This window comes from Lolium rigidum, chromosome 5 (genome assembly GCF_022539505.1).
Source record: "Lolium rigidum isolate FL_2022 chromosome 5, APGP_CSIRO_Lrig_0.1, whole genome shotgun sequence".
NCBI classification, from domain to species: Eukaryota; Viridiplantae; Streptophyta; class Magnoliopsida; order Poales; family Poaceae; genus Lolium; species Lolium rigidum.
Genome location: NC_061512.1, coordinates 34521603 through 34593691, shown reverse-complemented (window position 1 = coordinate 34593691; position 72089 = coordinate 34521603). Strand labels below are relative to the sequence as shown.

General features: G+C 47.1%; 1 protein-coding gene across 1 annotated transcript; it reads left to right on the top strand.

Moving 5' to 3' along the window:
* Positions 1 to 22247: 22247 nt before the first annotated feature.
* LOC124655838 (putative disease resistance RPP13-like protein 3) lies at positions 22248 to 42156 on the top strand. The gene is made up of 4 exons (XM_047194673.1): positions 22248 to 22513; positions 34935 to 35150; positions 39921 to 41137; positions 41234 to 42156. The coding sequence occupies exons 1-4, from the start codon at positions 22248 to 22250 to the stop codon at positions 42154 to 42156; spliced, it is 2622 nt and encodes an 873-aa protein (XP_047050629.1).
* Positions 42157 to 72089: the final 29933 nt, after the last annotated feature.

Here is a 72089-nt window from a genome sequence, read left to right as displayed (position 1 = left end):
CATAGCATCACACCCTTAATCACAAGGGGTTGGCTTTGTGTTTAAGAAAACTTGTAAGAGAAATAATTTCCTCTCATTGAATCTTATTAAGATTTAATTTACTTAAATAATAAGTGTGAGCTTATGTTGACCAAGGTCAACACTTCACCCTTATTATTTGAGAAAAAGGATTTAAATGAGGTACTAAACCTCATGCAATTTAAACACTACTATTGCAACAATTTAATATCTCTAAGTAATCCACTATGAGGTGCTATAGACCAAAGTCAACACTTCATATGGAATTGCTTAGGACCATGATTTAAATGAGAGGGAACCTCTCATACTATTTAAGAAATAATTTTGGATAATTTTAAATGGGCTAGAAATAGCCACATAGCCATTATTTTGCTCTAGCCCATCATCATGCAAACAACTATGTTATCTTTTTACATATTCATGTAGAGTATGTGAAATGTGATTTATGAGAGTTGGAATCAACTCAAAATCTCTTATGGTTGATTTTTAATAATTGTTTGAATTTGCAAAAGGCTCTGCCTTGTTATTTTTGCTACATTAATTCTACAAAAGTTCTAGGGTTGATGCCAGTGGGGTTGGTTAGAGCTTTTCACAAGATTTCCAACAATACCAAATTCATAAAATTTGGCCCAGTGGATCTTTCTAATTTTAAATTTGAAATTGGAACCAGGGTTCAATTCAAACTGAAAAGATTAAACCACATTTGAATTGTTGGGCTTGCGCGGGAAAACGACACGGGCCACAGAGAAAAAGAAAACTGGGCCGGCCCAGCTGCGCGTCTCGCGCGAGTGGGCTGCCTGATAGAGGGGTCCACCGGTCAGTGGCGCATAACCAGCGAAACGGTAAGTTCTTTTCTGGGACGTAGGATTAGAACACGATCTAACGGCTCACGTGCATCGTCGTCTCCGGCGAGAGGCGGGCTTACTGGCGGCGTGAGCAGGGGGTCGGGGAGCTCACCGGCGCTCCGGCGGTCATCGACGAGGTGCGCGGCGATGTTGTGGTCGACGGCGAGGCTCCAGGTACAAGCGGCGTCGCTGGAGGTGGCGCCAATCGTCTCCTCCTTCTGCGGCGGCTCCACGGGCTCCGACGGTGCAATTGGATGGCTCTGGTGGGCAATGTTGAGGGGGAGAGGGTGGAGGAGGTCGAGTGAGAGGAGGGGAGGCTGATGGTGTGATGGATTGAGAGAGGGGAGTGCCCCTTTTATAGCGGCGAGGCGAGGCCGTGGTGCTGCGGCGAGGTCACCCATGGCGACGCGTCTACAGGGACGCGGCGAGCTGGGCGATGACGCAGGGAGGTGTGCGACGTCATGGCGACCACGACAGGCTTGACGGTGGTGAAAACCATGCAGTGACGCGCACGGGAGCTTGACGGAAGCTTGCAGTACGGCGGCGAAAGTCGTCGACGATGGCGTCGTCTACTTTCCTCTCCGGCGCAGGTGAGTGTGTCTGGCATGTAGCTGGTGTCGTGGCGGAGCTGCTGGCGCAAGGAGAAGTCAAATGGAGGACGAGCGTGACGAGGGCGAGTCGTGCTCTGGCGCACTCCGGGGCGTGTCGTGACGCGCTCTGGCGCTCACTGGACGTCACTGGGCGCGTGCTTTCCGGCCAGTGGCGTGCTCTCCTTCATCGATGGCGAGTACCAGGGTGCTCAGGAGAGTGGGAGGGAAGTCCAGGACATGATGATGCATGGTTGAAGTGAGTGGAGAGGAGAGTTGGCAAGGTGATGACATAGGGGCTCGGCATGATCATCATTTGGTCAATTTTGTACTTGGCACAGTGGTGTAAAGGGCTGGGTTTGGTCCAGGGGATGGAGGAGAGTGTCTTTGCTGACTTGAGCAAGATGGTTTAGTCTAAAACCCAAAGGATTATAGCATGTGTTGAGTTGGCAGAATTGTGCACATATGGTGCTCGACCAAATGGCCGCAAGAGATGAACTTTGGAATTTTGCAAAGATTTTTGGTGGAGTTTATTCAAATAATATTTGGAACACAATGGTGGTAGTGGTGTGCAAAATTGAGTTGATTTGTGAAATTTCAAAATGGGCATAATCTTAATTCTGTTTTGGTGTTGCTACTTTGCTTGATGATATTAAGAAATTGAGAAAGAATTTGCAGGGATGGTCTTGACCAAAGTTGTTCACCTTGATGAGGTCTTGGATGAGGTGCAAGGAGTTGGGGTGGTTTGGTTTAAGAATCTCTTAATACAGGGGCTCAAAGTGGGTGTCATGATATAAATGGCAGTTTTGACCATTATCATATGTGAGTAGGTTTTGCATTTTATTTTGATTTGATTTGAGTTTCTTTGATTCAAACGTGGTTCTTAAGTGTTTAGTAACATTACCCAATCATTGTCACAAGTCAAATTGGCCTAGGTTAAAGATTTTCAAAAATGGCCATAGGCCCATATGTGAGGTTTTTGCATTTTTTTTTTCTAATTTTCTAATTTTCTTCCTTTCTTCTTCTTTGCTTCTCTTTGTGATCTCAATTGATCAAGGTAGGGTTTTAGTATCATTGGTGAGCACACAAGCAATCATCATGGCAATAACACAAGAATTGGGAAAGAGCACTATGCATGGCACATAAGTTAATAAAAGTTTTTGTTGGTTCTAAATTTTGAATTTGGGAAACTCCTTCTTTTATTTATTGAAATCTTGGGATGTTACAGCAGTCTTGATGAACCGTTTCCAAGCCCTGCCTGGCAAAGGAAAAAATGAGTAAATGATCGAGTTATTAATTAGTTGATATCATGAAATGAGAACAGAAGATGCCGAACAAAAGATACCTCTGGAGCATGGCACCCAGGTTCGCCCATTGCCCATGCTCTTTATGTTTCGAGTCCATGACAAGTACTACTCCTTTGTCAAGCTGAATGATTAGGAGAATATAGTGGAATCTGCACATGCATAACTTGCCGGATTAGTTAGACTTCACATCGAGTAAGCGAAATCGAATGTATGTAAGACATTTATAACACTCACTCGAAGTTGTAAGGAAAGAATATTTCCGATTTGTTTTCTTGCTTCTGTAAAAACCTTAGCAAGTTTTACTCTATGTCCTTGGGGTAATCTCGAACCGTAAGTTCATGAACGGTGTTTGGGTCAATGAACCCAATTTCATATAGTCCGCCTCTTCTGCATTCGAGCATCTTCATTCTGCACAATATATAGCGTATAAAAGAATATAGTGGGGATAATTGTTAGTGCATTGAACGAGCTGAGCTAGAGACTTAATTACATACATAAATCACTTACAGACAGTAGCAACTCATGAGACTTTTGTCGAGGGCGTCTTGATTGAATAACTGAAATAGTTCTTCAAACTCAATGTTTATCTCCTCGTTTCCCCGGAAGTAATGCTCATCTTTAATTCCCACTACGAGGTAGGCCTCCGAGTTATGAGAGGCTTGCATGTACCAGTCATGCAATTTTCGCATTTGAGTTTGTAGAAGCGGGAGCTTGTCGTTACTGACGAGAGGCATACCGTATTTGTATTTGTATACGGGTTCAGCCATAGGGAAGTAGTCATCGTACTCAACGGTTGCTCCAAGTTGTCTAGCTGACCGTTCGATCAATTCTCTAGTCTCCGGATCATCATAGGAGTGCACGACCAAGGGGGCTAGACATTGGTTTTCCTGTTGTCCGAGCTGGGGAATTGTTCTCCCTGTTAAGGGTGTACTTCCATACTCAGCTTTCTTTGCCCTAGAGGACTGTCCAAGAGAGCGGTCATAATCACTTACCAACTCAGCTTTCTTTGCTCTCGTCTCGGCAAAGTGCCTCACTGTATGAGGTGCTATAAACAGCTTTGGCGGGGGCGGCTTCGGTGCAAAATGCTCCTTTAGCTCGGCATCTGCGATTGCATCGTTCTGCTCATCAGTCATCTCGTACGGTAACAACTCAGGAGTCTTAGACCTCTTCGGAGCTGATGGTCTCTTCTTCAGAGATGTAGTACTTGTCGAGGCAGTCTTCCTCTTTTGTCGATTCTGCTTCGGCGGAGTCTCCTGACGAGGAGGAGGCAGCGGAGTATGCTCACGCGGAGGAGACTGCGGAGGTGGTGGAGATGGCGGAGGTGGTGGAGACGGCGGAGGCGGCGGAGAATGAGCTAGAGGTGGCCTGCTTTTCTTTGAACCTGGAAGCACAATGTATTCCTTTCGCCATAGAACAGTGGTTCTAATGGCTTCTCCAAGTTCATTGATTTCCCGATCTTCACCTGCAGGGTGGTCAAGCTTCACCGGCTCATATCCTCCCATCACTTCATCCACCAACGCAACAGCATAGCCATCTGGAATCGGACCGCAATGATAAGTTGTTGCAGGTACGACATAGCCGACCGACGCCTTCATGGATATGTTCACAACTTTTACGTGCAGCTCACTGATACGTCTCCAACGTATCTATAATTTCTGATGTTCCATGCTAGTTTTATGACAATACCTACATGTTTTATTCGTACTTTATATCATTTTGATGCATTTTCCGGGACTAACCTATTAACAAGATGCCGAAGTGCCAGTTCCTGTTTTCTGCTGTTTTTGGTTTCAGAAATCCTACACAGAAAATATTCTCGGAATTGGACGAAACAAAAGCCCACGGTCTTATTTTCCACGGAGGCTTCCAGAACACCGAAGAGGAGACGAAGAGGAGCCACGAGGCGGCCACACCCTAGGGGGGCGCGGCCCCACCCCTGGCCGCGCCACCCTATGGGGTGGGCCCCTCGGGACTCCACCGACATCGCCCCTTCGCCTATATATTCCTCCGTCTCCGAAAACCCTAACACAGTCGACGATATTCCACGAAGAGTTCCGTAGCCGCCGCCATCGCGAAGCCAAGTTCGGGGGACAGAAGTCTCTGTTCCGGCATGCCGCCGGGACGAGGAATTGCCCCCGGAGTCATCTCCATCGACACCACCGCCATCTTCATCGCCATTACTGTCTCCCATGATGAGGAGGGAGTAGTTCTCCCCCGAGGCTGAGGGCTCTACCGGTAGCTATGTGGTTCATCTCTCTCTCCCATGTACTTCAATACAATGATCTCATGAGCTGCCTTACATGATTGAGATCCATATGATGAGCTTTGTAATCTAGATGTCATTATGCTATTCAAGTGGATTTTACTTATGTGATCTCCGGAGACTCCTTGTCCCACGTGTGTAAAGGTGACAGTGTGTGCACCGTGTGGGTCTCTTAGGCTATATTTCACGTAATACTTGTTCACTCGAATTATGATTTGAGTTGGATGTCTCTATGAAATTGTGGTGTGTTAGTACCTCCTATGAATGCTCAAAGTAACAGCGTGGGGTGTTCATTAGTACTTGAGAATACATCTTTAAGGTTTGCTTTTGCAGCCCTACACGGTGAATTAGTGTTCGTTATCCAGCCAGAGAGTAGTTCAGAATAGCATAGTGAAGTGCTTATATTTATATTCCTTTATGATATCATTGTTGAGAATGTCCACTAGTGAAAGTATGATCCCTATGCCTTATTTCTAAGCATTGAAACACCGTTTTCAACAAGTTCTGCTACATGTTTGCTTGCTGCCATTTTTATTTCAGATTGCAATTACTACTTACAATCATCCATATTACTTGTATTTCACTATCTCTTCGCCGAACTAGTGCACATATACATCTGACAAGTGTATTAGGTGTGTTGGGGACACAAGAGACTTCTTGTATCTTAATTGCAGGGTTGCTTGAGAGGGATATCTTTGACCTCTACCGCCCTGAGTTCGATCAACCTTGGGTGATTCACTTAAGGGAAACTTGCTGTTGTTCTACAAACCTCTGCTCTTGGAGGCCCAACACTGTCTACATGAATAGAAGCGTGCGTAGACATCAAGCTATTTTCTAGCGCCGTTGCTGGGGAGGTAAGGTAAAAGGTATTCACATCCTCCGACTACTAAGCTATTTCCTAGCACTGTTGCCGGTGTGTGAGTGCTCGAAGCTATTTCCTTTAGATCCTGCAATTGCATCTTTTTGTTTCTTGTTTTTATTTCACTAGTTAGGCTTAATGGAAAACAACAAAAAAATTAGAGATCTTTATGAAATTTATATTGAATTAGGACATGAGGTGTTTGAAGAGAAAATTAAAAAACCTATGGAACTTTATATGCATGCTAATGGCAATGTTATTAGTATGAATGCTTTGAACACCATTGTTGCTAATGCTATGGAAAATTCTAAGCTTGGGGAAGCTGGTTTTGATGAGCATGATATTTTTAGTCCCCCAAGCATGGAGGAGAAAATTTACTTTGATGATACTTTACCTCCTATATATGATGATTACAATGATGACTATCATATTTTCAGTCCACCTACTATTGAGGAGAAAATTAATTATGATTACAATATGCCTCCTATATATGATGATTATGGTGATGAGAATAATAATGATAGCTATTTTATTGAATTTGCTCCCACTACAATTAATAGTAATGACTATGCTTATGTGGAGAGTAATAATTTTATGCATGTAGCTCATGATAAGAATGTTTCATGTGATAGTTATATTGTTAAGTTTATTCATGATGCTACTGAAAATCTTTATGAGAGAGGACAATATGGTTGTAGGGATTTTCATGTTACTAAAACACCTCTCTTTTTGCTGAAAATCTTGAAGTTGCGCTTGTCTTGTTTTCCTATGCTTATTGCATTATACTTACATGACTTGTTTATTTACAAGATTCCTTTTCATAGGAAGTGGGTTAGACTTAAAAGTGTTTTTTATTTGCTTTTGATGCTCTCTTTTGCTTCAACTCTTATTTCTTGCGAGAGCATCATTAAAATCACCGAGCCCATCTTAATGGCTATAAAGAAAGCACTTCTTGGGAGATAACCCATATTTTTATTTTGCTACTGTTTTGTTGTGTCTTGGAAGTTGTTACTACTGTAGCAACCTCTTCTTATCATGTTTATTTCATTTTTGTGCCAAGTAAAGTCTTTGATAGAGAGTTGATACTAGATTTGGATTTCTGCGCAGAAACAGATTTTTAGCTGTCACGAATTTGAGCTGTTCTCTCTGTAGGAGAATCTAAAAATTCTGTAAAAATTCATGAGTAATCCTCAGATATGTACGCAACTTTCATTCAATTTGAGCTTCTTCATCTGAGCATGTTAAGTGCCTCGAAAAAATTCGTCTTTACGGACTGTTCTGTTTTGACAGATTCTGCCTTTTATTTCACATTGCCTCCTTTACTGTGTTTGAGTGGATTTCTTTGCTCCATTAAATTTCAGTAACCTTGGGTAATGTCCAGAAGTATTGGGAATGATTGTGTCCTCGCTGAACATGTGAATTTTTGATTATGCACTAACCCTCTAATGAGATTGCTTTGAGTTTGGTGTGAAGGAAGTTTTCAAGGATCAAGAGAGGAGGATGATATAATATGATCAAGAAGAGTGAAAAGTCTAAGCTTGGGGATGCCCCGTGGTTCATCCCTGCATATTTCAAGAAGACTCAAGCATCTAAGCTTGGGGATGCCCAAGGCATCCCCTTCTTCATCAACAACCTATCAGGTCACCTCTAGTGAAACTATATTTTTATTCGGTCACATCTTATGTGCTTTACTTGGAGCATCTGTGTGTTTTTATTTTCGTTTTGTTATCTTAGTTCTCTGAATAAATTGGATCCTATCATGCTTGTGTGGGAGAGAGACACGCTCCGCTTTTTCATTTGAACACTTGTGTTCTTCGTTTTACTTTTAATGTTCATGGCGAAAGTTGAAAGCTGCTTCATTTATTGCTATTTGGTTGGAAACAGAAAATGCTTCATGTGGTAATTGGTATGTTGTCTTGAATAATTTGATACTTGGCAATTGTTTTGAGCTCTCAAGTAGATCATGTTTAAGCTCTTGCATCATGTAGTTTAAACCTATTAGTGGAGAACTACCGTAGAGCTTGTTGAAATTTGGTTTGCATGATTGGTCTCTCTAAAGTCTAGATATTTTCCGGTAAAAGTGTTTGAGCAACAAGGAAGACAGTGTAGAGTCTTATAATGCTTGCAATATGTTCTTATGTAAGTTTTGCTGTATCGGTTCATACTTGTGTTTGCTTCAAACAACCTTGCTAGCCAAAGCCTTGTCTCGAGAGGGAATGCTTCTCGTGCATCCAAAACCTTGAGCCAAAACCTATGCCATTTGTGTCCACCATAACTACCTACTATGTGGTATTTTTCTGCCATTCCAAGTAAATTGCTTGCGTGCTACCTTTAAAAATTCATTCCTTGTCTTTGCAATACATAGCTCATGGGAAAGTAGCCTAAAAACTATTGTGGTAATGAATATGTCGCTTATGTATCTTATTTCTTATAAGTTGCTTGTTGAGCGGTAACCATGTTTCGGGGACGCCATCAACTGTTACACCTTTGTTGAATATCATGTGAGTTGCTATGCATGTTCGTCCTGTCTGAAGTAAGGGAGATTTGCCATGAGTTGAATGGTTTGAGTATGCATATTGTTAGAGAAGAACTTTGGGCGGCCAACCAAAGCCATGTATCATGGTGGAAGTTTCAGCTTGGACATTAATCCTCAAATCTCTTATGAGAATATTATCTGTTGTTGAATGCTTAAAGCATAAAAGAGGAGTCCATTATCTGTTTTCTATGTTGTCCCGGTATGGATGTCCTCAAGTTGAGATCTATCAAAATTGAGAGATCAAATGCGATCTATCTCCTTGGACCTTTGTACAGGTGGCATAGAGGTACCCCTTTGTGACACTTGGTTGAAACATATGTAATGCAATGATAATCCATGGAAATCCGAGCTAATTAGGACAAGGAGCGAGGCACTATTAGTATTCGATGCATGAGGCTTGCAACTTATAGGAGGTTTTATGCATAACACATATGAATTATTACTACCGTTGACAAAATTGTTTCCATGTTTTCAAAATAAAAAGCTCTAGCACATGAGTAATCCCTGCTTCCCTCTGCGAAGGGCATTTCTTTTACTTTATGTTGAGTCAGTTTACCTACTTCTTTCCATCTTAGAAGCAAACACTTGTGTCAACTGTGTGTATTGATTCCTACATACTTGCTTATTTGCACTCATCATATTACTTTGTGTTGACAATTATCCATGAGATATACATGTTGAAGTTGAAAGCAACTGCTGAAACTTATATCTTCCTTTGTGTTGCTTCAAAACCTTCTATTAAGAATTTATTGCTTTATGAGTTAACTCTTATGCAAGACTTATTGATGATTGTCTTGAAAGTACTATTCATGAAAAGTCTTTGCTATATGATTCAGTTGTTTAGTCATTATCTTTACCTTTGCTTTGAATCACTTCATTCATCTCATATGCTTTACAATAGTATTGATAAAATCATGTTGGTAGCATGTCACTTCAGAAATTATTCTTTTTATCGTTTACCTACTCGAGGGCGAGTAGGAACTAAGCTTGGGGATGCTTGATACGTCTCCAACGTATCTATAATTTCTAATGTTCCATGCTAGTTTTATGACAATACCTACATGTTTTATTCATACTTTATATCATTTTGATGCATTTTCCGGGACTAACCTATTAACAAGATGCCGAAGTGCCAGTTCTCGTTTTACTGCTGTTTTTGGTTTCAGAAATCCTACACGGGAAATATTCTCGGAATTGGACGAAACAAAAGCCCACGGTCTTATTTTCCACGGAGGCTTCCAGAACACCGAAGAGGAGACGAAGAGGAGCCACGAGGCGGCCACACCCTAGGGGGGCGCAGCCCCACCCCTGGCCACGCCACCCTATGGGGTGGGCCCCTCGGGACTCCACCGACATCGCCCCTTTGCCTATATATTCCTCCGTCTCCGAAAACCCTAACACAGTCGACGATATTCCACGAAGAGTTCCGTAGCCGCCGCCATCGCGAAGCCAAGTTCGGGGGATAGAAGTCTCTGTTCCAGCACGCCGCCGGGACGGGGAATTGCCCCCGGAGTCATCTCCATCGACACCACCGCCATCTTCATCGCCATTGCTGTCTCCCATGATGAGGAGGGAGTAGTTCTCCCCCGAGGCTGAGGGCTCTACCGGTAGCTATGTGGTTCATCGCTCTCTCCCATGTACTTCAATACAATGATCTCATGACCTGCCTTACATGATTGAGATCCATATGATGAGCTTTGTAATCTAGATGTCGTTATGCTATTCAAGTGGATTTTACTTATGTGATCTCCGGAGACTCCTTGTCCCACGTGTGTAAAGGTGACAGTGTGTGCACCGTGTGGGTCTCTTAGGCTATATTTCACAGAATACTTGTTCACTGAATTATGATTTGAGTTGGATGTCTCTATGAAATTGTGGTGTGTTAGTACCTCCTATGAATGCTCAAAGTAACAGCGTGGGGTGTTCATTAGTACTTGGGAATACATCTTTAAGGTTTGCTTTTGCAGCCCTACACGGTGAATTAGTGTTCGTTATCCAGCCAGAGAGTAGTTCAGAATAGCATAGTGAAGTGCTTATATTTATATTCCTTTATGATATCATTGTTGAGAATGTCCACTAGTGAAAGTATGATCCCTAGGCCTTATTTCTAAGCATTGAAACACCGTTTCCAACAAGTTCTGCTACATGTTTGCTTGCTGCCATTTTTATTTCAGATTGCAATTACTACTTACAATCATCCATATTACTTGTATTTCACTATCTCTTCGCCGAACTAGTGCACCTATACATCAGACAAGTGTATTAGGTGTGTTGGGGATACAAGAGACTTCTTGTATCTTAATTGCGAGGGTTGCTTGAGAGGGATATCTTTGACCTCTACCTCCCTGAGTTCGATAAACCTTGGGTGATTCACTTAAGGGAAACTTGCTGCTGTTCTACAAACCTCTGCTCTTGGAGGCCCAACACTGTCTACAGGAATAGAAGCGTGCGTAGACATCACACACAAGGACAGCTCTCTGTGATATCATCCACGGGGTAGCGAGGAGCCAACATCTCCTGATCATCACCTGCTTTGAGCTGGAGCTGCGTGGAAGCCACGCTGCTTTTTCGGAGCTGAGATTGCTGTGGGTCGATAGCAGGATCTTCATGCTGCCCCTGAGATCGCTCGCCGGTAAGTACTTCGTGCATTTGGGCTCTATGGACGCTGATAGATTCCTCTAAAGACGATATGTGGTCTGCTTCCCTTGCCTTTCTCCTCTCATGGCTTTTATTAGGAAATCTCTTCCTTTCCTTGGGAAAGCCATACTTCCACAGAACGGAGCCAATCGTGCCTCGTGTTCGTCCGCCGTGTTCTTTGTTCCCAAGGGCGCGTGTCAGCTCGTCGTTCTCTCTTTCGGGATGGAACCTCCCCTCCCGCACGTCCCTATGTGCTTCTATAAGGGCTTCACAAGGGTTTTTGAGATGTTCTTTATTATAAATACGCTTCCCTGTTTCTGGGTCCAACCTTTCCCCAATCCCGTAGAACCACTCCTTCGACCATTCGGTCCAATCGAATGTCCCTATTTGGATCCCTTCCCTGACCAGTTCCGCCTCAGCTGCCTGCCACTTAGGCCTGTTAGCCCTGTAGCCACCTGGACCCGTAACATGGTGATATTTCTTCGACGAAGCATTTTTCTTATTTGTTTCCGACCTTTTCTTAAATTCTTCTGACAGCGTGTACTTCACGAATTCGGGCCAGTGATCTTTTATCTTCTCATATGCTCCAGTGAAGTCCGGAGTCTTCTTTTGCTTGACAAAGTCATGGTACAATATTTTCTTGTGGTTCTTGAATAGTTCGGCCATCTTCTTTAGAGCAAACTCCTTGACTTTCTCCTCCATCTATCTGGCTTTATCGGCATTCTCCTCTGAAGGTAGGTTGAAATGTGCCATGAGCCGACGCCAAATGTTGTTTTTGGCTACATCATCGATATAATGACCTGCTTCAGCCGCTGCAGCCTTCGGCTTGTGCCATTCTCGAACGGTGATCGGGATGCAGTCCCTAACAACCACTCCGCATTGATCTATAAATAATTTTGCAGCCTTGGCGGGAGCAGTCGGTCGGCCACTCTGATCGATTTCGACAATGTCATGCCTAACACCTTCGGGCAACTTTTTGGCCGGGCCTCGCTTCGACTTTACAGAAGATTTGCTCTATCCAGAGGGCTAAAAGGGAAAGAATTCATCGTCAATATATATATATATATATATATAAATTAGTTAATGCATCTAGTCAGCAACGGCTTAAATTATATACCTCGGTGGACTTTGTAATAACTACGGTTTCATCAGCAGAGCCATTATGTTCTTCCTCACCGGCGCCATCTTCTCTTCGCTCAAGATCCTCCGCTCCCTCACCGGAGTCATTCAAATACGTTGTGGTGACATCGTCATCTCCACCGCCATCATCACGAACACCGTCGGCTATGAGGTTCGTCATGAATTCTTCTTGTGCTTCTCTGTTAGCGTCCATAGTTTCTGCAACGACTTGCAAGTTATAGGAACCATCGTATAATCATATATATAGATATTAATTAAGGATAATGCGCAAAACAGAGATTAGAGTCATATATATAGCTATTAATTAAGGATAATGTAGTGCTCAAAACATAGATTGCAGTTACATATATAGCTCGGGTCCATTTTTTATTTAACCCTAATACATCACTACAACCGACTCCCATGCATGAACCTAGCTCTCAACATCGACCGGGTGCTCAGCCGCGAGGTGCCGAGCCGCGCCGGGTGAACACCCAAAGATACGGAACAATCACATGATCATAGCTCACGTGAGATCCCTGCATAACTGACCATCCGTTCCTATACATGGTGTCTAAGACTTGCAGGTAACGGCGAACGTGCTCGTCCTCCTCTCTAATGCGGCGAGCTACCACCTCCTCGGGGGCCGACTCCCTCCGCACCGATCGTGGCCCACGCGACCACCACCAAAGAAGATCCGGGTCGACGACGGGACCCGGATTCTGCACCAAGGTGCGCGCCCCGGAAGATAACACCTCCCAGTGCCACCCCGGCAGAGCCCAGTCCCGGACCTCCCCCATCATCAGCATCTGGTCCAGAACGTGCCCAGACCCTCCACGACGCGGCGGGCGCGGCATCGTAGCTATGAAAACTAAATCATATATATAGTAACATAATTAAACAAACATAATATTGTGCTAAATAAACTAACTATGTACGAAATAATATTGTGCTAAATAAACTAACTATATATACATACTACTAATATAAATCTATCACTAACAATTTTCACTAACAATTTTCACTAAGAATTCTAAAATTATTTCTAACTAACAATTTTCACTAACAATTCTAACTATTTTCACGTACTAACAATTTTCACTAACAATTCTAAAATTATTTCTAACTAACAATTTTCACTAACAATTCTAACTAACAATTTTCACTAACAATTTTTACTAACTAATATTACAGAGTTCTAACTAACAATTTTCACTAACCCTAACTAAAATTATTTCTAACTAATTAAACCCTAAACAAATTAAAATAGTAAAAAAATAAAAAAATGCATAATGTGGCCGGTCGGTCGGTCGGCCGGAGGAGGAGGGAGAGGAGGCTTACCGCCGGAGGAGGCGGCGGCCGGGGGCGTCGGCGGCGTCGATGGCGTGGAGGCGGCCAGAGGCGGAACGGTGGCCGGCGTCACGCGCGGTAAAGGGGAGGAGAGGCGGCCGGGGCGCGCGCGCGGAGGGCGACAAGGGCGGGCGGCGGCGCGGTGGGCGGCAAGGGCGGGCGGCGGCGCGGTGGGCGGCAACGGTGGGCGGCGGCGGGCGAGTTCGGCAGCCTGGCGGCGCAACTCATCCTTCTCCGCGCGAATGACCTGCGCGGAGAAGGAGGAGTTGCAGTTATAGGTGGAGGACCCTTTGGTCCCGGTTCGTGCCACGAACCGGGACCAAAGGCCCCCCTTTGGTCCCGGTGCGTGCCAAAAACCGGGACCAAAGGCCTTTTTTTGGGTGCCCAGTTCCCTACGCACGTAAAACACCCTTTGGTCCCGGTTCGTGGCACGAACCGGGACCAAAGGCATATTTGTATGTGCCTTTTCAAATAATTTCGTTCCCGCCTTATTTCAAATCAAAAAATAACATATGATATATCAAAATGTTCAAAAAAGAAATCTCTATGTAATAAAAGTATAATTTATTCATTATGAACATTTAACTATTTAAATTCCTTATGAATATGAATTTGAATAACTTATGATCAATATGAATTTGAATATGAAGTTAAATAACTTTTGAATATGAATTTGAATAACTTATGAATATGAATTTGAATATGAATTTGAATAACTTATGAATATGAATTTGAATAACTTATGTATAATTTTGAATGTGACAAAACTTTCAACATGAAAAGTGTTTTAATTTAGATAATTAATCTAAAACATTTTATGTTTTCTTAAATAATTATTCTAACTATTCAAACTACTAACCATTTTGCCATTTTTAATTTAAAATGCATTAATTTATATCTTTTGTATAATTTCTATTACGATGATGATGAGGAGGAAGAAGAGGAACCCAGAGCTGGTGGTGAGCATATGGAGGAAGAAGAGGAAGCCTAAGCTGGTGGCTTCATCGTGGCTGACGCCGATGATGATGAGGAGGAGGAAGAAGAGGAAGCTAGAGCTGGTGGTGAGCATATGGAGGAAGAAGAGGAAGCCTAAGCTGGTGGCTTCATCGTGGCTGACGCCGATGATGATGAGGAGGAGGAAGAAGAGGAAGATAGAGCTGGTGGTGAGCATATGGAGGAAGAAGAGGAAGCCTAAGCTGGTGGCTTCATCGTGGCTGACGCCGATGATGATGAGGAGGAGGAAGAAGAGGAAACCAGAGCTGGTGGTGAGCATATGGAGGAAGAAGAGGAAGCCAGAGCTGGCCATCTAATCTTTAGTCTCGGCTGGTGGGTGCAACCGGGACTAAGGTGGTTTTAGAAGCCATGTACCAAACTGTCGGCGGGATAAGGACGTGTGGGCAACCATTAGTCCTGGCTGGTGGGTACAACCGGGACTAAAGGTGGTTTTTGTGTCATCTAACAAAACTGTCGGTGGGATAAGGACGTGTGGGTAACCTTTAGTCCCGGCTGGTGGGTGCAACCGGGACTAAAGCTGTCGGCAGAATAAGGACGCGTGGGTGGACGCACTGCTCGATGAGATAAAGCATGTAGCGCACGACGCCCTGTCGGAGGAACAAGACGAAGTAGAAGCGGCGCCGTGCCTATAAAAGGAGCATCGATACGCCATGGCAAGCAGCTCAACAAGCCAACCTAGAAGGTAGGGAGAGATTCATCCACATGGATGAGGGTTGGAAAATCTCCCGTAGCGGAGCTTCTCGAAGATGTCGTTGGTGCACACGCCCTACGACATCTTCGGAAGCTCCGCGTCGGAAATTTTTTCCTGCAAGCCCGTGAAAGACTCCATCTCCTCTAACAGTGTTGGGGAAAGGGTTGGGAAATCTCCCGTGGTGGAGCTTCTCAAAGATGTCGTTGGTGCACACGCCCTACGACATCTTCGGAAGCTCCGCCTCGGAAATGTTTTCCTGCAAGCCCGTGAAAGCCTCCATCTCCCGTAACATTGTTGGGAAAGGGTTGGGAAATCTCCCGTGGCGGAGTTTCTCGAAGATGTCGTTGGTGCACACGCCCTACGGCATCTTCGGAAACTCCGCCTCGGAAAAATTTCCCAGCAAGCTCGTGAAAGCCTCTATTGAACTAGTAAAAACAAGCCAACCATCTCCACCGTTAATATCTTACATACAGTTACATTATTACACAAAAACAAATGGGAAATTGATTGCCATATTGAGATACACATGTGTGCCATGGACCTTCTTCGTGTATGCCCTTGTTATGATCGCTTCGGCCGTAACCATGGAGCATCTTCGTCATTTAACTTGATGCTTGGGTCAATGTTCACTGAGAAGGGCGGAATTCATTTAACTTGATGCTTGGGTCAATGTTCACTGAAAAGGGCGAAATTTCATCAAACTTATTATAATCTTCTGACATGTCTTTCTTGTCCTCCACTCCCACGATGTTTCTTTTTCCAGAAAGAACTATGTGGCGCTTTGGCTCATTGTATGATGTATTCGTTTCCTTATTTTTCCTTTTTCTTGGTTTGGTAGACATGTCCTTCACATAGAAAACCTGGGCCACATCCTTGGGTAGGACGAATGGTTCGTCTCTATACCCAAGATTGTTGAGATCCACTGTTGTCATTCCATACAACTTGTCTACCTGAACCCCGCCTCCTGTTATCTTGACCCATTTGCACATAAACAAAGGGACCTTAAAAGAAGGTCCATAGTCAGGTTCCCATATCTCCTCTATGTAACCATAATAGGTGTCCTTTTGGCATTTGTTGTTTGTTGAATCAAAGCGGACACCACTGTTTTGGTTGGTGCTCTTTTTATCTTGGGCGATCGTGTAAAATGTATTCCCATTTATCTCGTACCCTTGGAAAGTCAATACAGTCGAAGATGGTGTCTGGGCCAACAAGTACGGACTGATCTCCAACAGTAGTGTCATTCATGAGATGTTTTTACAACCAACCGCCGAAAGTCGACATGTGTTCACGTATAATCCAGTCGTCCGACTGCCCTGGGTTCTGGGAGCGTACAAAATTCTTGTGTACATTGATATACGGAGCCACCAAGGTGGAACTTTGTAGAACTGTGTAGTGTGCTTGAGTGAACGAATGCCCGTCCATACATATCATTGCTTTCTTTCCTAGCGTGCCTTTTCCACCCAGTCTCCCCTCGTGCCGAGATTCAGGAACACCAATCGGCTTAAGGTCGGGAATAAAGTCAACACAGAACTCAATGACCTCCTCTGTTCCATAGCCCTTGGAGATGCTTCCTTCTGGCCTAGCACGGTTATGAACATATTTCTTTAAGACTCCCATGAACCTCTCAAAGGGGAACATATTGTGTAGAAACACAGGACCGAGAATGAAAATCTCATTGACCAGGTGAACGAGGAGATGCGTCATAATATTGAAGAAGGATGGTGGGAACACCATCTCAAAACTAACAAGACATTGGACCACATCATTCTGCAACCTCTGTAGACTTTCTGGATTGATTACCTTCTGAGAAATTGCATTGAGGAATGCCCATAGCTTCACAATGGGCACTCGAATATTTTCCGGTAGAAGCTCCCTCAAGGCAATCGGAAGCAACTGCGTCATTATCACGTGGTAGTCATGAGACTTCAGGTTCTGGAATTTTTTCTCTGCCATATTTATTATTCCCTTTATATTGGAGGAGAAGCCAGACGGGACCTTGATACTGTTCAGGCATTCAAAAAAGATTTCCTTCTCTGCTTTTGTAAGAGCGTAGCTGGAGTAATGACGTCCTTTATCTGTCTCATGCAGTTTTTTTTTGGGCCTTTCATACGTTGCTGGTCCTCCCGTGCTTCTGGTGTATCTTTTGTCTTCCCGTACACGCCCAGAAAGCCTAGCAGGTTCACGCAAAGATTCTTCGTCACGTGCATCACATCGATTGAAGAGCGAACCTCTAGGACTTTCCAATAGGGTAGCTCCCAAAATATAGATTTTTTCTTTCACATGGCCGCGTGTTCGGCAGCGTCATTCGGAACAGACTGTCCGCCAGGATCCTTTCCAAATATTACTTCTAGATCCTTGACCATACCAAATATATCAGCACCATGACGGTGGGCATGCTTCTTCCGGTGATCTGCCTCACCGTTGTAATGCTTGCCTTTCTTTCTTACGGGATGGGTACGCGTAAGAAATCGATGATGCCCCAGGTACACGACCTTCTTAGATTTATCCAAATATGCACTTGGCGTCTCATCTAAACAGTGCGTGCATGCATTGTATCCCTTGTTTGACTGTCCTGAAATGTTACCAAGAGCAGGCCAATCATTGATGGTTACGAAAAGCAGCGCTCGTAGGTCAAATTCCTCCTGCTTGTGCTCGTCCCACATACGTACACCTGTTATGGCCCACAGCTGTAGAAGTTCTTCAACTAATGGCTTCAGGTACACATCAATGTCGTTGCCGGGTTGCTTCGGGCCTTGGATGAGCACTGGCATCATAATGAACTTTCGCTTCATGCACAACCAAGGAGGAAGGTTATAGATACAAAAAGTGACAGGCCAGGTGCTATGACTGCAGCTCTGCTCTCCAAAATGATTCATGCCATCTGTACTTAGACCAAACCTTAAGTTCCTTACATCCTCTGTAAAGTACGGAAACTTTCTATCGATTTTTCTCCACTGGGACCCATCAGCGGGGTGTCTAATCATCTTGTCTTTCTTACGGTCTGCTTTGTGCCATCGCAACAACCTGGCGTGCTCTTTATTTCTGAACAAACGTTTCAGCCATGGTATTATAGGAGCATACCACATAACCTTAGCAGGAACCCTCTTCCTGGGGCGCTCACCCTCAACATCACCCGGGTCATCTTGTCTGATCTTATACCGCAATGCAGTGCACACCGAGCATGCATCCAAATTCTCGCACTCGCCGCGGTAGAGGATGCAGTTATTAATGCATGCATGTATCTTCTGCACATCTAATCCTAGAGGGCAGACAACCTTCTTCGCTTTGTACGTACTGGCGGGCAATTCGTTACCCCTTGGAAGCTTGCTTCTTAATTATTTTCAGCAACTTTTCAAACCCCGAGTCGGTCACACCATTCTCCGCCTTCCATTGCAACAATTCCGGTGTGCTACCTAGCTTTTTCGGCCATCTTCGCAAGTTGGGTACAACAATTTGTTGTGATCCTCTAACATCTTGTCGAAGTTCAACCTTTCCTTTTCAGTTTCACATTCTCTCTTTGCATCAGCAATGGCCCGACCAAGATCATCAGCAGGCTTATCTGATGCCTCTTGATCTTCTGCTTCATTGTCTTCATTGTTGTCTTCTGATGGAAAACAATCCCCCTTTGCAGTATCACCGTATTCAGCGAACATGGGATAGTTGTCATCGTCCTCTTCTTCTTCGTTGTCTTCCATGATAACCCTTTTTTCTCCGTGCTTGGTCCAACAATTGTAGTGGGACATGAAACCGGACCGCAGCAGGTGGGTGTGAATGGTCCTCGAGGAAGAGTAATTTATGACATTCTGACAGTTAACACATGGACAATACCTAAAACCACCCCGTTTGTTTTTCTCGGCCACATTGATAAACTTTTGCAGGCCCGAAGTGAACTCGTGAAAGCGTCGGTCACCGTACATCCATTGCCGATTCATCTGCATGATATAATTAAGCTTATTAAAAAACTATTACAGAACATCATGATTAGTGAAGCGATGTATATATATACACATGCATTTTATCAATGACAGATGAAAGGATAAATTAAGTTGTTAACCTCGATGGAGAAGAAAAAAGACAGTTAAATGTGGCTTGTTTTGTGTGAACTCAAGTGGCAAAAGCTTTTAGGCATTTCATCAAACACCTCTTATGCATATGAAGAGGGCAAAACAACATACACCTCTCTTGTGCTAAGAAGTGGAAAATGCTAAGTGTGGCTCAAACTTGGGCAGGACAAGGGTATATATAGACAGATGGACACTTGGTCCCGGTTGGTAAGTAAAATCGGGACCAAAGGGTAGACCTTTGGTCTCGGTTGGTGATACCAACCGGGACTAAAAGGGGCCAGGGCCTGACACGCCCTGACGCGCTCTGCTGCACCTTCGTTTGGCGCGGCGCGACGCCACCCTCTGGTCCCGGGTCGTTTGGGGCCTTTAGACCGGGACTAAAGGCCCCAAACGAACCGGGACCAGAGGGTGGCGTCGCGCCGCGCCAAACAAACCGGGACCAATGCCTCCCACTAGTCCCGGTTTGCTTTAAAACCGAGACTAAAGCTCCCAGGGGCTTTGGACGAAAGACCTGTTTTCTACTAGTGAACATTATGTTATTTTATGCAGCCACCCACCACCATTTCAGCTTGGAATGGAAAGAAGACCCCTTTTTGAGATGTCCTGTGGCTTGATGGGGATAAACCAAAGGATAACGCCCCACACATTTATGTGGTGTCGAAAGGAAAAAAAATGGAGTACCAACATGGCCTTGCTTGGCAATGCGTGGATTGAAAAAAATACCATTTCCGAGCACTTCTCTTTCGCTAACATGGAGCAATTCGCCGAACTTTGGATCGAACTTCAGAACTTCAACGCAAACAATGATGCTGATGATGAGATTACTTGGAACCTCACAACAAGTGGGCAATATTCAGCGGCTTCCACCTATAAAGCTCAATTCCATGGGGCCATCTCCACATACTTGAAGACCCTTGTTTGGAAAGTTTGGGTCTCCCAAGATCAAATTCTTCGCTTAGCTTGCTATTCAAAATAGATTTTAGAGGGCGGACCAATTGCAAAAGAGAGGTTGGCGGAATTATGGGCTTTGCCCGCTTTGCAAGAGAACCGCAGAGTCAGTTGAGCACCTTTCCCATTGTCGTTGCACTATTAGACTTTGGTGTCTTATTAAATATTTGTTGGGCCTTTTCAACCTAGACCTTCTCGAATGGCCGACAAAATCCCTTGATGATTGGTGTCGTGGCATGACCGGTTCCTCCTCCCAAACCGCAAGGCCGTTGACTCCATCACACTCCTCGCCTCATGGGAAATATGGAATGAAATGACTGCTCGGATCTTCCGCAACAAGCACACTGCACACGCCACCACCATTGGTGATCTCCGAGAAGATAAAAAAAGAGAGTTAAAACTTTGGGTTATTGCAGGTGTGAAATGTTTGAGTGATTTGATGCCGGGAGAGTAATCGGATGTAATAGGCTATTTAAATTTCTTGTCAAAAAAATTAAGATTGATTTTAGCACGAGGCAACGATTTGAAGTTGTTGTTTTCAAGACTTGGACAGACTTGGGTGGAAGGAACAGGTCATCGATGTAGATTGTTTATTAGGCCAAAGTATATACTCTTGACGAGCGTGGAGTGTACGTAGCTTAGCTACCCGTGTGACATGACGCTGATGCATTCTTTCCAAGCTAGGCATATTTTAGCCGGCAATGCGTCCTAATCAAATTACCCCTGAATTATGCCTGACGCAGCAATATGGTGGTGCGCCGGCCAGCCATTTTTGCATGGCCTGGACCTGGTCGACCATTACCCCCGGCGCACCAAATTTGTGGTAGGCCGGTGCTATTTCGGCATCACCGGCGCCCATATATAGTAGTGCGCCGGCGGTTAATAGCACCGGTGTGCACTTTTTTTGGCGCGCCGACGGTAATCCTAGACCTATAAGTGTTTACCTAGTAGTATTTCACCCATTGTCGTTACACTATTTGATTTTGGGGTCTTATTAAAGATTGGTTGGGCCTTTTCAACCTAGACCTTCTCCAATGTCCGACAAAATCCCTTGATGATTGGTGGCTTGGCATGACCGGTTCCTCCTCCCCAAACCGCAAGGCTGTTGCGTCCATCACAATCCTAGCCTCATGGAAAATATGGAATGAAAGGAATGTTTGGGTCTTCCGCAACAAGCACGTGACACCATCGGTGATCTTCGAGAAGATAAAAAAAAGGGAGTTAAAACTTTGGGTTACTGCGGGTGCGAAACGTTTGAGGGCTCCTTTGATTTAAAGGATAGGAAAAGTATAAGAATAGGAATGACATAGGATTGGAATGACATGTCTATTTAAATCCTATAGGAAGATGAAGTGTGTTTGATTATAGCAAAAGAATTTTTTCATGAGGTATGAGCCAATGTTTTTTTCCTATAGGAATTACACTACAAGATTTCTATAGGAATTTTTCCTATGGGATATGTTTCTATGAATCAAACAACATGTATAGGAAATTTTCCCATAGGAACCAAATCCTACACAATTCCTATGCAAATCCTATGAATCAAAGGAGCCCTCGGTGATTTGATGCCGGAGGAGTAAACCCGATGTAGCTTAGCTACACGTCTGACATGACGCTGATGCTGCTATTCTTTTCAAGCTAGGCATATTTTAGCCGGTAATGCATGCATCACGTTTGTTGGGAGGAAAGGCATATAAAACCAGCAAGAAAATGCTCAGATGCTGCAAGTTATCTTGAAGAAGAATAGACAAGGAATCACGTTTTGTGGCAGGAGAAGGAGAAATCATAGAAATAGCAGCAAGAAACAGATAGATTCCGTTTCGTCTTCCGTCCGTATAATGATTCTATGCCTCCCTCGATTGCGACTCAAAGTAAGGAAGAGCTATAAATCCATGGCAGGCAGGCAGGCAGGCAGGCAGGGAACCACTATATATGTGATGTGAGCTCCTGCCATCTACATTGCGTTGCAAGAGCGAGCAGACAGATTGTCTCAAGCAAAACAGGCCAAGATGGCGGAGGCCGTCATCGGGTCGCTGGTCGGGAAGCTGCAGGACCTAATGGTGAGCGAGGCTCGGAGGATGGCGGCGGTGAGCGACGACGTAGGGACGCTGCTGGACAAGCTCGTGTGGATCGAGGCCTTCCTCCACGACGCGGAGCCGCGGCGGCGCGTACAGAGGGACCAGCACATCAAGGTGTGGCTGCAACAGACCCGCAGGGCGTTCGAGGACGCCGAGGACGCCGTCGACCGGTACTACGTCCAGGTCGACCTCTCCAGGTGTGTTCAATTAACTAGCGATCTCCGGCCCTTTCCATGCAAAATAAATACATTACTAAAATAAACGGCGTCTTCTCAACAAACATTTCACGTGACTTTTTCTAAAACTAGCACGATATCCATGCCTTGCAACGGATCAACAAATGATATAATATTTTATACGAAAATAGAAAAAGCAGAAGATTTGTTGGACATAAAAAATTTCCAATTGAGAGGCATTATCGTGTCAATTTTCAATTTTCCTTGGAATCAGCATGTCAAAGCCTCACAGGTGGGCTTTTTTTTTACCTTACCCAACGACACCTTTCCAATCCTGTTTTCTTGGGAGCATCGCAGCCTCGTAGGGGGACATTTTTTTATCTCGCCCGAAAACAACAATCCGATCTCGATCAACCAATCCAATGCAGAGGATATGACGTTGTGGTTCACCTTCAAAATTCTTTTCAAAACCAATATTCCACACATAAGTGCGTATTAAAATAATTTAATATATGCTCACAAATCTCGAAAACTGATTGTTTTTTTCTAGTTACAAGTGTGCTTCAATTCAAAAAATAATAATTGGTAGTGGACTACAAATGATATTTTTTCAATTTTTTTTTAAACGGAGGCAAAAGCTTTGCCTCAATCTATTAATTAAGGAGAAGTTTTTGGACAAGATAGTCCATACAAGCGAACACCCAACAAAAACAAAGTACAAGATTACTCTCCCGGCATTATTTCTCCTAAGCGTTTAGCTCCCGCCAAAACCCACAACCGTGCCTCTCTCTTTATCTTGTCAAGCATGACAGAAGGTGGAGCGTGCTTGTTGTGGAAGACCCTTGCGTTCCGCTCGGCCCAAATTTCCCAAGTAACGAGTAGAGATAGGGAGGCGATCGCTCTCCGGTTTGGAGTTGCGCCACTTGTCATTTGGTTCCACCAATTGTTGATAGAGAGACCCACCCATTGGCCCGGCATGATGCCGGGGATGCCCAACCAAACACGAATGAGGTTCCATAGACGCACCACATAACGACAATGGATGAAAAGGTGGCAAACCGATTCCGTTTCTTGCTTGCAAAGAGGGCATAAGCCACAATTTGGCCAACCACGTTTTTGTAACCGGTTGGCGGTCCAAATTCTATTTTGCGTTAGAAGCCAAGCGAAGAACTTTGCCTTTGGAGTGGCCCAAACCTTCCATACCGACTTATACAGATTGGAGGTAGTTGATCCGAAGAATTGCAAATCATAAACCGACTTGACCGAATATTGTCCATTTGACGTGAGCCTCCACGAGATGGTGTCTTCAATCTCCTCAATTAGGTGTACCTCTTGCAACTTGGCCCAAAGGTTAATGAATTGGAAGAGATGGTCGATAGTGAAGTTTTCATCCAAAATGATTTTCCCAACCCAAGCGTTTGCCTCCATCGCTATATTCACTTTCCAAAATTTCCTTTTTGAACACGCAAAGGTAAGTGGCGCAATCTCCTTTGGCTTTCTTCCTTCAAGCAAAGGGGCATCCCAAAACGAAGTCTTGCACCCGTTGCCAATGGTGATTTTGGTGGCGGCATAGAAAATGTCCATGTCCGCCTCGGAGCATGGGTTACTTGACCCGGCCCAAATCTTGGAGCTATCCGTCCATTCAAGCCACGGCCAACGAAGGCGAAGAGCCGCCACAAATTTGTCTAAGCACATGACTCCAAGCCCACCAAGCTTCTTGGGGCGGCAAACCGTCTTCCAATTAACTTTGCATTTCGCCCTGGTTGTGGTGTCCTTCGCCGACCAAAGGGAAGCTCTTTTGATTTTGTTGATGAATTTAATAGTGTCCGGTGGAACAACAAGCGGTGTGAGGTAGTAAGTGGCTTGAGAGGTGATGAACGATTTGACAAGAGCCGTGCGGCCGGCCGTGGTGATAGATTTGCCACCCCAAGATGGAAGCTTCCCGGCACATTTGTCCTCAAGGTGTTGAAAATCGACACGCTTAAGCTTCCACACCGAGAGCGGGAGCCCAAGGTACTTCAAGGGGAAAGAAGTTCTTATCGCCGGTATACCCTCAAGAATGTCATCAAGGTTGATATCGTCGCAACGGATGGGAACCACCGATGTTTTTTGGAAGTTGGTACATAGGCCGGTGACATCGCCAAAGCACTCAAGGATCTTAGCCAAGTTGATGATGTCCTCCCGAATAGGGGCAACTGAGTTTATGCAGTTACAAATCTTTCAATGTATAAATTATGAAATTAGTGGCATGCGAATGTCCTGAAAGAAAAGAAAAAACACATAGAAGGAAACAAACAACCCTAGTCTACCTATTTTTGTAGGCTTAGAGAAAATAGGCCAACCAAATTCGTTCAGGTCCGTGACGGCGTGTTGTGTTTCCAGTGGCTGAATAGGAAAAATACAGGATCTTTTGCATAAATGAAATAGATAGATGGACTAAAATGAAAAACTGATGAAGATAAGGCTGTCTCCATCGTGATCCTCTCTACGGAAATCATCTGATTTTCTCAGCAGTGCGTGTGTGTGGTTTGGAACTTCGGAGCAGCGCCCGTCTTTAGGAGGAGCAAGGCCGTGTCCTGAGCCGTCCTCGAGGAGGAGGCGCACCAGAGAGGATTCGGGATCTCCAGCCCGGCCTCCGGCCTCCGCCCCGGCCCTAAACTCCGGCAGGCGCGACGCGCCCAGCCTGTCCCTCTCGCCTGGTCTCATTTTCTTTCTCTGCTCCCCTCCCGAATACCTCGATTCAGCGCCGCTCTGTGCTCTATGCTAGCTTAAAGACTGCTTGCTCTTCCTGGCTCTCTCTTCCATTTTGGAGACCATCACAGGGGTGTTTCCGTTTAATTACGATCCGTGCAATCCTCCCTTGCATTCTTTGAGAGAATTTCTCTTCCATGACCATTGGGAGAACAACAGTTCTGCTGGCTTGTTGACTCCCGCCTCAGCTCGACGATTAGCAACTTGGGATCCTATATAAATCGGCGGGGCTCAGTTTAACAAGGCGAGGTGGGATTATCGTCTATCAAGGCGAGTTGGTTGCCAATTTTTCTGACAGAAATCATAAATCATTTTTTTTGAAAGATTCTTTTCTATTTCACTCAAGTTGCTTTCATAGAAAAGCAGGGCCCATGTGTGGGTCTCCTATCAAATTATTTTCAGTCAAGTTAGTATATCATGTTTACTATTTGGAAAAAAAAAGAGATAAATGGCATACAAGTGTTCGACTTTAAATTAATAAAGCCAACAATTTCACGGTAAGTTATTACACGATGTGGCATACATTTTAGCCTAGAGTCTTGATGCTCAAACATTCACAAACTTAAACAGGGCGGACTCCCCAAACAGGCAGGAAATGTTGGATACATGCGAATCCAAGAGATGTGTTCTAGGAGGAGCGCTTGTCGCTTGAAACCCATTTATCTTGATTGCCATCCACTTTAGAGCGGCTCGCTCCTTTAGTTTGGCCGTGATGATCTTCCAAAGCTACATGAAAATCATGATTTTGTATATAATGTCAATGAAGTGTTTAAGGACATTTGTTTCAATCATAAGCTTGTTTCATATGTAGCAAAGGGCACTGCGCTAGAAAAAATGTGCATAGTAATCTACACACATGTCTAACAATATCTCTAAAAACAGCAAAGAATTTACCAAAATTCAACGCGTTCCGGCGGCACCGAAGTAGTTGCGGAAGCACACTTCAAGAATATTTGCCATCACACACTCCAAAAATATGTGCACGCAATCTTCCCGTTTCCCGTACAAGGAGCAGGTCGTGTTCAAAGGACCCTGCGTTTTGCCGATCTGTTGACTAGAAGGGAATCGATTGAGCACACGCTGCAAGGAGAAAATGCAGATTTTGATGGGGAATTTAATTGCCAATATCTCTCTGAAGTGCCCAACCGACCCTCCTTGTGAAAACTTGGCTTATATCGAACTGGATGTGTACTCTACTGAAGGATCTAAAGCCCAAGAAACCCAATCCTGGCTCCCCTTTGGGCTAAAATCCTAAATATCTGCATCGAGGGCAGCCCATTGAGTAGCCCATGCATGACTAAAGTACCATCTGAAACAAATAAGCCAATTCTTGCCCAATGGGCCCGACCAAATGTAAACATGGGGTTGGAGAACATTGAGAAGAGGATGGGGCTGGTCCTTGAGCATTCGCTCTCTAATCCACATGTCCATCCAAAAGAGTTGTGGAATCCTTCCCACACCTCATGCTTCACTCCTAACTTGAAGAAAGGTTCTATGTTTTGTTTAATCCAGAAAATAGGAGGCCCCATGTTCCTATCTTGAAATCTTTCCTAAGCTTAATGTTACTTCAGTCGTATAATCCTTTCCTAGATCGGATTGCCTCCTTGATAGAGTTTCTAAAGCCTATGTTTGAGCATCAAAGCTAGGTTAATCCTTTTGGTATTGATCAAACCGAGTCCCTAGCTATATTTTTGCCGACACACCTCCAGAAAATTGACCATGTGGTATTTATGATTGGGATTAGACCCTTCCAAGTAGAAGCCGGAACAATGCGAGTCGAACTTCACACGTGTACCATCCTACATAAGGAAAATTCCCATTCCAAATGTGGGAAGGCTGGCCAGGCAGGTGTTCAAAAGAAGTCCTCCACCCAAGAAGACAAACCTTCCCGCTTTCCAACCAAAAATTAAAATAAACTTCTCTATGGTGATATTTCCGTCTGACACTGGCAAACCGGGATATATGAAAGGTAAGGCACATATGAAACAATTCAGATTGTTGGCGACCCTATGATGTGCCCCTCCCGATCCAATGATCGGGACCACTTCACTCTTGTGAAAGGGTATCTTCACGCCTCACATTGCTTCAAAACAACATGGTAATAAGTTAAGATTGAAAATGTCAAGTTCATTATTTTGAATCAGGATCAAAGTGGAATCCACATATTGTAGATGTGTAATTCCTCTGGAATTAGACATGACACCACTCCACGTATGTGCATGACCTAGCAAGCCGACAATAGAAACACTGAAATGTAAAACATCATTTTAACTAATCGACAAGACTTTTTATAGAAGGATATGCTATCTAGTCCAGAGATTTTTATAGAAGAATATCTTTCACTCTTACGGTATATCTCCCGAGAGCAAGCCTCACAATGAATTAGATAAACATATCAATCCCCTTTTAGGTTAGTCTATAATTGTTCTTGTTGTATTTGCTACAAATGAGATTGAAGTCCCATCCCAAAACCATAGGTAGCAGGGAGAGGACAACGTATGATTTTGTTTGTCAGCTCATTCAAAAACTCACTCAATCTAGAGTAGTCAATGGTTCATATAAATCGATGATTTCCATGTTCTTATTTATGAAGCATAGGAGAATCAAAGCACTTCGTAAAAACTTACCCCGTTTACTTGCCCCTAATTCAAGCATAGTGTCTCAGAATCCCAATACCTTTCCCCCTAAATGCCATCAACCGAGAAGCGGGACAAATAGAACTTATCACCTATTTCTATTCTTTGTAGTTCTTGTTATGTGAAATCATATTTGATTGTTTCTTTGAGAAGGTCTACACAAATTCTATCACACCATATGTTGTCTTTAATGGGTGTTAGGCACCCCCACTTGACAAACCCCCTGATGCTATAGAAGAGGATCCACATTGGGTAACCTTCCTAGTAGCATGTGCTTCGCAGGTTAGTGGATGTATCCCCCTCCCCGCCCCGGAAGTTGCTTCTTCGTCTTCCTTTGTGTTTGGATGTATGGGGGTATTCGCATATTGTTGAGACTTATCTAGTTCCCACCCTTCCGAACCAGTGCCTCAACAAGTTTTCTTTTCATTTGTTTGGCAACGCCTTCACCTTGTTCTCTATTCCTTTGTCTCCACTTTTTTCATGTTTATGCCAACGGGGTATGACATAGCTCTTCTGTCTTAATTGAAGACATAAATTCTCAATGAGTAGCGGTGGAAGCACTAAACACAACAAGACCACTATCTTTAGCTACTTTTAATAAGTTTTAATTCGGTAAATAATGTAAAGAGGAGAAAATAGGGTGGGCTACCTGGGGCATTTTTCAGAGGTGAGGGGGATAGCATGTTGGAGAATTGAACCCTCCGTTAGCCCCTTTCCACTGGTGGTCTTCCTCCCTTGAATCACCAAAGTTGCTTTGATCTTCTTTTCTCTGGCAACCAACCCCGCAAGCTCTGGCACAACCACCCCATCTCAGAGTGACTCCTTTGTCATCTCACAAGTGGAATTTCTGAGGAACCGTTCAACTCATCTTCGTCATTCACCATTGGTTGGATCTTGATACATAACTTCTTACTTTTCACCTTCACAGACGCAATATCCAAATTCCAACTTCTCTTGACTCTTCCATCCCACCTCCTCCTTACCAGATTGCGGCAGTTTCAACGTCTTGGATGTGAATATATAGCATTGGCGTCCACCGCTGGCATGGCATCTGAAGAAGAGATATCCACCATCGTAGTTGGATCTACTGGTGCTTGCTCAGTTGAAGTCAATACGGCTAATGCTTGATGGCAATTAATATACTTGTGGCGTCAAATTATAGCCATATTGAACATAGTCTTCAGGTAGATTGCTAGTGGAGTTGATGCTGCCTTCGGCTTGGATATTGGCAGTCATGGCTGGGGTGCCCACGGACTAGATGAGGGGCACATGATTTGGTTGCACACTAGTCTGACCAGCGAAGGGAAAAACTTTCAGGACAGTCCAACACCCTCTTTTGCTACCAACATGGCCTTTCACTTTTTCTTGCGAATCAGAAGCCTTCCTCCGTTGTCAATCCAGCACTCCTCATTGGTGCTCTAGTCTTCTACCATGCATTTCGTCATCATCATTCTTCCCATAGTCTTTAGGATTGGAGGAGGTGGGAAAGAACTAATTGGGTTATTGCCAAGCTTAACCTTGATTCAGACCAATAAGCCTTCCATATTAATAAACAACTGAACCGCGAACTGATCAATCTGACCTGAGACTAGACTGGCAGCCAAATTTCAGGCACATGGGTGTAGATGCGTGAGATTTCGTTCACCACGAACGGTCTTGCCACCATCGATCATGCTGTCAGCAAGCCAAAGATTCAGATTGCAAGTGAATCTATTACATCATGGAGATGCACCTACGAGTAGAGAGCCGCCTCAAGATACGCGATGGTGCAGATTTCTCTTGTTGGCAATGGGATACCACCGACCCCGATGATCATGCAAGGTATTTCTTTTGAAGGGAACACGACTGTGATGGTTGTCATGCAAGGGATTTCTTTTGAAGGGAACACGACTGTGATGGTTGTTTCGCTTAACTTCTTAACCTTGATCTGCCATTTCCCATCAACCATGGTTATGAATTCAGTAAAATACATGGCGGATACTTAAACTTGCTGGCGTGGTTCAAATTGATCACCGTACTCAGAGAATACCAAATTGCGGTCACTGAATACGATAAGCACGCTCATAGACGGTCACTGGGTCCGAGAGCGTGATGTATTTGTCAACGTGGCGTTCACAGGACCCACATGTCATCACACATGCAGGTTCTAGCAGTGATTTGTTATTTTGCAGGAAACCTCCTGAAGTTTGGGAATTGCAGACAGCCACCCATCCCTTCATCTGCTTTAGCAGGAATCCGGCGCCCCTCCTCATGCCGGCGCTGCCCTACCTCTGCACCCCGCGCCCTGGCTAGCCTCGCAGCTCAAGAATGGCAGCGCTCACCGCCTCACCCGAATCATCAGCAGCTTCCGATTTTCAGTCAGCAGAGGCGAGCATCGCCACCGGTAAATCCGACCCGTTCCTCCTCCAGTCCTCCTCCTCGTCGGTGCTGCCCCGCCTCACATGCCGCCCCGGCCTCCCACCCAGCGCGCCACGCAAGAAAACGGCGTCAGGCATCACCGGCTACAACGCGAACGCCGCCGGCTCCCCTCGCCCCGGCGCCGCCCCCTCTGGCTCTCCTACCCGACCGCGAAGAGGACGCCAGCTACAGGTGTTGCAAAAGCATCCACTCCGTCATCTCGCGCGTCTGACCTCCACCGGCGCCGTAGCCTAGCCACCGCGTCACTATCGAGTAAGCCGCCCGCGCGCCCTGCCTGCCGTGCTGCTCGCACGCCCCTCGTTGCAAGCAGCTCCGGCCACCACCCCCGACGGTGCTCCTCCACTCCCTCGTGCTCTCCATCCCCATGGAGGTGTTCACCGAGCGTCCGCGATACCGGCAGGCACTACTCCGGCGGAAATTGCTTGCGGGAGTTACGGACATAGGGGAGCACGAATCCGATATTGGCGAGCAAGAACGCGTGCTGGCATGGATGGTGGCGACGTGCGTGAGGGCAGTGGCGTCGTGGGTGTTGGCATGTGGTGGCATGGTTGTGATCAGTGCCGCGTCGTCCACGATGTGTAAGGGTTGATGTGGTCGGAGGCGTAGAAGAGCAGGCGAGGACAGGGGATTAGAATCCATACGGGAGCACGACGATAGGCTCTCCGCTCCGAAGGCCACACGCGCGTCAGGCGCCATGCCGCTCCCCATGGTCTGGGAGGAGGAGGCCTGGGAGCTCTGCTATCACTAGCGCTATAGAGATAAGGGTTTTTTTTTTTGTAAAAGGAACCTCACCTGACCAGTCAACCTATTGCCAAATTGACTGACAGATGGGGTCAACAACTCGCCACGTCATCAAATACATTGTGCCATTAACACCAGTGACCGTCTATGAGTCTCTAAGTCGTATTCAGTGACCGCAATTTGGTATTCTCTGAGTATGGTGACCAATCTGAACCTACCCAGCAAGTTCAAGTATCCACTATGTATGTTACTCTTATGAATTCATGCTCCACTTGCCGGGTGATTCAGATCTACTCCCTCCGTTCTTTTTTAATTGACTCAGATTTAGTACAACTTTGTACTAAATTTGAGTCAATTAAAAAGGAACGGAGGGAGTAGAAGCTTTGCATTTAACGTCACAGTTGTGGGAGCGAGAGCGTGTTCCCATCATTTTTCACTATTTGGTAATTAGTAAAATTAAATCTTCTTTGAACCAAACAAATTAGGGAACAAATAACATGTAAAGAAGCTAGAGTTCCCCACATGGCCTGCCATTTGCAAGATGCTGATCAGTTAAAACCAATCAAATTATATTCTTATGTTCTAAATGGTTGTACCATAAATCTTCTTAACATGGCTGCTGAGGAAATATGTTAGCTAATCCATGTATCCAAAAAAAAAATCTCGTAGTTTGAATGTTTGTGTGCTCTCTAAAATAGCACATATAAAAGATGCTACTTGCTCTTGAGACAGCTAGATACAAACTCTTACTTAGGCTGTATACACCATTTAAAGAATTGTATCAAACTAAGCAAGTCAAATTTACACTAAGTTAATAAGAATCAAATAAATTAAATTGAAATTGTACTCGCTTTTTGATAGTATGAGTCAATTTTCACATGAAAACATGTTATTATCAGTAGTTTACATGATCACACAAAGCAACAACTAATAGTCCGATTGCACCGGCTAGCTAGTGGTTTAATTTAATATTTGTTTTTTCCAATCTCAATGTAATATTTCATAAAATAAATATTTAAAATAAATCTGTTTGTTGCATATAGGCTTATAAAAAAATATAACCCATTGATTTTTTGTGGGTCAAAATTGTAAATACCTAGTTTTTGAAAGGTAACATTGTGCAGGAGAAAACGTACAATATATTAAGACTTAGTTTATGGTTGTTGAACTATGAAGTAATGTAATTATTTCGTAATCTATTGTGGGAGAGCTGTTGTAGAAAAATGATAGTTTTTTTTGAGAAATAGATAATAATCCGAGCAATTTTAGAAGGAGGAGATAGTTAAATTTAATCATTTGCATTTTTCACAAATCAAATTCATTACAAGAAAAGGATATTTTTTGTAATTGTTTTTGATTGTTGATGTTTCCAAATGTTGTTCTTACTAGGTTTTAAGTAGATTGTAATTTAAGGAAAAAAAAAAGAAAATAGTAAGATTGATAAGAGATCTCTAGCAGATCTGCCATAGTCTGGAAAAGTTGGATCCAGCACACTGGAAATGCATATAGGGTATTGAAACATTGCGACGCAAATCAGATACCGGAAACAAAAAAATTGCATAATTTGAATTTGGATATTTGTGCAATATTCTGACATAGATAGCTCATCAAGTGAAGGAAACAACTGCAAATGATGATGATAGCATACACAACTAAACCTAAACTACATATAGTTGATAAAATTGATGCGGAATGAGGTGGCGGTAGCGGAGACGATGCGGCTGTGGAGCTTCATCACTGCCAAAAGAGGCGGCGCTCCTTGAACCGTTCGCACTCGAAGATCACACGGTTCAGTTGGTCGTTGTAGAAGTCGCCAATGCGGCGGCGCTCTCTTGAATTCCCTCCGCATCACTGCCTCTTCGTCAATGCCGTGCTGTGCGCTGCGACCTCTTGAATGCCCTCCGCATCACCGCCTCTTCATCTTACGGAGAGACAAACTCGCTCTCCTCCTACTGCTCCACATCCTCGCCCCCTACTCTGCGTCCTCGCCGTTCACTTCCAAATAATCCTAGGTATCATCTTCCTTCTCATCCTCCTCATCGTCTGAAGACATCGACTACACGATAATGCACTGGCATTCGTTGGCCCTGGGCTCTCCGCCGCGGGAGGGTAAGCAGGCACATGAGCAAGAGACCAGAACTACAGGTAGTACACGTCCTGGCGAGCGTGCAATTTCATGTGCCCTAACTAAACGTCCACGCTCATAGATGCCGCTGCTTGAAGGTTCATGGTGGCGGGATGGGCTAGTGCTATGGGATCCATCCATTGGTGTGCCGGATCTACTCGCAATTGCTCGCTAGAGTGTGGGCGATTTTCTGACCAAGGAGGCGAGGCGACAGTGGCGGAACGGGGATTTGGTACCCGATACCCCTCAGCCTGGGTATGTAAGGCGTCACCGGTTAGGTTTCTAGGTTACCCAAAATATTTTTTCCAGAACGGTCTATTTTCTGGTATCTCATCGGAGCACGAAAACAACCATGCAGATACCCAAAAATGGCCGGAGTTTTTTGGTATTGGCTGTTATTGGGGATCTTCGATAGATGCTCTAAATGTTGGTTTGTCAAACGGAATTATAATTCACCACGGTGCCAAGCAAAGCCTAAAGTTATTGGTGTGTTTGAATAGATTACAGGATAAGAGCAGAGAATAAATCCTTTCAAATAAGCATGCCTTGTTTTTATCTCCTGAAAATGTGCAAATGAATGAATTGTTTTCGAATATATATTTTCTATACCAAAATGAATGCCATGCAAGTATGCATATATGCGTATCTCTTGTCTTCGTTCTTCAAGACACCAACGATAGGAGCTCAGTTTCTTCTTTTGGTGCGGCGGACTCCCAAATGGAGAATCCACCTCATGCGTGCTAAAGATTTTTGAAATATTCCTACTATTTCTCTTGTATTCATGGCTATGACTGCTCAATTGTGTTTCCTTACGTGACTGAAGGTCAACTTATAATGGCTCAAGCTGAAAAAAGGATCAACATGATAACATTTATTTCCAGATGCACATGAAGATTTTGAATTACTTCTAAAGTATAAAAATAAATGCAGATCTAAACAATGTAAATGTTTGCATTAAGAATCTAAAATACTACTACCTCCATCCGGGTTTATAGGTCCTGCGCGTATTTCTAAGTCGTAAATTTGACTAACATAATGTAAGCTATATATCACAAAACATACTACTATCCAGATGTTCTACTTTCCAATGATGCGATTTTTTATGTTATATAATCTTTATTATGTTGGTTAAACTGATGACCTAGGGATGTGTCGAGGCCATGTAATCGGGAGTATATATATATAATGATTAGCGTAGTATATAGTTACCCTCAAATATGATAATGCAACTCTTTGGAAATGGAACAAAACACAGCTTCTCCGCATCAGATTAATCCATGTAAAGAAATACTACTACTACTACAATGACTACATTTGTTGTTAATTTTATCTCAATCATTTTAGGTATGTTTGGCATTTTGTTAAGGTGCACCCCCTTCTTCAAAAAGAAGAGATAAATTTGTAACAGTCTGACGACATATAGGTATAGTTCTCTCTATAGTTGGAATGTATAATTCTTTCGCTGTTAAATCACTGAAATTATAAAAGATGCACTCTACGCACTTCTGTTGTAATTACAAGAACATATAATAAACCTGCCGCAGGTCCGGTGACCCAAATCTGGTCGTAGTTCAGGGAATACACCTAAGTTCACTCAAGTTTTGTACCCAATATTAGGTGATACGAGGTGCATTATCACACCAATGCACACCGCTCGTACAATACATATAAGCAGGGTACTGATTCGGAACCCTAAACTTTGGCCTGCTGCACACATATGCTCAAGCAGAACTTTAAGACAGTGTTATTGATTTAACTCTTTTTTTGTAAGATACCCAAGCTGTACTCGTGCTACCGTCAAGTTCTTTGCGGGCTTCACCACACAAGTACGTGTGCGGCGCGACCTTTCTTACAGAATCAAAGCAATCAATACAAGACTAGAAGGCATCATCGCGAACAAAGACAGGTACAAATTGGACGATGCATCTGATGCGCCAGTTGTGACCTGGGGACTATCAGCTGACATTTCTACTAGCACCGAGAAGATGTAAGTACACGATTTCTCGACATGCATGCACTTGTATTACCTTTGTTCTATTTTTCTTTCAAAAAAGGGAAGTATACTTTTTTCCTCACAAAATAGAGGATGAGATCCAAAAGATACATACAACCTTCTTTATTAGATTATTTAACAGAAGACTAATAAAAAAATTATATTAAAAAATTCGAAGCCACCACTTAACACCTACAAACTCGACAATGGGCGAAGATCGTGTCACCACGGCCTTGTGCCCTGAACACTCGAAAACCCCCCCATCAACTAGAAAGCGGGAACATCATATACCCAGTGACACCCTCTAGATGAAACAGGAGCGCGCATTTGGTCTTGCATACTCTTAGCGAGCACCTCATGCACACGCTACAGAAGCCATCACCGCCGTCGAACCACTGAGCATCTTCAGAGGTGAGATCTGCAAAGCCCTCGCCAGACATGTCGTAGACGCCGCCACGGTGCCAAACAGTACGTGCCCCTGCCCTACACGCGTCCATCATCGTGCATCTGATGCCGAGATTCTACTGTGTCATGCCGTGGAAACTCATCATCGTTTATGCGATAGGAACAACTCCGCTCCACCTCCAAACCACTCCGTCATATAGTGCTCCAAAGACGATGCCCATAGTAGGAATAACGACCCCAAAGTGTTTCATACATCCAATCCGGGAGACCCGGATCTAAGGTTTCCCCAAGAGCGCTTGAGCAAAAGATGGGGGCTGCAAAAACGATGCCTTCAACAAGGAAAACGATGCCAAGAGGTGATGTCATCGTCAATCTCGGCTTTCACAGGCAGCCACATGAATCCATACCCGGCTGATTGGAACTTGATGCAGCCGCAGACACCGCCGCCGCCGAAGCGACCAACAATCATGCAGCCCGCGCCATCCACCTCCTTGCTGCCCAGAGATCGGGACCAAAGCCGCCGTCCCTCCAAAGGGCCTACCACCGTGCCGCGGGAGCCACCACGCTATGGTGCCTGGCTGCAACACTCCCACAGATCAGAGAAGACGACGCGCGCTGATCCTTTGCGCAAGGGGATGAGGAGGCCTACCCCGCTGCCGGCGACAACCAGGCTTTGCCAGGCTACTCTTAGTGCCGGCGGGGGAGGAGGAGGATATTTGGGGAGGGGCAGTGGGTGGCGGCTAGGGTTTCCCCCTCCCATCACCCCCCGGGGGCAAGAGGAGTTAGATTTAACTAAGCCCCCAAAAAGGGGATATACATGCACACACTTAATATTATTGCAGCTTTATCATCATCCAGAGTGTAAAATTCATGGATAAAAAATAGACAAAACATAAAGACTACTATCCATCATTGATTATATTCATAGGGCGCAACCACCTCGGTTGAAGGTTATCCTATGCGACAATTTCCAGACGGTTGCACCTGAATTCATAAGCTCATGATATTGCACACCCATGTCTACTTTTTTTTCGATAAAATGAATATATGAATATCACGACGATACTAATTAAACTTATCGTCTTCACCAACAAGATGTCCAAAGATATCAAGGATGCACACAGCCAAGAAAAATATAAAAAAGAGAGAAAAGAAAACAAATGTCCTATCGCAGTATTGAACCACCCGCGACAGTAGCACTCTGACCACCACCGAAGACAACACCCGGACTACGAACGAGATTCTCCAAAAATAATGCATCTAAGAATGAAACAATGCAGAAGCGTTGATGTCACCCGATCGAAGATCTTAGGTTTTCACCCTGGAGAAAGTCTGAGAAAACAATGTCTTCAGCAAGTCCATTGCCAGTTGCAACCAATGATGTCCAGACATTGGGTTTTCACCCTAGAAATCGTGGCTTGGTACTTGAGGAGCACCACCAAGAATGCAGTGTTGGAGATATGCCCAAGAGGCAATAATAAAATGGTTATTATAATATATCTTAATGTTCATGATAAATGTTTACACTCCATGCTATAATTGTATTAACCGGAAACATTGATACATGTGTGTTGTGTAAACAACCAAAGTCCCTAGTAAGCCTCTCATTTAACTAGCTTGTTGATTAATAGATGATCATGGTTTCCTGATCATGAACATCGGATGTTATTAATAACAAGGTCATATCATTAGGTGAATGATGTGATGGACACACCCATAGTAAGCATAGCATAAGATCAAGTCATTAAGTTCAAATTGCTATAAGCTTTCGATACATAGTTACCTAGTCCTTCGACCATGAGATCATGTAAATCACTTATACCGGAAGGGTACTTTGATTACATCAAACACCACTGCGTAAATGGGTGGTTATAAAGGTGGGATTAAGTATTCGAAAAGTATGAGTTGAGGCATATGGATCAAGAGTGGGATATTGTCCATCCCGATGACGGATAGATATACTCTGGGCCCTCTCGGTGGAATGTCGTCTGATTAGCTTGCAAGCATGTGACTTGGTCACAAGAGATGACATGCCACGGTACGAGTAAAGAGTACTTGTCGGAGACGAGGTTGAACAAGGTATGGAGATACCGATGATCAAACCTCGGACAAGTAAAATATCGCGTGACAAAGGGAATCAGTATCGTATGTAAATGGTTCAATCGATCACTAAGTTATCGTTGAATATGTGGGAGCCATTATGGATCTCCAGATCCCGCTATTGGTTATTGGTCGGAGAAGAGTCTCGACCATGTTTGCATAGTTCACGAACCGTAGGGTGACACACTTAAGGTTTGATGTCGTTTAAGTAGATATGGAATATGGAATGGAGTTCGAATGTTTGTTCGGAGTCTCGGATGGGATCCAGGACATCACGAGGAGGTCCGGAATGGTCCGGGGAATAAGATTCATATATAGGAAGTCATTTTCTAGGTTTGAAAATGATCCGGTATTTTTCTGGAAGGTTCTGGAAGGTTCTAGAAGAGTCCGGAAGAAATCACCATGGAAGGTGGGACTCCACCCACCATGGCTGGCCAGCCTAAGGGAGGAGGAGTCCCAGGTGGACTCCTCCCATGGTGGCCGGCCAGCCCCATCAAAGGAAGGGGGGAGTCCCACTCCCCCTAGGTTTGGCAATATGGAAGTTTTTGTGTTGGGGTCTTATTCGAAGACTTTTGACCTAACCCTTGGGGATCCACCTATATAATGAGGGAGAGAGGGAGGGAGGCAGCACATCATTGGCCGCACCACCCCTGCCCCCCCTTGAGGCCGGCGCCCCAAGCTCCCCCTCTCCCAAACCCTAACCGCCCCCTCTTCCACCGGCAACTCCAGCAGCGCTTAGGCGAAGCCCTGCCGGAGATCTCCACCACCACCGCCACCACGCCGTCGTGCTGTCGGGATTCCGAGGAGGATCTACTACTTCCGCTGCCCGCTGGAACGGGGAGGAGGACGTCGTCATCAACACCGAACGTGTGACCGAGTACGGAGGTGCTGCCCGTTCGTGGCACCGAAGATCTTCTACGCGCTTTTGCAAGCGGCAAGTGATCGTCTACATCCACCACGAGATCTGATCTCGTTAACACTTTGTGATCTTGAAGGGTATGTTGATCTTCACCTCGTTGCTACCATCTTCTTGATTGGATCTTGGCTTGTTCTTCGTTCTTGCGATAGGAAATTTTTTGTTTTCTATGCTACGAATCCCAACATGCAGTCCACCTGTGTTGCCACCCTTGCTTGCCAAGACTGCTGCTGTCGTTGGTGTCTTGAAGAACGAAGACACTCCAAACTTCACCCCTCGCCAAAATGAAGTCACACTGACTAAAGAAAAGGGCGCAGACGACCGCATGATTCCACTCTAGATTTCAAGTAGCGCCTTATGTCAAACTGCGGAAATCTCCAAGAGCTAGATCAAGGAGGCCATCATCAAGAAGATCAGAGACTTGTTGCAAGAAGAACACTAGAGCCAAACTACCCTTATTAGATCCAAGCCAGCAAACCCCACGCCACACATGGGTTCTCTTTGAGACCAGCCACCCCAATCCCCACTGGCAGCCCGAAGGCTTGACCGGTAGCGAAGAAGGCGACATGCGCTGCCCGAAGCCTGACGATGTCGAGCACGCCGGAGGTGAGCCACCTCCACTTAGCCAATGAGGGGTTGCGCTTCCGCACCGCTGCCACAGGACTACGCCGCCATGCTTCTCGCCTAGGCGGCGTCCTGGCCGGCAAATGCGACCCCCGCCGCCATGCGCCATGGGAGAACCACCACCATCTCTCGGTGCCGCCGCCCGAGCTCCCATCCTTCGCCACGATGACCACGCCGAAGGGCTCCCCGTGTGCGATAAGCCGCCGCGCTATAATACCGCCCCGCCACCGCCTTTGACAGCCGGCTTCCTCCAGCAGCAGCGGGAGAGATAAGAGAGGAGGACCTGGGGGTGGCGTCAGATAGGGTTTCCGCCCGAGCCGCCCCTTGTAGAGTGACTCAGTGCATGTGTGGAGTGGTCCTTGTAGACGCCATATTGACTTCTTTCATTCTTTGGTTTTACCAACGAGAGACCCAAGATCCTACAAGCTTAACTAGTCTCCCATCGTTCAACCGGCGACACCACTGATGTGAACCCAGATTTCTTCCCAGTTCGAGTGTGTGTCTTTGTATTCTTGTTTTGCTATTACTGCGAGAAATATTACCCCCTAACAAGTAACATGACGTGTCAAAGGATTCAAGGAACTCCAAAAGCTTTGCAATTTTTTGTGTTGAAAAACATTGAAACTTCCATTCCGAGAACTAAGAGTATGTAGAGTTTCTTTTTTCATCAATGTGAGTGGAGAATATGTAAACCAATAATATATAAAATAAATCTACAGGGATAATATTGTGCTTCCATTGCTGGCACGAGATAAGCAGCTAGAGTACCTGATGAAATACTTAAAGGCAGAAAACAACACAGGAAGGCAAGATGTGATGTATGTGATAGGAAAGAGTGGTGTGGGCAAGACAAAGCTTGTGAGGAACATGTACGAGCAGCACGAGACCAAGCATCACTTTGATGTACAGGTTTGGGTGAGCGTTGCACCCAATTTAAGTGCCCCCAGCATCCTGAAGTTGATCATTCAGCAATTGGAAGACGGAAATGTTAATTACCACGGAGAAATTACCCGTCTGTACAACTTGAAGAAGGTACTGTACGAAATTAAGTACTTGGTGGTTATAGATGGTGAAGTTAGCAGCATAGAGTGGGAGCGCATACTAACTCAGCTTCCGTACGGCAAGGCCGGGAGCAAGGTAGTGCAGATCACACAGACCAGACCAGAAGCATCGCACGCCACCTGGCAATGCATTGAACTTGATGATCTCAATATGGATGAAGCCACCAACCTGTTCCTAGCGACACTCTTCATGGAGGAGATAGATGAACAGTACTGGAGACATGTGCATCAGAATGTCCGTGAAGACTTCCAAGAACAAATCTTCTACATTACAGGTGGTCTGCCACTTGGACTTGTGCTTCTATCAGGCCTTTTGAGAACAAAGGAGTGCCCTGCAGAATGGTCTACAGTGATTGACAACCTCAAGGTCAAGGCCCTTCGATGGAAGCGCCTCGACACCTTATTATCCATGTGCTTTGATGACCTTCCACATGACCTAAAATCTTGCTTCATGTACTTTGCTGCCTTGCCAGTGAACACACTTATCAGCGCACGTAGCTTAGTGTGCATGTGGTTGGCGGAGGGATTTCTGGGACCAAAAGATGGCAAGGGAATGGAGAAGGTGGGCGAACACTACTTGAAAGAGCTAATTGCAAGGAGGCTGGTGAACCTTGCACCAGCGGCGGATCAAGCTTCTGGGGACGAGCGTGTGGCCATCCAAAGCAAAGTACATGCCTACTTGCTTCGTGAGGCGCAGGAGGCAAGATTTGTGGAAGTCCATAGAGGGAATGACATCTCTGTGCTGTCCAATCCGCGCCGCCTTTCCCTCCAGGGTGATAGGGACAAGTATGTTGCTCTCGTTAACCCTCTGCCCAGGCTACGGTCTATATTGTCATACTCCGAAAAGGTGGATGATATTAGGGAAGAGGAAGAAGATCAGCAAAACCAAGCATGCCCCTGTCTCCATCACTCAAGACACACGAACGACTCCAAGTCCAAGGAGCTCATGGTCATGGAGTCTGCCATAAGACAACTCCTGCAAGGATCTGAGTTCCTTCGTGTCATCAAGCTGCATGGCCTTGAGATTGGAGACAAGCTACCATCTGATATTGGGAATGTGGTGCACTTGCAATACCTCGGCATCACCTCCTGCTCTCTTAAGCGCATACCACCATCAATTGGAAAGATCGCTGGCCTCCAAACACTAGATGTTCGAGACACCAATGTCACGGTACTTCCCGAAGAGTTCTGGAAGATTCGGGAGCTGCGCCATGTTTTTGGCTTCCTGGTCCTTCCTAGGAAACTCGGACACCTAAGGCACTTGCAGACTCTGGAAAGCATAGAGCCCCCCGATGTTCATGGCTGGGAGAGAACAACTCTAGAGAAAATGTTACACCTTGAATCGTTGTACATATGGAAGCTCACCGCCAGAAATGCCAATGCCTTGACCGCTGTCTGCAAACTCCAGTACCTCGTGGTCCTAAGCATACAAGGTGAAATCATTATCTCAAATTTGTTCACTGATTCCAACCTTCCGCGACTTCAGGAAATGAGACTAAAGGGGGTTATTGTGCAACCACTAAATTCTCGAAAGAGCAGCTCTGGCTTCTATCTCCCAAACTTGACGAGGCTATATTTGACGAAGACACAGGTGACGAATGAATTCATAAATAAGCTAGGTAAACTGCCCTTTCTTGCCACTCTTGCCCTAAACCATGGCTCCTACGTAGACACAGATGACCATCTTGTATTCATTAGTGGGTTCCAAAGTCTCAAGGAATTAGTACTAGATGTGATGCTGAAGAAGATCGAAATAGGGGAGTCAGTGTTTCCTAAGCTTGAGCATCTGGAGGTTTTCACCTATTCAGATGATATTTGTGCCGTCATTCATGGTAACAGACCTCACATTCTAAGCCTAATCAAGGAAGCCGATATCCGCTTGTGTGATGAATAGCCTATCCTAGTCGAAGGTAGGAGCATCAACACGGGAATCTTCAATTATGAGATTTGTAACATAATTTGTAATTTGCTGATTGTGTGTGTGTGCGTGCGTTTGTCTATGTATAATGTTATGATTAAATTTGTTTTTATGTGTGGTGATTGTAGATGGGCTTGTGATGGCTCAACGCTTGAGCCAGCATTTCAATACTGCCTATAACTATATGTAATAAAGTGGCCAAGAACTGGTTGATAATCCTGTAATGGTTAATGTATGATTGAGTACGTTCAATCAAAATGGACAGTACAGTATTTATGGTGCGGATTAAAAAAGAAATCTAAATATCTGCTACTCCATGCATTATATTTGAGGTTTTTCTGTTCAATATGTCAATAAATTTAGGTTTGTGAGACATAAGGGCTGTTGATCTTGCTCCGAGAGAAGCAAGCCACCATGACCATAGAGGTAGCAGTTAAACGATCGAACTGAAACTGGAATTGGTAAGAAAAGAAAAGAGGCAGTAATTTGTATGGTTGCCTTCTTCGTGATCTTCTTCCGCCATGTCACTGTCAGTTGTTCAACAGACGTGTTCCATCTCACACTGCTTTTTCAGGATTTCTCACACTGAGGAGGAGATACCCCCTTCTTTGCTCTCCAAAAAAAAGGAATAAAGAAAAAAAGACACTATTGTGCCTTGCTTTCAGGATGCGGATTCCCTTAGCTGTTTAGTTGTCTGTAAGCCTTATTTATTCCCAAAAAAGGCTATCATATCTAATCCCTTGTCTCACGAAACTAGTCTTGGATTTGTCAAAGCATCCAAATTTTGATAAACTTAAGACAAGTTTCATTATCTCAGGTCGATGGCAGCAACTATTGCGGAAAAAGTATGTGGGCTCAAAAACAATATCTCAGGTTATATGGAAACCTAGAGATTCATACTTTTATGTTGGCATTATGGCAACTAAGAAGCACTTTTTCCCATTTGGTTCCTTCTCTATGAGGAATGGGTCTGAGATAAGGTTCTGGGATAGATGGTTGGGTACAACTACTCTTCGAGAACAATATTCGGCTTTGTACAATATTGTTCGCCATAAGAGTGATACCTTACAGAAGGTGATGGAAACTTCTCCACCCTCTATGTCGTTCATGCGTGATCTTATTGCTCCCAGACTGACTACATGGAATGAATTGCTACAGAGGTTAACTTCAATCCAGTTTGTTCAGGGGGTCGATGAATTTTGTTAGAGTCTCACCAAGAATGGTAAATTCTCGGTTAGCTCCATGTACAAAGCCTTAATTATACCCAGTCAACCGGTTGTTAATAATAAATCCATCTGGAAGATGAAGATACCTTTGAAAACAAAGGTTTTTGCATTGGTATCTTCGTCGGGGTGTGATTCTAACTAGTGATAACCTTGCCAAACGCAACTGTCATGGCTGTACAAAATGTCGTTTCTATCATGAACAAGAGACAATAAAACACCTTTTCTTCAGTTGTCGAGTTGCTAGGTCTATATGGTCAATCATTCAGATAGGTTCTACCTTATATCCACCTCGCAGCATTGTAAATATTTTTGGCAATTGGCTAAATGGGGTTGACGCTAGGTATAAAACGCTTATCAGGGTGGGCGCGATTGCTATCATATGGTCGCTTTGGCTATGTAGAAATGACAAGGTTTTTAATTACAAAAATTCTTCTCTGTTGCAGGTTGTCTACCGCGCTACGGCTTTTATCCGTTCATTGTCGCCACTCCAACGTTTGGAGGATCGCGACCTCTTTACGGAGGTGTCTACACGATTGGATAACACGGTAAATAAGTTTATTTTCCAACATAGGTGGCTGCATAATAGGCGTATTGAGGCCAATGAAGCTTAGCCGGGATCATCTCCTGTTTTTTTCTTCTCTTTTTTCGTCTAGGAGTACTTTGTTTGAACACTTATGAGACTTGAACGGCTGTGTGCATCTTAGTTATGCAGAAGCTGGATGTAATGCTTAAACTTTTTGAGTAATAAAGCACCCTTTATCGGAAAAGAAAAGTTTCATAGCTAGAACGGAGGGAGTACTTGTTTCCAGCCATGTAGGTGCAGGAAAAACCACCTATAGTACATAATTTGGGAAACACCATACAAGGAACACTAGTAATTAACACAAACTCCAGCAAAATGGTAGTGTACGTATCTAATAGATGTGCCCTGACAGTTTTTTAGCTGTTTGTCAGCATATTCAGCATCCTCCTTCAGTTTCCCATAGTGCGTATAGGCTGAAATCACATGAGATGGAATTTCTCAGGCATCTCATCAAATGTCCGGAGCACATCATCCACACAGCCGCACGTTGTGTACATGTCAAGGACGGCACATCCTGCGAACACGTTGGACATGTGGCCGGATCTTACGAGATAAGAAATTCTAGTGTGCCTTCCTAGCCCGATCATTGCCATGCATGCTCGACGAAGCCTTAGGGCATCTCCAGGCGCCCCCTCCCCCCAGGACGCTAAATAACGCCGTTTTGGGTGAATAGCGCCGTTTTTCTACCAGCCGGCCCCCCAGAAGCCCAAATACCGTCGTTTCGGCGGAAATTAGCGCCGGCGCACCCAGGCCGAACCCAGACAGCGCTGTCGGCGAGACAACGCATTGTCCCCACCCCGGCTCGCCTTTCCCTCTGCCATTCTCGCCGTCGCCATCCCGTCGCCGCCACCACCCCTCCTTGCGCCACCGCACACAAGCAGCTAGGAAACCCGCCGTCCTGCCCCGCCACGCCGCCGGTGGCATCTACCCGAAGTGGGCAACATTTGTGAAGAGCATCTCCAACCCTGTGCCAGGAAGCGCGAAGGCTTGGTTTTCCAAGTGCCAAGAGGCTTGCAGAAAGGATGTTGAGCGGGCATTTGGCGTGCTGCAGTCTCGATTCGCTGTTGTCCGGTACCCAGCTATGACTTGGTCGAAGTCCAACATGTGGGAGGTGATGCAGTGTTGTGTGATCTTGCACAACATGATCATTGAGAGTGAGCGGGATCACCCGGTGCCTGACAGTGAGGCAAGTACACCATACTACCGTCAGGGTCCTCTTGCAGAGGTCGATCACCAGGTGCCGGCATCATGGACAGCCTTCCTCACCACGCGTCGGGAGATTCGAGACGCTGCAACACATCAAGCTCTACAGAATGATCTGGTGCAGCACTTGTGGGCGCGCAAGGGCAATGGCAATGCCGATAATGACGATGCCAATGCCTAGTACGATTTGTTCTATTTGCTTGCATTGTTGAACTATTTATTTGTGTGTGAATTTGTATTTTAAACTATTTATTTGTGTGTGGATTTGTTGTTAAACTATTTCTATGTGTGAATTTATATGCAAAAAGGGCCGGCCAATACGGCCGAATCGCCGGCTGGGGGGCGGCCTAGGTTCACGTTTCCAGCGCTCCCCCCCCCCCCCCCCCAAAGATCCTGATTCGCGCCGTTTGGCGCCGCGGCGGGCCAAAAAAACGTCGTTTTGGCCCATGGGGCGACCGAACGACTGGAGATGCCCTTAGAGCCGGTTCCGAAGGCTTCCGCGCGTTGTGCCGAAATCCACGGAGCAACGCAGAGATCGATATTATCAACTCCGTATAAATGAACATCGCTCCATCCCGCTGCGCGAGCGCCATCCGGGAGCGGAGAGGATCCGAACCCGTCTTTAATGAAGATTGAAAGAAATGTTGCACTATCCGGCGTCAGACCAGCCCTTGTGATGTCACAGAATAGGTGCAGTAGTGCATCTTCGGTTCTTCCTGTGCCCATTCTGAACCCAGGCTGGGCATGGCCAGTTATCATTGTTGTCCATGAAACTCCGGTCTTGTAATTTTTGTTGGCAACGTTGTTACGCGGAGCAGGCCACATTTACATGTCGATCAGAGGACTAGCGTTGCCCACATGATTCGCTGACGAAAGGCCAAGGAGTAGCTGCTGAGTCTGTACCTGCTTCCCAATCCCAGTGCGAGGAAGTGAGTGGGCAACAGTCAAGCAAAGTACACAACGGAGGGAGACCTGCTAGTGCATGTCAGTAGGGGGCGCATGCGTCAATTAATTACGTCCCGAGGTAGTACTTAATTAGCCGACAACACAGTCCGGGCCGTGCTCGTACGTGCCTGATGCGGCCGCAGGCACGTTCAGCTTCAGCGCGGTTGGAGACGACAACACAGTCCGGGTCGACGCCCGCCCGCCCGCCCTGAGCATATCGCGAGCGGCGCCCACCATGATCGAGTTGAGGCGGGGCGAGGAGAAGTGGAGATCATGCCGTTGAGGGAGAAGGCGCTGCTCCGGCTGGGCGGCATCCGATCCAACAGCTCGTGACGCCAGGCGGCTGGAGGAGACGAGCTAGTGGAGTACCTAGCTGGAGGTGCAGGTTGAACGAGTGAAGACTCTTGACCATGCGAGCATCCAGCGGTGTGGCGGCGCACCACACCACAACCGATCGACATTGGTGGTGGCGACTGCATATGGCGATACGGATACGGATACCGCAATATGCCCATACACGGAATTTCCAAAAGCACATTTAATTATAAGTAGAACCTAAAAACCTGCCAATACTGTCTTATCAATAACAAGGCTTGACCCCTTTTTACGAAAATCTTCTATAATTCTATCGATCAAGAATTTTAAATATTCCTCGCTCGATGCGCACCTCGATGTCGATGACTTTTGTCACTGGGAAATCCATTTCAACTGTTGTCGTCACCACGCTTGAAAGCAATGCCAACTGAGAGATGGTAATATTGTCGGAAGTTCCTTTTAAATATCAAGAAAACTCTAAATTCTCCTATTCTTCATGTATAAATCATGAATAAATTCTCATATTGGAGTATATATAGTAAGACCATGATAAATTCGGTAAGACAAAAGAAATTTTATTCACGTGAAACCAAGAAAATGAGTATGTTTTCGGTACTTAGTCCTAATTTTCAGTTAGAAGTTGGTTTGGCGTAGCGTTCACTAAAACAAGCATAAGTGTCTTGAAATCCATTTCAACGACGTGGGGCTGGAGGGGACAGCACCAACCTGGTCCACCCCGACCAGTGGGGCCAAGGGATGCGACAATCTGAAGGAGTTGAGCGTGACTGACCTGAAGATGCTCTCCTCCGAGAGCGAGCTGGACCCGGAGACGACGGTTGCGGACCTGAGGAAGGAGGTGATCGACAAGGCGGCGGTGGCGCGAGGCAAGAGGAGCAAGGCGGTGCCGGTGGGTGCAGCACGCAAGAGCGTCAGGAACAAGGGAGACAAGGCGACCATGTCGGCGGTCAACAAGGCCAAGCTCCGCGCCGCGGAGAAGAACCTGGACAAGGAGATCGACCAAGGTAACTTCACGGCCCTAGACCCTTTTTCCAACGAGCACTTTATCAAGGTTGCTAGGGATAGTTCGGTGATGTTTGTCCCCTCGGCGTGTACTCCCTCGGAGGCGGTTGAGCTGATTCGGGCTAAGGAGAAGGCTCAGGCGGCCATTGCGATGGTGGCAGCGCGCGAGGCTAGGGAGGCTGAGGCACGGGCTGTGGGGGACCTGAGGAGGAGGTTGGGGCCTCCTCGGACGCCGCTGGGATGGGCAAGGGTAGCTCTCCCAGCCTGGCTTCGATACCTAAGCGAACGGGAGTGACCATGCGGGTCACACGATCTTCCCTGAAGGTTCGCAAGGGTGGTGATACGCGAGGGGGGTCGCGATGTTAGGTTTTATCTGGAACCTCAGAGGATGGGGGCATCCGGGCAGAAGGGGTCAACTCAAGGATTACTTACGCTCGGAGCAGGTTGATTTTGTGGGGCTGCAAGAAACGATTAAGTCCGACTTCTTGACAGCGGAGCTCCTGAGCATTGAGGCTGGGCGCCCCTTTGCTTGGAATTGGATTCCTGCTGTGGGGCACTCGGGTGGGCTCTTGTTATGTTTCTGTGATGAGACGATAGAGGTTGGGGCCTGGAGAAAAGGGGAATTCTCTATTAGCGCTAGAGTTTACCACAGAGCCAAGAAGCTTAAGTGGTGGTTCGTTCTTGTCTACGGACCGGCGGACCACTCGAGATCCGCGGCTTTCCTCAGGGAGGTGGAGGAGATTGTTCTGAACGCGACTGATCCGGTTGTTATCGGGGGTGGCTTTAACCTTATCCGCGGTGCTCAGGACAAAAATAATGGCAATCTCCATTGGCCGAGGATTAATATGTTCAATGATTCTATCGATGCCATGGCTCTCCGGGAGATCACACGGGTTGGGTCCCGTTTCACCTGGACTAATAAGCAGTTGAATCCTGTTAGGTCGGTGCTGGACCGGGTATTTGTGATGCCGTCGTGGGAGGCGTGCTACCCCTTATGCTCGCTGTCCGTGGTGACTAGGATTGGGTCGGACCACACCTCGCTCCTTCTCTCCTCCAGGGAGAGGAGTCCAGTGAGGGCCACCCGCTTCTTCTTTTGTCATCGATGTGACAACGACAGATGCTACAGGGGGCAGCACTTCGTTGATGCGGGGACAAGGAGGCGTAGCCATCTGCGGAACGAGGTGCACAGGACACGGGATTTTACCCGGGTTCAGCCCCTCCGAAGAGTAAAAGGCCTACGTCCTGCTAGATCTTATTGCTCAGATAGATTACAAAGGGGTGGCTCAGTCGGCCGGAGGACCGAGAGCTATGGAGGTATGGAGATTGTAGATTGGATCCGTTCTAGGGTTTAGCTCGGGGGTTTATATGAGCACCCCCGATCTAGGGTTACATAGAGATAAGATCGTATCTCAACGATCGCTAAAAGGCCAGGATCCTTTGTCCCGCGCCCAAGTCATCTTGCAGCTTCAGTCGCCTGCGCCTCCAGGCCAGTCGCCAGCTTCAAGGGTTTAGGCCCAGTCGTCCTGGGGTTTAGGCCTAGTCGCACCGTCGACTGGACGCCTTCTTGGGCCTTCTTTATTGCAACGAGTGAGACTAATGGTGGACCCCCTTGGGCACATCCCCATCAGTAGTCCCCGAGCGCGTCGTGGATTTGGCGTGGAGTCGAGGCAGGGCACGGAGGGGCTTGACAAGGATCCTCGTCGAATCGGCGGCGAGCTCCTGAAACAGAATAAATAACCGTGACACAAATCTTTAGTCGAAATGAGCCAATCGGCAGAAACCAGTCGGAACAATCCAGTCGGCGTGAGCCAGTCGACGTAAGTCAGTCGGCGTAATTCAGTCGGGTTGAACCAGTCGGCGCAAGCCAGTCGGTGTGAGCCAGTCGACGCGAGTCAGTCGGCGTAAATCACCCAGAAAACACACGTGGCGATTCCAACGGCTAGTTTTGCGTTGACCGAGGCGTGAGCCGTTGTGCCGTAGATGACCGTTGAGGCTTGACGTGATGGGTAACGGCTAGTTAATGGTCCATCAGTTAACTTGCGCCGCGAATCTAGGCCGCCGATTTCCCGGCGTCGACTTCGGGGCGGATTTGGACGGCGGATATCCTTCCTTATCCGTGCGGAGTGAAGCGGTATAAAGCGGCATGCGTGACCTAGGGCAGTTCATTCCGCCCCATTTCTTTCTTCTTCATTTTTCTCGCCCGCGAACCCCTGCTCTCCATTTCTTCTAACTCCGGTGATCCGAATGGCGGCGAAGGGCTGGACACGGTCCAAGGTGACCAAGGAGGTGTTGATCCCCTACATTTCCTCAGGTGTGATCCCTGAGATGAATCGGGAGAGTTGGAGGGTGCCGGCGGCGAACGAGACCGAGCCGATGCCGCGGGCGGGGGAGTTCGTGATCTTCATGAGCTTCCTCGATTGCGGCCTCGCGGTGCCGACCTCCTCCTTCCTGCGCCAGTTCTTGGCGTTCTACAACATCAAGGTCTCCGATCTTGGCCCGCACAGCGTCCAACAGGTCTCGCTGTTCGTGGCGCTGTGCGAGTGCTACCTGGGCTGCCCACACTACTTCCCGATGTGGCTGGCGATTTTCCATGGTTGGGCGGCCCAGATGAGCAAGAGCGACCATACGCTCGTCCCGGTCGGCGGAATCACCTTCCAGGTGAAGCCGAGGGAAGCCTTCATTGACATGGCGCTCCCGAAGAAGGCGCAGGCGTAGTGGAGGAAGTTTTGGTTTTACGTCAAGGAGACAACGCCGAAGGGGGAGATCGCCATCCCACAGTACTCGCCCGAGCCGAGTGAGCCGCGGCGACTGAACGTGCGGTCTCTACCGCGCGAACAGGAAGAAGTGGTGAAGGAGATGCGCGCCAAGATTCGGGAGCTCAAGGACTCCGGGCATTCGGCGGTCAACCTCTACAACTGCTGGCTCGCCCGGAGACTGGTGCCGCTCTGGAGTCGCGACCACTATATGTGGGAGTACACGGGGCAAAACGACTGCACCCGCGTCACTGCCGCAGAGTGGACTGAAGCCGAGTATCGGAAGATGCTAGCGAAGATCACCACGGCGGCGTTCACGTCCTTTGATGCCGAGATGCAGCCCTTCTCGACGGAGAAGCCCGCACCAAAGGTAAACCTCGACTCGCCTTCTTCGTGGCGAGTAGCGCTGTGTATCTTGCTTTGTTATTTACTTGGTTGTCTGGATGCAGAAGTGGTGCAAGGTCTCCAATCATATGCCTCCGCTTGCTGGGGAGGAGCCGCCGGAAATGGTTGGTGACGACGAAGGCGACGACGAAGAGGAAGAGGGCGACGACGAGCGTACGGAGTCGGACTCCGAGGCATTCAGCCAAGAGGTCACGGGTCGCATCCGCGGGACGAAGAGAGGAGCAGCTTCCTCCTCGCAGACATCGCGGGAGTAAGACATCGAGGAGGAGGAGGAGGAGGAGGAGACGACCTCCCCACCAGAAGGGAAGGCGCCCACCGATCCGCCAAGCGGGCCGCAGCCCAAGCGGCTCCGCCAGACCATCCTGGAAGGTGGGATGGCCCTCCAGTGGCCGCTTGACGCTCCGACTAGGGCGGCCGAGTGAGTCCAGCCTGGGGTGAAGACTGTCCCCACCGTGAAGTAAGTTTCTTATCTGAAATTGTTTTGCTTATGTCCGATTGAGCTAGCTTGGTGAGGTTGACTCAACAGGGCCAAGCCAAAAGTCCTGAAGAAGGCCGTGCCTGCGCGAGGGGCAGCTGCGATGAAGGTGGCCGAGGCGAAGAAAGCCACGGAGGCTAAGAAGGCTGCCGACGATGCCGCGGAGGCCAAGAGGATCGCTGATGAAGCCGTGGCAACGAAGAAAGCCGCCGACGAAACCGTAGAGGCCGAAGCAGTGGCGGCATGGGCAAAGGCTAAGGCGGCGAAGAAGGCCGCAAGCTCCGAAGCGGCGAAGAAGGCAGCGGGGATCGAGTCAGCGTCGAAGGTTGCGAAAGCCGCCAATGCCAATACCGTGGGTACCGTCGAGGCCGAGTCGTCGAAGGTGGCGACCTCCATGGAAGATGAGCGACTCGCCCCTAAGGGAGGGGAGGCACCGAGTGGCTCTGATGCCACAACGACTGGAGCAGCGCCGCCCAGGGAGAAGCGGTCCAAGCTGGCCGCCGATCCCACGCTGGCCAAGGGACCAATCGTGCCGGAAGCCGACGCGGTGTCGACTGAGGCCATTGTCCATGCCGCCCGTCATGAGGAGTTGGTGCGCACGGCGACCCAGTTGCCGCTGCCGTCGCTGACGTTTGCCATGATGCACAAAGCTCTCGGCGATCTTCATGCGGTAAGTATGGCATCCACCCAGTCCCCGAGGGTCGACTTGGTCTGGAGGGCTGGGTCGAGTCTCTTTCCTTTTGAGGCCATACGACTGGCTTCATAGTGTTGCACTTGCAGCGAGAGATGGAGGCTTTAGAGGCTGAGGTTCGGCGGCTAAACGCGGAGGTGGCGGACGCGGCGGAGAAGAACCGCAACCTCATCTCTGCCAGCAGTACGTGATCCTTTTACTTTGCTCTGCGCTTATCTTTTTCTTTTCGTAGTCGTGGTGTCTTCAATCTATTCCTTTTGTAGCAGAAGCGCGTGAGAAGGTGAGTGCCCAGTCCCGTGTGGGCTACGTGAAGGAGTCGGAGGCCGCGGCGTGTCTGCAGGAAGCTCGGGAACGGGCTGCCACGGCTGAGGCGGTAGCTAAGCGCTCCGCATCTGAGGTGGCGGACCTCACCCAGGTGCTTAATGATAAGAATAAGGAGCTGGAGGACGTTGTGGACGAGCACAAGAAGGTGCTTGCCGCGGCGTTGAAGGAGAGGGACAAGGTGCGCACAGCGACTGCCGCGGCCCAGAAGCAGCTGGAGGCCTGGAAGAAGAAGCACGAGGCCGACCTTGCCACGGAGAGGGAGGCGTCGAGCGGGACCATCCTGGCACTGCAGCATGAGAAGACCTCCTTCGAGGGATTCGTCCGCGAGATGTCGCGGCAACTGCTTGGTAAGTGTCGAGTCTTTCCTTCTCTTTATTTCGTTCTGCTAGTCCTGAGCAAGGTAAGTCTGCAAGGGCGAGTCCCCGAGCGTGGCGAGTCCGCGAGGGCGAGTCCCCGAGCGTGGAGAGTCCGCACGGCCGAGTCCCCGAGCATCGTTTGTTGACTTGTTTGTTGTGTTTTTTTTCTTCGCATGGACCTGTGATTATGTGGAGATGGCAACTCCCCGCGATTGCCTGGAAACCGCCACGACCCAGATCATCAAGTGTGCGGGAGACATCCTGGCGGCCCTGCAGTACTTGAGTCCGGGGGAGCGGATTCCTCATGATGCTCCATCGGTCTTCAAGGCCGTGTCGGACGTGCCAGTAGTCGTTGACTGGCTGCGGCGATCGGCGTGCCGGGTTGGCGTCACCATGGCACTGAGCATGGTGCTTGCCCACTATCCTGAGGGTCTCGACGTGGAGGAAGTGATGGCGGGGTTTCCTTCCGGAACTGGCGAGTTTGATGTGGCGGAGGTGCTGCGCTTGATGGCCCTGGTGCAACCGTACGCTGACCGCGTCCTGGCCGTGGCCAATCTGGAGTCGCACCAGACGAGCCAGGTGACCCCTGAAGATGCCGAGGAGGGCGACAGCAATGAGCGGTCCCAGGACTTCCCCGCCGATCGTCTTTTCCATGCTGCGGCTACGAAGTCGTTGACAACGTACCCCGTGGTGAATGACGAGGGTTTAACTCGTCAATGCCTACAGATTGTAGACTTAGGGTTTCGTGGAATATGAGAGCAAGTAGATCTCGAAAGTTGTCAGACGAACAAAGGCGCCTAACTCGAAAGTTTACAGTAGTTTAGGGTTTGACGAATAATCGATCCTCTTTTCGGCCCTTGGCCTCGCCTTTATATAGGAGGCGAAGCCAGGGCTTTCCGTGTCGTACAAGTAGTCATAGATCGGGTCGGTTTGGACCTTTCCATATACTATTACATATATTTCCTATATTGACTAAGTTTCCTCAAACCGCACGTTCTCATCTTCATGGGCCTTCAATTCTTCGGGTCCATGGGCCTTGACCTCCTTCGACACCTAAAGATATAAACCATGGACATATATATGGCATACCCATTAGGCATAGCCATGTCAGTAGCCCCCGAGATTTTATTCGAGTCGTAGAATCAAGTAAAATCTCCATCCTTCATCTCTTTTTACGAATTCCTCGAGTCTGTGAAGACATTATCTTTATTCGACATCTATTTTGCACAGGGATATTGGCAAATGAGGCTGGTTCATCTGACGGATCAGGTACCAGTTAATTGCTCTCGTGGCAAATCCGCATAAACCTACTTCAGATTCAAGTCCCTGGACTTAAACCTGGTATACTGGCGTAATTCAGGACGTGCCGCTTTAAGACTTACCTAAAACTGAATTCCAGTTAATTTATCGGGTACCCAACGCGTCCGTCGGGATTTTCTTCACGTCTGTTGACGCGGATAAAGTGGGAGGGCGCATTCGGGTGCGATGCCACGCCACACACGACGGATCCTGGGGTCTTACCTTCGTGACCCTTTTTCACGAGTCACGGCATTCAGAGTTTTTACCGCGGTGAACGCGCTCTGAGAATATATTGTCGAGTGCCTTTGTTCGGCTGATGGAATGCCCTATTTCGTCGGGTCATATCATTTCTTTTGATCACTATTTTTTTGAGTACATGACGAGTTTACAAAACTCGAAGATGTATGTCAATTCTCGAGACTCTTCAAATTCAACTATATTGTCTTGTTGTGGTGGTTTTTCTATATTGCCAAATTTCTTCGGGTGTGTGTCCAGCGCCCCCAATATGAGTAGCCCCCGAGGCTGTAGCCAAGTGTTTGCACTTGGGTGTAGGCTCGACTTGCTTTTTCATCGAGTCCATAATTTTCATTTATCTTGTATCTTATCGAGAGTATGGATAATACTCTCGATAAGAGTAGCCCCCGAGCCTATGATCGGGTGCTTGCATCTGGACGTAGGCTCCAAAATCCACACTCTATATTGCTTTACCAACTCGAAGATTTTCTTTGCCTCTGACATCAATGCTGACCAAGGTGATGTGTTGTCGACTCATTGAACTATGACTGTTGATGGACCACTGTTTTTGCGGGCCCAGTTTAACTGCACTTCTCCCACGTTGCACGTAGTGGGGTACGCACGTCCTCCAATATATCCGGCATGCGGACTGTGACAAATTTTACCTTAAAGTATATGTAAAAATTCTTTTACTTCCGTGCCACGTGTAAGGCCAAGATTTACTCCTTCTTTTTGGACGGTTGATCGCGCTTCGTCCCTCAGGTTAAAAGGTGAAACCCTGAGGTCATTTTTCCCATTCTCACTTCCGCCGCACAAACATCCTCTGCACAATTGCTTGAGTTCCTCCAGCTTCGCTCTGTGCTTCATCTCTTCCAACTCGTATCCTAGTTCCTTCCGCTCCAACGCCATGACTAGGACCAAACGCACCACCGCCGCCGGAGCTGCCGCCGCCCAAGCGGGGAAGAAAAGGGCCTCTGGCTGGGAGAGATCCAAGTTTACTCCGGCGGACCACCGCAAGCTGAAGAAGCTGGGCCTGCTGGCCGATGATGACAAGATGAGGTTCCCCAGCGACGAGACGACCCCCAATCCTCCCGAAGGATTCCGGGTAATATTCGCTGACTTCCTCGTCCGCGGACTTGCTCTCCCTGTCCATGAGTTCCTTCGGGGGCTCCTTTTCGTTTACGGGATTTAGCTATATCAGCTGACTCCCAATTCCATCCCGCACATATCCATCTTTATCACTCTTTGCAAGTGCTTCCTTGGCGTCCACCCTCACTGGGGCATGTGGAAGCGCATCTTTTACCTCCGCCGCAATAATTCGAGTAGCGCCACCTACGACATAGGTGGTGTCTGCATCTGTGTCCGGCCCGATGCCGGATATTTTGATTTGAAATTTGCCGACTCCGTCCAAGGCTGGCGCAAGAAGTGGGTTTACGTCATGGATGAAGCCACTGGTGACCAGAAGTTTGGCCTTGCGCCCTTCGACCTGTCGCAAGAAATCCTGAAGCGCCAGTCTTGGGATGCCAAAGCAACTGCTGAAGAACTTGTGGCAACCCAACATCTGATGGAGCAGATCAAGAAGTTGCAAACGACCCGAGGAAAAGAGCTCTCGGGTGTACAGATAATAGCTCATTTCCTTCGACTCCGCGTCCAGCCTCTCCAAGCCAGAGCAACTCCCCTATGGCTTTACTCAGGTACTGGCAATGCTGCAAGAATTTCAGAAGATCTTCCTGTTAAGGACTTAGAAAAATTGGTTCGCCGATTTACTTCCCTTAACAAGAATCTCGAAGTTCCTGCTTCTTGTCGGGTGGAGCCATACAGTAGCGCACACCCCCTTCCAGCTGTAAGTTTCTTCCCGAATTTTATTTTTTTCCTTCTCGACTAGATTTCCCTTTTTTAACTTGTGCATTCAATTATGTAGAAACACATATCTCTCTCTTCCCTGCCGCCTGTCCCCGAAAATGGGGAGATATCCGAACGAACCCCTGCCGAAGATTCCTAGGGGACTTCTCTTCACGAGAGTGAACCTGCGGAGTCTGATAAAGATGAAGGTTCTTCGGCTCATCATTCTGATTCCTCTCAAACGGATTCTGCTCCTCCTTCTGCGACTTCTCCAGATGGGAGGAAAAGAAAAAGACAAAGTGATGAAGAATCTTCGGGTACTTCAAAGTTGTCTGCACCTGCTCCCGAAGAAACTTCTCACGAACAGCCAGAGGACTTCGACCCCTTTGGGACAGCCGTCGGGTTGAGCTCGTAAGTTTTAATTTATCCCTTGCCGAGCCTTTCTGATTTTAAATTCTTTGCTCTTATGCTGAACCTACTTTTTTGTCAGGGATGAGGAGATACACTCGCCATCTCATGCTTCCGACCCAGCAATCACGAGTACCTCTCAGACGCTGGTTGTGGACAAAAACCCAGAGCTTGCCCTTGAAACCACGGATCTTCCGCTGAGCCCCTGGGCAATAACGAAGAGGCCAAGGATAGGTGCTGCTAGCAAAGGAGCGACTGCTGCCGGGGATTCGTCGACTTCTCTTCTTGATGACGTAAGTAAAACTGTCCTTGCTTCTCTTTTAGCCAACAACCATCATCTTCTTATACTTTTTCTTTGATACACGTTCCAACTATTTTGCAGCCCATCACGAGGGAGATGATTGACATGGCTGCTCATTTTGTCGGGTTCCGCAACGAGGCTGACACCTTGAGGAGTAAGTTTTTGCACGTCTGTTCTGCTGTTCCTTTTTTAGTTGCTATGATGTAATCCTTCCCTTGTCCAGGATCTTTGCATGTTGCTCAAGAGCACGCCAGGGAGCTTGAGAAGAAACTCGCCGCTAGTGAGAAAGCTCGCCGCGATGCTGAAGCGAAAACTGCGAGTGCGGAATTGGCTTTGAGCGACAAGGATGAGCAGATTGCCCAACGAGAAGCCGCCATAATTGCGCGACTCAATACGCAATCCACAAGATTCTCGAGTACTATTGTCTTGATCCTTTTTTGTATCTTTTGCTTCGTGTTTTCTTCATACTTGTACTAAAAAATTTCCCTCTTTCCAGCAGAGTGTATTGGCGAGATTTATACCAAGAATCAAGAGCAAGACGAAGATGAACTCCTGGACTCCCTTTCGGTGCTGGACATGAACTGTTCCCTTGCCCGTGATTGCTTGAAGGAGAGCCACACTGCATTCGAGCGTTTGTTCCCGCATTTCTTCCCCAAGGTTGATGTGCCGGACAAATTCGAGCCTCTCGCCAAGAGCTTCACTGGCAAGGATGATCTTGTCTTGGCCCATCGCAAGCTAGCCTGAAGGTTGGTGTCGAGAGAACCATCGCACTGGCGATAGCCAATGGCGAGAAGATCGACTGGGCAAAGGTGGCGAATGTTCGAGGCTTAAACAAGGACAAGTGGACTGCTCTTCTGAGGAGCGCAAAGCCTTTCGCCAAGAAACTAATTGCTACCATCGACCCAAAGCTTCTTCCTCTGTCAGCACTGTGCAAACGGAGGTCAAATAGACTACCTTGTGCCTCCGCTTTTGTAGCTTTTTACCCTTATTTTCTTTTCGATTAGTTTGTAAGGATCGTATTGGCTGCGGCACTTTGAACTCTTGTCCTGTAATATATTTGATGATGATCGGAAGACAAATATTGCTAAGTAGTTGATGTCGAACTTTTTTGCATCTTTCCAGTTATTTTTTGATGACTATGCTGAAACTGGACGTCCCGACAATTTTCACGCTGTATCAAAGCCAACCGAAACATCCACAACTGCTGCTTCCAATGCACCTGTGGCATCTCATTCAATAAAAACGGAGATGGAAGAATTACGGCAGCAAGTGCAATTACTAAAGAAACAAACTGTGACTGCCCTGGATCAAGCAAAGAAGTCTTTTGAACGCGAACAAGCTGCTATTCTCCAGACGCAAAAATCTCTTGATCTGGAAAAAGCTGCTACTTTGAAGGCCACTCGCTCTGCGGAACGCGAGAGTTATATGCTCGATCTTATGACTGATGCGAGTGAAGATATGGCGGGTGCGCTTTCTTTCTCCTCTTTCTCATACTAAGTAATTTTTCCCTGACAATTATTTATTCTTTCCTCTGTTCTTTCGACATAGGTGCCTTTATAGATACTGCTGCCGATGAGCATAGAGTGAACTTGCGGGTTAATGGCCTTATGCGACTTGCGACTGAGGCTAATGTGGACTTCTGGGCAAATGAAGCACGCTGCCGATATATTGTTCAGTTCCAAGATCGCGCTGCTCAGACTCGAAATTTTGTTGATCTTTGCCGTAATACGCTGGGCACAGTATATAAGACTCTGTTTCCTCGCAATCCTCAACCCGAAGATTTTTCTGAATTGCTAGCGAAATTCAAAAATGTCCAAGATATTTGTGGTCTTATAAGGACGCAGATGATTGCTGGTGCAAAATTTGCTCTTATCTGGATTAGAATTCGCCACTCAAAGATTGATCTTGAGGATGTTGTGAAGGGAGTTCTTCTGAAGTGCTCGAAGAGGAGAATAAATCTTAATCGATATGTTGAAACAGTGCACGGTCCTGCCGAACAAATAGTCGACAAGCTGCTACAGATGGATTCTGACTTTTTCAGGAGTTCCTAGTAGTAAAATTCCTCCCGTAGGTGCATGCCTTTGGCATGGATGTATGAGTGTAATTTTTCCCTCAGTAACTTTGTGTAACTATATTGACTCACGCGTGAGGTTTTCTTTCAAACCAAGACGCATATCTATAAATTCTGTATACTCGATTGACTGATCTTCTGATCATTGTGTACTCTTTGTTGTCATACTATTTTTATGGTTTCGCGAGACCTTTGTATGGTCACGGCGAATATATTTGTGATGATTGTCGAGTTGACTATATTGAATTCTGCGGGTCGAGCTCCCGAGCGTAAATTGTGCAGAAGAAGACATAATAATTTTTGACATCACTATTTTTATTCACCATGTTATATTTCAGCAAAGCAAGCCCACCTCATTAAAAACCTTTCAGTCTCACTTGGTACCCTAAAAGGAAAAGAGTGTGTCTGAAAACTTGCGAGCTATTCTGATACATTGTATGTTTACATGGTCGTTCGAGTTCAGCCTTGGTAACTTCTTTTCTACGCGTAGAAACGTCGTAGCTATGCAACATTCCACGGGTTTCCTTTGTCCTTGCCTGTCTTCTTGTCCTTGAGACGATAAGCTCCTCCTGGGATGACCTCTGTGACGATGTAGGGTCCCATCCATGGGGATTCCAGCTTCTCATGGCTATCTTGCTTGAGTCGAATGACTAAATCCCCGACTTCAAAGGATCGGGGACGAAGTCGACGACTATGATATTTCTTCAAGTTCTGCTGATATGCGCTTACTCGAGATAATACAACGTCTCTAGCTTCGTCGACTGCATCAACATCGACTTCGAGTGCTTTTTGTGACACTTCTTCATCGTATTCTACTACCCTTGGAGAATCATGAGCCAATTCTACTAGAAGCACGGCCTCTGCCCCGTGGACCAGAAAGAAAGGTGTTTCTTGAGTTGCTGCATTTGGTGTTGTTCGTAAGCTCCATAACACGGAGGGTAATTCTTCGACCCAGGGGTGCCTTGCTTTTTCGAGTGGTGCTATCAAGCGTTTCTTGATGCCATTGCAAATATGGCCGTTTGCTTTTTCAACCTGACCGTTGGTTTGTGGATGTGCCACTGATGTGAACTGTAGTTTGATGCCTAGCCCTTCGCAACAATCTTTGAATTCTCGAGAGGTAAAGTCGGAGCCATTATCTGTTACTATGCTGTTTGGGACGCCAAATCGAAAAACAATCCCCTTGATAAAATTTACCGCCGCCATTGCGTCTGTTGTTGTTACTGGCTTCGCCTCGATCCACTTGGTAAATCTGTCGACTGCGACGAGTAAATAAACGTGGCCCCCTGGCCAAGACGTGTGCAGTTTTCCTACCATGTCGAGTCCCCACTGGGCAAAAGGCCACGCCAAAGGTATTGGCATTAAGTCAGCTGCTGGGGCGTGTGGTTTGGACGCAAATCTTTGACAAGCTTCACAAGTGCGCACAATGTTCTTCGCATCCTCTATGGCTGATAGCCAATAAAAACCCGCTCGAAAAGCTTTTGCTGCGATTGCTCAACTGCTAGCGTGATGGCCACATATTCCTTCATGTATATCCTTGAGTATGATATGTCCTTCTTCGGGTGTGATACATCGCTGCAAAACACCTGAGATACTGCGTTTGTATAGCTCGCCTTTGACCACTGTGAACGCCTTGGACCTCCTGATGATTCTACGAGCTTCGACAAGATCTGCTGGGATTTCTTGGTTCATGATGTACCCCAAGTATGCTTGCATCCATGGAATTTGTATCATCAGTACTTCTTCTGGTTCTTCTTCCTCATCTGAAGTCGACGATTCTGGGGCTGCTGCAGCCCCCGAGCCTTTTTTGCTCTTCCCCTTTTTCTTCGGCTGTCCTTGTGCTACGGGTTTCTTCGGCTTGATTGACATTTCTCTGATTTCCTCCCAAAATACTCCTGGAGGTACGGGCAGGCATTGTGACCCGATGTTTGCTAGAGTATCGGCTTCATCATTGCTAAATCTGCTTACGTGATTTACTTCGCATCCATCGAAAGTTCCTTCTAGGTCATTGTATGCGTCTCGATATGCCACCATATTGTCATTGACCACGTCGCACTTATTCATCACCTGTTGTGCTACCAACTGTGAGTCCCCGAAGATTTTCATACGGGTTGCGCCGCAAGCTTTTGCCATCCTCATCCCATGTAATAGAGCCTCATATTCTGCCTCATTAGTTGATGCGTTTGGGAAGGTCATCCGTATTACATATTTCATTTTATCGCCTTGCGGAGAAGTAAGGACCACCCTAGCTCCTGCTCCTTCTGTTCTCTTGAACCCATCAAAGTGCATATTCCATGTACTCGATAAATCTGGTGGTCCCGTATTTTGAAGCTCAGTCCACTCTGCTATGAAGTCCGGCAAAATTTGTGACTTGATTGCTTTTCTTTTTTCATATGTGATGTCCCGAGGGGAAAGCTCTATTCCCCAAAGGGAGACACATCCTGTAGCTTCTGGATTGTTCAAGATATTCGAGAGAGGTGCTTCATTGACTACCACGATCGGGTGTGCCGAAAAGTAGTGTCTTAGTTTTCTCGCGGACATAAAGACTCCATATGCCAGCTTCTGGTAATGTGGGTATCGCTGCTTGGATGGAGATAAAACTTCGCTGAGGAAATATACTGGCGTTGGACACCATGGATCTTTCCTTCTTCCTCCCGTTCGACGACGAGGACAATGCTGACCACCTGCGGTGTGGCTGCGATGTATAGCAGTAAGGGTTCTTTTTCTCGTGGAGCCACTAGAACTGGTGGTGTTGAAATAGCGCGTTTCAAATGCTCGAAAGCTTTTTTTGCTTCTTCGTTCCACTCGAATTTTTCCCCTTGTTTTATGAGCGTATAGAAAGATAACACTTTTTCTCCCCATCTTGCGACAAATCTACACAAAGCCGCGACACGCCATGTCAGCTGTTGTATTTCCCTAAGCTTGGTTGGTTTCTTCATCGTCAGGATGGCTTGTATCTTTTCTGGGTTTGCTTCGATTCCTATAGCCGACACTAAGTATCCGAGGAGTTCTCCCGCAGGAACACCAAAGGAACATTTTGTCGGGTTCAGCTTGATACAGAACTTGTCGAGGTTGTCGAAGGTTTCACGGAGGTCGTCGATTAAGGATTGCTCTTTTTTCGTTGTGATGACCACATCATCAATGTACACTTGGACGTTCTTTCCAATCTGTGCTGCCAGGCACTTATACATCATCCGCTGGTATGTGGCTCCCGTTTTTTTCAACCCGAACGGCATTGTTTTGTAACAGAACACGCCGTAGGGGGTTATGAAAGCTGTTTTGGCTTCATCCTCTATTTTTAGGTGAATCTGGTTCTAACCAGAGTATGCATCCAGGAAGGAAAGACGTTCAAATCCTGCCATGGAATCGATAATTTGATCGATCCGAGGGAGGGGAAAGTGATCCTTTGGACAATGTTTATTGAGACACGTGAAATCGACGCACATGCGAAGGATTTCAGTGTTTTTCTTTGGGACCAGGACTGGGTTGGCGACCCAGGTGGCTTCAGTTTTTATCTCTTTAATGAATCCTGCGTCTTCGAGGCGATGAATTTCTGACAACATAGCTTTACGATTCGGCTCGGAGAAGTGATGTAGGGGTTGTCGTATTGGTCTTGCTCTTGGATCTAAATTGAGGGCGTGCTCGGCGAGTTCCCTGGGTACTCCTGGCATGTCAGCTGGGCACCATGCGAAGATTTCCCAGCGCTCACGGAGAAACTCGATGAGCGCGCTTTCCTATGCGCGGTCCAAGTTGGCCGTGATAGACGTTGTTTTGTTGGGGTCCGTTGGATGGATCTACACTTCCGTGGAGTCTTTGGAGGTGTCGAAAGCTTGCTCTTGCAAGGATCTACCTCCGTCTGGCAGCACATCATGGTTAGTGGTGAGTTTTGTTGCCTCGTATTCAGCTTGCATACCGAATGACTCGGAGATTCTATTGAAGTCTCTGTCGCATTTATCTGATAAGGCGAAACTTCCGCTGACTGTTATTGGTCCATTGGGTCCAGGGATTCTCCACAAGAGATATGTGTAATGTGGCACTGCCATGAATCTAGCGTACGCGGGTCGCCCTAGGATGGCTGCGACGGCCAATCCATAACCTCAAACTCTAGCTTCTCCTTCCTGTAATTTTCCAGTGTTCCAAATTGTACGTCGAGAGCTATCTTGCCCAAAGGATAGTTTGGCTTCTCTGGTGTTATCCCATGGAATCGTGTATCCATCGGCATCAGGTTGGCCAACGAGATCTGCATCTTTCTCAACGTATCTGCATAGATCAGATATATACTGCTGCCTCCATCTATGAACACTCGAGGAACCTCATATCCCTCGATGTTTGCGGGTAGTACTAGAGCCGAATGTCCTGGTCTTGGCACCTGGGGCGGATGATCCTCCCTGCTGTATCCTATTGGCGGTGGCAACAGGACTGCCATGTTTACCTGGCGGGTGATCAGCTGCTACAGGGGCAGCACTTCGTTGATGCAGGGACAAGGAGGCGTAGCCATCTGCGGAACGAGGTGCACATGGCACGAGATTTTACCCAGGTTCAGCCCCTCCGGAGAGTAAAAGGCCTACGTCCTGCTAGATCTTATTGCTCAGATAGATTACAAAGGGGTGGCTCAGTCGGCCGGAGGACCGAGAGCTATGGAGGTATGGAGATTGTAGATTGGATCCGTTCTAGGGTTTAGCTCGGGGGTTTATATGAGCAACCCCGATCTAGGGTTAAAAAGAGATAAGATCATATCTCAACGATCGCTAAAAGGCCGAGATCCTTTGTCCCGCGCCCAAGTCATCTTGCAGCTTCAGTCGCCTGGGCCTCCGGGCTAGTCGCCAGCTTCAAGGGTTTAGGCCCAGTCGTCCTGGGGTTTAGGCCCAGTCGCATCGTCGACTGGACGCCTTCTTGGGACTTCTTTACTGCAGCGAGTGAGACTAATGGTGAACCAGGTTTTAAAGATTTGTTGTCTGATAAGCTGACAGAGTTAGCGGCCTTCTTGGATGCCTTCTTGGACCTAGTGGTTGGGGCGACCAGGTTTGAAAGATTTGTTGTCTAATAAGCTGACAGAGTTCGCGGCCTTGACTTGTCCTTGTCGGAATTCAGTAGATTTTTGGCAGGAGTGGTCGAGGGGGACTAGACAATTCCTAAAAGACTGGGGGCGAACTTAGGGAAGGAGAAAAAGGTTGTTAAGGAAGGGATCCATCGCCGCATCACTGAGCTGGATGGGATCGCTGACTCTGTGGGTCTGGACAAGGAAGGGTGGGCTTTGCGATACTTCCTCGAGGACCAACTTATGCAGTTTGCCAGAGAAGACGAGGAATACTGGCGTCAGAGGGGGAGGATCAACTGGATTCTTAAAGGGATGCGAATACGGCGTTCTTCCATGCGGTTGCAAAAGGGAGCCGTCGTAAGTGCATGATCTCCAACCTGATTACGACCATAGGGGTGGTGTCAGATCAGCTGGGGCTTCAAACCCATATCTTCCAGTTCTATTGGTATCTCATGGGTGCTAAGGGAGAGGCATGTGTTGTCTCGTTACACGAGGGGATCTGGCCTTTGGGGAGACAGATCTCTAGTGAGGAGAATTCGAGCATGGTCGTCACCTTTACCGCTGCTGAGTTGGACGAGGTATTGGCAGGTATGAGGCTAGACTCGGCGCCTGGCCCAGTTGGGCTGCCCGTGGCTTTCTTCAAGAAATTTTGGGGAGTCCTAAGAGAGCCGATTCTCAACCTCTTGAACGACTTTGCGTTAGGGAGGGTGGACATTTCTAGATTTAACTTTGGGGTGCTGACTCTCATCTCGAAGGTTCCTGGGGCTGACACGATCAAACAGTTCAGGCCCATTGCGCTTATTAACGTTATTTTCAAGTTTGTTGCTAAGGCGTACGCGATTAGGCTTTCCCCAATAGCCCACCGTACCATTGATAGATGCCAGACAGCCTTCATCAAGGTGCTCATAGGGGTAGGGTGTGCGTGTGTGCGTTCATAGGGGTGAGTGTATGCGCGTGTATGTGAGCGCCTACGTTTGTACTGTGTTTCTCAAAAAAAAAAAAAAAAAAAAAAAAAAAGAAGCTTGGGGCATCTTTCTGAAGTTGGATTTCGAGAAGGCGTACGACAGAGTGAACTAGGAGTTCCTCCGTACGGTTCTCTCCCATAAAGGCTTCGAGCCTGGGGTGGTTCATCGGTTGATGCAGCTGGTCTCGGGAGGACAAACTGCTATCAACATCAACGGCAAGATTGGCCCTTATTTTAGGAATGCGAGGGGTGTCAGACAGGGAGATCTGATTTCCCCCCTGCTTTTCGATTTGATGGCGGATGCTCTTGCTAGGATTTTAGAGTCGGCTAGGGAGGCTGGCCATATCCAGGGGTTGGTGTCCCACTTGATCCCGGGGGGGGTCTCACCTGCAATACGCCGACGACACCATGATTATGATACATCCGGATGATGTCGGGATTGCGAATCTTAAGTTTCTTCTGTTGTGCTTCGAGAATATGTCTGGCCTTAAGATCAATTTCGCGAAGAGCGAGGTGGTTGTCTTGGGGGTCGACCATGCTGAACAACATAGGATTGCGCACTTGCTCAACTGCAAGTTGGGTGCGTTCCCAATTACGTACCTCGGCCTGCCAGTTAGTGATAGACGCCTGAACCTTAAGGACTGGGAGCCCTTAACGGGTGCTGTGGGGCATAGGGTTAAACCATGGCAAGGAAAAAATTTGTCTTCTGCGGCAAGGCTAGAGTTGACTAATGCCTGCCTCTCCAGCCTTCCGACCTTCGCCATGTGTTTGTATCTCCTCTACGATTGGACTCACGCAAGCATGGATAAATCCAGATGCAGATTCTTCTGGGAAGGAGTGGGAGACCAGAGGAAGTTCCACATGGTCAATTGGACGACGATGTGTAAGCCCAAAGATCAGGGTGGTCTTGGGATTCTTAACACTAAGCTCATGAACATTGCCCTTATGATGAAGTGGGTTTGGAAACTATACCAGAATGAGCAGGGGCTCTGGGCAGAGCTTATTCGGGCAAAATAGCTCAGGGACGGTGATATTTTCACCGCTAGTCATACGAGAGGCTCTCAAGTCTGGAATAGTATCCAGAAGATCAAACACCTGTTTAAGCTTGGGGCCAGACACTATGTCAACAATGGCAGGCGACGAGCTTTTGGTTGGATGCTTGGATTAGCCGTGGCCCCTTGGGTGAGAGGTACCCCAACTTATTTGCCATTGCTTCAAACCAGAACATCCTAGTCCACCAGGCAAGTGGGGGTTCTAGCTGGGAGCTGAGTTTCCGACGAAGCTTTGGGGTGGATGAGGTGATAGATTGGGAGAATCTGTCTCGGGAGATTGGCTTTGTTAGTCTTAACGGGGATCGTGATGTCATTTCTTGGATGTTGGAGGCATCGGGGTTCTTCTCAACTAGCTCCATGTACCAGGCGCTCTGTAACGGTGGGACCTCTCTCGGTCCATTTTAAGGACGTCTGGTGAGCTAAAATTCCTACCAAGTCAAAAAAATTCTTTGGCAGTTGATTAGGGGTAGATTACCGTCCAGCGACCAGATCTGGAAGAGGCATGGGCCGTCGAATGGCGCTTGTGTGCTGTGTGGAGAATGGGAGGACTCCAATCACATATTCTTCCACTGCTCACTCGCCAAATTCATGTGGCTTGTGTGAGGGACCTGCTGGGTTGTGTCTGGAACCCTGTTGGGGCAGGGGACCTTACGGCGATTGCGCAAAGCTTGTCGGGCAAGGCGCGTAGAATAGTATGGATTTGTTTATCCGCTATGTGCTGGGCGCTCTGGAACATTAGAAATAAGATGACTATTGAAAAAAAAAGTTCATCTCGCACCCCGCTGACTGTATCTTCAAAATAACTATCTACCTGCAGGATTGGAGGCTGCTTAGTAAGGCCGGTGACAAATAAGCTATCGATGAAGTGATGGGATCCTTGCGAAGCTTGTATGTGAGACTACGTGATGACTAGTGGACTAAGCTTGATATTTGAACTCTCTAATTATTTGAGCCTATGGTACTTTGCTTTGTATCTTGAGTTATGACTTGGTTGTATGACTATAATGTTCGTGGCTTTATATATAAAGTTGGGCTAAGGCCTTCCGTTTAAAAGAAATCCGTTTCAACCTATAATCATTAAATTGTTCAGAAAAAACACATACATTTGAAGTATTCACAAAAAATCACAGACGAACATAGCGTCCCTGTTGCCCAAGCACATGCCTGGGCTTCAACCCCTCTCCCTCAAGGGCAAGTCTTTGTTATTTTTTCTTTTGAGAGGAGGCGCAAGTCTCTGTTGAGCAGCGAACTGACGACGCAAACTATTGGGGCGCGTTTGGTAGCCTGGCGTCGCCTTGGCTCGCATCGGCCCAACAATTTTCGGCTCGTTTGGTTTCCTGGGCTTAGTCGCGTTGTTGCACGAACCGGTTCTCAAAGCACCCTCGGGCCAGGCCCTGGAGGAACGACCAGTTTGACAGTTTCCAGCGGTGCAGGAAAATCTCGTACGCAGCTGATGCAAAAGCGAATCCTCGACGCACGCGCCGAGACGAGGATGGAGATGGCGGGAGCTGCGGCGCGCATCGACGAAAAGAGAAAAGGGGGGCGGGAAGGATTCAGTCACCTCCCGCCGTGCACCATCGCCTATTTCTGCCCCCTCCTCCACTCTCCCCCCAAATTTCGAGATGCTCCTCCCGTCGGCAAGCAGGTAAGAGGCGCACGCATCTCCGGTCGGCGACGGTGGCAGCGGCGACTGCATCTAGGCGGCTTCATCTTCTTCCTGGTGCAGCACTTCTTCACCCCCGGTGATGACTGTAAGGATTCCCTTATCCCGGTACCTCGGTTATGTTTAGATCTAGGTTATGAGTTGTCAGATCTTGGCTAGGGTTTGGTCTTGTAGCAAGGGTTAGTCCAGATTGTGATGAGCTATCATGATTTTGCTAGGGTTCCACATTTTGGTTTGCTTGTTTGTCCCAAATGTGCTGACCTACCATGATCTTGCTAGGGCTTTTTGCTATTCACAGTTGCAATGAATTGCTTGTCTGATTTAGGATGATGTTGGTATGGTTTGTGTTGTCCACTTTAGGCATGTCTTTGTTCCCAAGTAGATTCACGTTATATATGTGCTACGATGTGTGGAGGACTCCTTCTGTGATGACTTTAGCCAGGCGCTTGTCTGCGTTGGGGACTCTTAGATCCCTTCGCAAGTATCCAATTCACAGCCCCTCTTTGAGTCGAAGGTGGCGGTCACCCCTCTGCCGGCCGTCAATGGGCCTGTGGCTGACCTGGTGGCTCAGGTAGCGGCAGAGGTCGTGGCTAGGTTGGCCGCCACAAAGAAGAATAAGAACCGTAGGGAAGCGGATCAGGCCTTGAAGGCCTCACAGAAAGGGACCGGCACCATGAAATGGCTTCCATTCATGTCCATCTTCGTCTTGGAGAAGATGTGCAGCTTGATCAAGACAGGAGTGAGAACTGACAAAGGATTCAAGGAAGTCCATCTGACTGCTGTGGCGACGGGCCTGTATGAACACTGTGGTGTCTCCACGTGCTCCACTCAGGTGTACATCACCTGAGGAAGTGGATGCAGAGGTGGCTCACCATTACCAGGCTCCGTGATCTTAGCGGGGCTCAGTGGTGCAAGGATACCAAATGCATCATCCTTGAGGGTGAGCACTACTGCGGGCACGTCGCGGTGAGCACGCTCTGTCCACCTCACTAACTCTTTTCATCAGCGACGATCAGAACTAACATCATTGTCCCTTCATATCATAGGATCACCCAAAGGACACCGAGTACCTGAATGTGCCCATTGCGAACTACGACGAGATGCATACCATCTTCTCTTTCGGCCTCGCCACCGGCAAGTACACCATGGGATCCAGTGAGCCCCTGGGCTCGGCTGCAGCAAATCCTTCACCTGAGGATGCTGAAACCCAGGAGTCCGACATGGTCAATCTCGATGGGCCACCTGAGAAGGCTGCCGACGCGCCTGAGAAGGCGACCGCCGGCAAGAGGAAGAGAGGTGCCTTCGCCGACGACGAGCTGGTGGCCTTCACCAACATGGTTGTTGCTGTGAAGGACGTCGCACATGCCATTAGGGAGAACAAGCCCACGGACATGCACCCTGACATGTACAATGCGGTCATGGACATGCTTGGCTTCGCCGAGGATGATCTCATGGTGGCGCTAAGCCACCTCGTCGACCACAATGCCCAGGGTTGCAGCTTTGTGGGCATGATCGAGCCACACCGCGTCCTCTGGCTAAGGAACTACCTTGGCAAGTACAAGCTGTAGTGGTGCCCTTGAGGGCGTAGGTGAGGGGATGCATGCTTGGAGGTGATGAACTTGATGATGATGATGTTGCTGACGATGTACATTTTGGAAGTAGCTAGGGTTGAAAGACATTTGATGGCCCCCTTTTGTAACTATGATGATGTGGTATATACTAACCCCTCATGTGATGATGAACCATAGTAGTGTAGGATGACACCCACTTTTGTTGTGGTGGTAGGATGACACCATAGTAGTGTAGGATGAACTTGTGATCCACTTTTGGAATAATCATGCATGCCCCTGTTAGTTTATCATTTGCTGTCAACACTTGTGTAGTTTTATTGCTTTGTTATGAATTGGTTCATGGATGTGATCGATTACCTATTCTTCTTATTCCGTGCTAGTGGTATGTGGTGTTCCGTGGACGGGTTCGAGGAATCTACAGCTCATGGAGGGTCTGTCGACCAAGTCAGTGGCTACTCCAACAACAGCTATCGAGGGTATGAAACATTGGAGTAGGCACATCAAGAGTAGCTCACCTTCCTGGAAGATGAGTTCATGACAGATCAGGCCATCGATGAGCCAGTGCCATTAGCACAGCTACCGCTAGAGGTACGTCCGAGTCGGGTCAAAGATTACATCATCATCTTCCTCATCGTGGTGATCGTGAGGATCTTGTTCTTCTAAATGGTGTCTGATCGTATGTAACATGCTATGGCATGGTATTCTCACCCTATTTGAATTGTGGTATGGATATGGAACTGTGATTTGAGCAACCAAACAGCTGATTCATGTTTTCCTGCGTGGAAGTTGGGCTGGAAATGGGCAACCAAACAATGGGGCCTGGCTTCCCTCTCCAGTGCAGAAAAGGCCACCCAGGCTACCAAACGACCCGCATTTGATGGCCCATGGCCCGTTCGCGATGCGCAGGTGAGTCCATCTCACTAGCGCAGTGAGCCACCAAATGGATGCAGGCTACCAAACGCGCCCTTGATGTTTCCGGGCTTCAGCCCCGCGCGCCTGAGCTGAAGTCGCTGTTGAGAAGTTCTGTTTTTTAAACCGTCGCGTCACTCGCGTGGTTCTGTCTTATTGTTTTCCGAGTTATATACACTAGACTCCCGGTGTTGCCGTGCGCACCTCGCCGTCTCGGCTCTCTACTGGCTCATTGCGGAAACCACCGATGTTGTCACATGGCACGCCTACAATGCCACCGTGCTCCCGCAAATTTTTTTTAAATAATTTGAATTTTGTATTTAAGTGTAGGAATAGCGCGCGATTTGAAAAAAGTTGAAAAGTGTGATCTGGTCGGTCAGCAGCCGACCGATCAGACAGCGGTGGGCCGATCGGCCGACTACCGTCCGACTGCAGGCTGTGGCGCAGGCAGGCGTCAGGCGCCAGACCCTGTCGGTCAGCAGCTGACCGATCGGTCGGCTGGGGCCCGACCCTGCATGGCATCTTTTCTGCCGGCCCGCAGATGCTCCCCGCCGCTGTTCTCTTTCTTCTTCCTTCCTCTTTTCTTCTTCCTCTCGCTGTTCGTCGGCTGCACACGAGAAGAGCTCCAAAAACTCCATTTTTTGCAGATCCCCACTGATTTAGCCAATAAAACTTAACCATTTTGCTGGTATTAGTTGAGGGAAGCCCGATCTACAGATGGGTTAGGGTTTGGAGGCGTTTGGTGGTGCTGTTTAGCAGCAATGGTGATGAAGTGGTGGAGGTTGATGGTGGTGTAAGGGGCTGAGCTGCTGCTGTGGATTGGTGGTGGTGGTGAGCTGCTGCGTGCTGTTCGTGCTGCTTCTGTTGGAGAGGCTGCTCACGCTACAAGGGTAAACCCTAATCTTTGCATATTAGTGTTAACTGTGTAGGTTAATGGAGGCTGGTTTTAGTGTTGGTGTATTTATGTGGGCTGGTTTTTTAGGTGAGCAAAGATGACAGATGTAGTGAAGATAGTATTTTACTATGGTATGGGTAGTGTCCGGTCAAATGAAATGGGAGTTGATCTGAGTGAGTTCAAATATGTAGAGATGAGTATGACTGCTCCTAGAACATGGACAATTGAGCAGGTGAAGGACTGGTTTACGGAATGTTTTGGGCTTAATCCTGAAGTGCACACAGTGGGTGTGCATGCATTGTGGACTAAGTCGGTATCAAACATTTTGTGGTATCTGAGGCCTGTAGATGATACCTCTAAGTGGGTGAGCTAGTTAAAAGGGTCTGAAAGGAGAGGAACTAACCCTGTGGCATTAGTTCTTCCGGTGGCGAAGGAGGTAGCGCCTCCTGAAGGCGGTTACAGTGGAGGAGGTGGTTACGAATCAGGCCAGAGCAGTCAAGCACCCGGCGGTGGCGGTGATTACGAGCCTGAACAGAGCAGCCATGGGGAAGATGTTTATAGTGGTCAGGGTGATGGTTACACAGGAGAAGACGGTGAGGTTGATGGTGACGAAGAAAATGGATACAGGCAGAATCAGATGGAAGAGGATGATACAGAAGGTGAAAGTGATGATGATGATTCCGATGCGTCTGATGATGGGGAGGAGGTGCCTATTCCTGGCAGATGGAATAATAACTTTTCGTCTGCAATGACAATCAATGATGGCCTTGATTCTAACTGGGAGTATCACCAGAACAATATCGCCGTAGGGGCCCTATTTCCGTCGAAGCGGCATATGCAGGATGCAATAATTAAGTGGGCAATGGCGAGCCAGAGGCAGCTGAGAACAACCGTGTCATCTGGAAAATACCTGACGATGGAATGTGTGGACATCAATTGTCCCGGAAGGGTGCATGGGTATGTTCCTAAGTATGACATAACATGGCGTGTGAGCGACTTTGTGCCACACAGTTGTGAGCTTGCAAGTATCTGCAATGATCATTGCAACCTATCGTCTAATCTCATAGCTCGGCTGCTGTACACTGAAATAGTGGAAGGGCAAGCCATGAGAGTAAACGCCATACAGAAGAATGTTAAGAAGCATCATTTTTACACCATTTCTTATGGCAAGGCTTGGAGGGCTAAGCGAGAGGGCGATGGAGATAAGGTTTGGTTCGTTTCGAGACGCATACGACGCCGTTGTTTATTTGCTGCGTACGCTGCAGCGAGGAATCCAGACACATATGTGAACATCCAGGACTTGTTTTTGCCGGAGTCCCCATCTTACAGGGTTCTGCATAGAGTCTATTTCTCGTTCGGTGTATGCATC

Coding starts and splice junctions, on each gene's coding strand:
- LOC124655838 (XM_047194673.1), top strand. CDS start 22,248: ATGGCGGAGGCCGTCATCGGGTCGCTGGTCGGGAAGCTGCAGGACCTA. Junction 35,151..39,920: donor TCTACTAGCACCGAGAAGAT/GTAAGTACACGA, acceptor ATAAATCTACAG/GGATAATATTGTGCTTCCAT. Junction 41,138..41,233: donor TATTAGGGAAGAGGAAGAAG/ATCAGCAAAACC, acceptor CTGCCATAAGAC/AACTCCTGCAAGGATCTGAG.